The 72,089-nt window shown below is 51.7% G+C and overlaps 1 protein-coding gene across 4 annotated transcripts; it reads left to right on the forward strand.

The window, feature by feature from the left end:
• Positions 1-9,599: 9,599 nt before the first annotated feature.
• NUP98 (nucleoporin 98 and 96 precursor) lies at positions 9,600-40,944 on the forward strand. Of its 4 annotated transcripts, XM_040426671.1 has the most exons (34): positions 9,602-9,712; positions 12,254-12,349; positions 13,603-13,707; positions 13,809-13,988; positions 14,061-14,200; positions 14,888-14,995; positions 15,066-15,246; positions 15,329-15,489; positions 15,565-15,708; positions 15,970-16,054; positions 16,449-16,541; positions 17,123-17,263; positions 17,477-17,607; positions 17,686-17,873; positions 18,602-18,718; positions 18,805-19,046; positions 20,086-20,199; positions 21,554-21,692; positions 23,761-23,938; positions 24,220-24,387; positions 29,532-29,548; positions 34,421-34,583; positions 34,806-34,947; positions 35,308-35,710; positions 35,975-36,195; positions 36,279-36,548; positions 36,657-36,814; positions 36,896-37,039; positions 37,116-37,261; positions 37,611-37,832; positions 38,335-38,576; positions 39,063-39,217; positions 39,600-39,711; positions 40,111-40,944. In XM_040426671.1, the coding sequence occupies exons 2-34, from the start codon at positions 12,274-12,276 to the stop codon at positions 40,317-40,319; spliced, it is 5,295 nt and encodes a 1,764-aa protein (XP_040282605.1). In that variant the 5' UTR covers positions 9,602-9,712; positions 12,254-12,273; the 3' UTR covers positions 40,320-40,944. The 4 variants fall into 4 exon arrangements, with proteins under 4 accessions (XP_040282607.1, XP_040282605.1, XP_040282604.1 ...); XM_040426670.1 differs by lacking the exon at positions 29,532-29,548 and having other exon boundaries at positions 34,404-34,583; XM_040426672.1 differs by lacking the exons at positions 9,602-9,712; positions 29,532-29,548 and adding an exon at positions 9,742-9,763 and having other exon boundaries at positions 34,404-34,583.
• The last annotated feature ends 31,145 nt before the right edge of the window (positions 40,945-72,089 follow it).

A 72,089-nucleotide genomic window follows, 5' to 3' on the forward strand; every position in this document is an offset into this window, starting at 1 on the left:
CAAGAAATCAAAATTTGTCTGTAGTACTTACCATAAAGAGGCGGCAAAAAATAGTTTTATACTCAGAACGAGTTGCCTTTAGTGATGAGCGTCAGGGGCAGTATTCTAATTTGTGATATTTCGCGAATATTTGGGCGAATATTCGCCATATATTCGCGAATTTGTTATCTCTAGTCATTATTTTCTTGATTGCGGAAATTGGCAATTGAAATATTTGCAATAGAAATTCGCATTACGAAAATTCACATTACGAAAATTCGCAATCAACACTACTCCTAAAGTCAAAGATACTGCAGCCTTCTCATTGTCCCACAAGCAAGAAGCAGGGAGGGATCATGTGTACTGATTAAAAAAAATCTTCAATATTCGAAATCACGAATATACAGTCCTGATCAAGTAAGACCACTTAACAAGTGGCTGGATCTTAACAAGGTTCCAAGTAGAGCTTCAACATGCAACAAGAAGAAATGGGAGTGAGACAAAAAAAAATTTGAGCATTCAATTTAATGAAAACAACGAATAAACTGAAACAGGCTGTTTTTCAGCTGATCAAAAGTTTAGGACCACCCCTAAACCCCCCCCAAAACAGAAATCCAACACTCCAAACATGAACTCAGTAATGAGTAGCTCCGCCGTTATTGTTTATCACTTCCAAAATTCGTTTCGGCATGCTTAATGCAAGCGTTTCCATGAGGTGAGTGGGAACATTTCTCCAAGTGGTGAAGACGGCCACACGAAGGCCATCTACTGTCTGGAACTGTTGTCCATTTTTGTAAACTTCCCTTGCCATCCATCCCCAAAGGTTCTCAATTGGATTTAGATCAGGGGAACACGCAGGATGGGCCAAAAGAGTGATGTTATTCTCCTGGAAGAAGTCCCTTGTCCTGCGGGCATTGTGTACTGTAGCGTTGTCCTGTTGAAAAACCCAGTCGTTACCACACAGACGGGGGCCCTCAGTCATGAGGAATGCTCTCTACAACATCTGGACATAGCCAGCGGCCGTTTGACGCCCCTGCACTTCCTGAAGCTCCATTGTTCCACTGAAGGAAAAAGCACCCCAGACCATTATGGCGCCCCCTCCACTGTGGTGCGTAGAAAACATCTCAGGTGGGATCTGCTTGTCATGCCAGTAACGTTGGAAACCATCAGGACCATCAAGGTTACATTTTTTCTCATCAGAGAATAAAACTTTCTTCCACCTTTGAATGTCCCATGTTTGGTGCTCTCTTGCAAAGTCCAAATGAGCAGTTCTGTGGCGTTCAAGGAGACGAGGTCTTTCAAGACGTTTTTTGTTTTTGAAGCCCTTCAGATGCCGTCTGATGGTTATGGGGCTTCAGTCAGCACCAGTAAGGGCCTTAATTTGGGTCGAGGATCGTCCAGTGTCTTGACGGACAGCCAATTGGATCCTCCGGCTCAGTGCTGATGAAATTTTTTTGGGTCTTCCGCTTGACTTTTTTGTTCCATAACCCTCAGAATCCTTTAAGAAATTCCAAATGACTGTCTTACTGCGTCCCACCTCAGCAGCGATGGCGGCTGTGAGAGACCCTGCTTATGCAGTTCAACAACCCGACAACGTTCAAAAAGGGAGAGTTTTTTTGCCTTTGCCATCACAACGTGTGACTACCTGACAGAAGATGACAATGAATCCACATCTTTGCACAGATTTGGCCTTTTAAAGGCATGTGGTCCTAAACTTTGGATCAGCTGAAAAACTGCCTGTTTTAGTTTAATCGTTATTTTCAATTAATTGAAATGTTCAAAAAATGTTTTGTCTCCCTCCCATTTCTTCTTGTTGCATGTTGAAGCTCTACTTGGAACCTTGTTAAGATCCAACAATGTAAAATATGATTTTTTTGCCATTTTTCAAGTGGTCTTAAACTTTTGATCAGGACTGTACATGTTGAATGTGGGTCTAAATCAAAGCCCCAACTGGATCTCAATTGGGAGCTGGATTCATATACAGTCATCATGCGATTCCCAATTAGTCATATTTTATGTCTCATGTAGTTCCTTTTTCGTATAAACGTATAAACATATACTGTACATGCAGAACTCCATTGTTATTGTATAGGTTATATATAAAATGTATATAAATTGCATGACAAGGAAAAACAGACCTCAATCTTATATGTGGTTTCTGTGCGTTTTTGATGTATTGTGGTGCAGTTTAAATTGTAGAGTCCACTTATACTAATCACTGAATATTCATCTAAAAATCTTTATTTATTTATTCTTTTCTTTTTCTAGGAGTTGCATGGGAGATCAGGAATAAATTATGGGTGAGGGCCTTCCACCAAGGGGAGACCGAGACGCCAATAAATGGTAATACCTCGGTCTCTTGTCGGTGAGGGGCGCCCACCCACTGTCTACAAGAAGCCAAAAATCTCCAGTTCAGCATTTAAACCTCCAGGTAACAATAAATTTAATTCCCTTCTCCTCCTCGATTCCAGCCTTGCCATCCTGCTATCACCACCCAACAACGTTTCTCCACTTTTTCAAGTGCTCTATCTCGTAGACCTGTTGGATCCTGATTGTGAACTTGTTTAAAATGATTGGATAATGAATGTTTATCACATCCATTTTTAATGTTTGTTATGTGTTCGGAGATTCGTTTTTTTGAGTGTCCTCTTTGTCCTCAATATATTGTTTACTGCCAGGACTCTGAAGATGATAAATAACATTAGTAGAGTCACAAGTTCAGAATTCTTTTATCGTTTATGTATTTGTTGTTGATGAGATCTGTGTCGTGACCTTACAATTAGGGCACCTACCACATCTATAAAATCCGGAAATGTCTGCCCATTGGTGAATGGATTGTGATCCCTTCTGATTTACTTCCATCGATGGGGCTACTTTTAAGCCTAGATTTGGAGCTTTTGTAAATGTTATACAAGGAGTAGTGGGAACAGGAGCCTATAACTTTGTCTTTCTGTATATCGTGCCAATGTTTCTGTATTGTGTACTGAACGGCAGAATAATTCTTACTGTATCGTCATTCGGTTGGCTTTGTTTTATATTGTTATCACTAAAGAACATCTGTCTGTCCATGTTCCGTACCTTATTTAATGACTTATCAATCAATGGAGGTGGATATTTGTTTATTAAACATTGATGTGTCATTTTTTTAGCTTCTTCTTGGAACTGGTTCTGGTTAGTGCAATTCCTTTTTATTCTCCTGAATTGTTTCTGTGGTTTAAGAGCCATCTTGGAAGGTGGCAGCTCGTATATAATATAAAACTAGTTCTCGCTGCGGGTTTTTGGTAGGTGTTGCAAATTAATTTCTCATTGTCTACTGAAATTAGAAGATCCAAGAATTCTACTGACGTCTTGCTGATACTTGATGTAAATTGTAAGTTTTACGTATTTAAATTAATTTCTACAAGAAATTCTTGGCGATGGTTTTCATCATTCTGCCATATAAATATGATGTCGTCGATGTATCTTTGCCAGAGCACCAGGTCCGTCCCCAGTTTGGGAGCGATGACTTTGTTTTCCCATTGTGCCATAAATAGGTTGGTAGAACTGGGGGGTGAACCTGGTGCCCATGGCAGTACCCTGTATCTGAAAATAGAAATCAGATTCTAAATAAAAATAATTATGATTTTAATATGAAATCTACACCTTCTGCTAAAAAATCTATTTGTTCCAAAGGTAGTTGATTTTCTGTTACCAATCGTTCCCTCGTCTATGATAATTACAGTGTATGAAGAGTCTACATCTAAGGTACCCATAATCCAATGCGGTTTAAAGTCTAATTTTCCAACTATATGAATTATTTGTGTATGACATTGTCTTCTTTACTTTCGGCTGACTGAAGAGGAGGATTACCGAGCGTGGGCGGTGAGGAGAGCCATATGGGGGACTAAAGAGAGGCATATGGGGGGCTGAAGAGAGGCATATGGGGGGCTGAGGAGAGGCATATGGGGGCTAAAGAGAAGCATATGAGGGCTAAAGAGAGGCATATGGGGGGCTGAAGAGAAGCATATGGAGGGCTGAAGAGAGGCATATGAGGGCTGAAGAGAGGCATATGGGGGGCTGAGGAGAGGCATATGGAGGGCTAAAGAGAGGCATATGGGGGGCTGAAGAGAGGCATATGGGGGGCTGAAGAGAGGCATATGGGGGGCTGAGGAGAGGCATATGGGGGGCTGAGGAGAGGCATATGGGGGGCTGAGGAGAGGCATGGGGCTCTTACCTGAGGTCTTATTGGGGGTCATTCACATTGGGGTCTGAGCTGAGGTCTGATTGGGGGTCTGATCTGAGGTCTTATTAACATCGGGGGTCTGATTGGTGGACTGACCTGAGGTGTAATGAATTTTTTTTTTCTTATTGTCCCCCTCTAAAACCTAGGTGCGTCTTATGAGCCGTAGCATCTTATAGGGCGAAAAATACGGTAATCGAACCAATACCAGAAATAGTGGTAGGTTGTGGTGGCTCACTAGCAAGTAGTTAAGGTATGGTGCTGCAAGCTCATATAGAGGGAATCACCCCACCCTCTCTTAACCTCTTAAGGACACATGACGTACCGGTACGTCATGTGTTGTTCCGATCACTGCCGCCCGGCCGGCAGTGATCGGAACCCGGTGCCTGCTCAAATCATCGAGCAGGCACCTAGGCTAAATGCGCGGGGGGGTCCCGTGACCCCCCATGTCGGCGATCGCGGCAAACCGCAGGTCAATTCAGACCTGCGGTTTGCTGCGATTTCTGCAGTTTCTGATCCCTGCGGTCCCTGACCGCGGGGATCAGAAACTTTAGTATTCCTAAAATAGATCTGTATCCCTCCCCCTGCACCCCCCGAGTGATTTTAGCCCGGTGGGAGGTGCAGGGGGAGGGTTGCGGGCAGTGTGGGCGGTGCGGGAGGCGGGCGGTGCGGCAGGCGGGATCGCGATCCCCCGCCCGCCTCCCCTTGTATAATCGTTGGTTTCTAGTGGGGATACCAGGGTGCCAGCACATTGCTGGCACCCTGGTATAAACGGCTGACATCTGCGATGCGATGTCAGCCGTTAACCCTTTCCATACAGCGGTCCGTACGGACCGCTGTATGGAAAAGGTTAACAGCGCAGGGAGCTCCCTCCCTCTCCCATCGGGGGGCTGCTGTGCCTTTGCAGCCCCCCGATGGGAGAGGGAGAGAGCCCCCAGAGAGCCCCCCTCAGCCCTGTGCTTACCCTTCCCCGTCTGCGCAGTTCTGAGCAGACGGGGAAGGTTCCCATGGCAACAGGACGCCTCTCAGGCGTCCTGCTGTCCATGGTGCTGAACAGATCTGTGCTAAAAGCATAGATCTGTTCAGTGTAAGTAAAATACAGTACAGAACAATATATATTGTACTGTACTGTATTATACAGACATCAGACCCACTGGATCTTCAAGAACCAAGTGGGTCTGGGTCAAAAAAAAAGTTAAAAAAAGTGAAAAAAAAGTAAAAATCAAAAAACACATTTATCACTGATTAAAAATGAAAAAAATAAAATTCCCTACACATGTTTGGTATCGCCGCGTCCGTAACGACCTGATCTATAAAACGGTTATGTTACTTTACCCGAACGGTGAACGCCATAAAAATAAAAAATAAAAAACTAGGATGAAATTGAAATTTTGCCCACCTTACTTCCCAAAAAAGGTAATAAAAGTGATCAAAAAAGTCGCATGTACGCCAAAATAATACCAATCAAACCGTCATCTCATCCCGCAAAAATCATACCCTACCCAAGATAATCGCCCAAAAACTGAAAAAACTATGGCTCTTAGACTATGGAAACACTAAAACATGATTTTTTTTGTTTCAAAAATGAAATCATTGTGTAAAACTTACATAAATAAAAAAAAGTATACATATTAGGTATCGCCGCGTCCGTATCGACCGGCTCTATAAAAATATCACATGATCTAACCCCTCAGATGAACACCGTAAAAAAATTAAAATAAAAACGGTGTAAAAAAAGCCATTTTTTGTCATCTTACGTCACAAAAAGTGTAATAGCAAGCAATCAAAAAGTCATATGCACCCCAAAATAGATGCCAATCAAACCGTCATTTCATCCCGCAAAAAATGAGACCCTACTTAAGATAATCGCCCAAAAACTGAAAAAACTATGGCTCTTAGACTATGGAGACACTAAAACATTTTTTTTGTTTTAAAAATGAAATCATTGTGTAAAACTTACATAAATAAAAAAAATAGTATACATATTAGGTATCGCCGCGTCCGTGACAACCTGCTCTATAAAATTACCACATGATCTAACCTGTCAGATGAATGTTGTCAATAACAAAAAATAAAAACGTGCCAAAAAATCTATTTCTTGTTACCTTGCCGCACAAAAAGTGTAATATAGAGCAACCAAAAATCATATGTACCCTAAACTAGTACCAACAAAACTGCCACCCTATCCCGTAGTTTCTAAAATGGGGTCACTTTTTTAGAGTTTCTACTCTAGGGGTGCATCAGGGGGGCTTCAAATGGGACATGGTGTAAAAAAAAACTGTCCAGCAAAATCTGCCTTCCAAAAACCGTATGGCGTTCCTTTCCTTCTGCGCCCTGCCGTGTGCCCGTACAGCTGTTTACGACCACATATGGGGTGTTTCTGTAAACTACAGAATCAGGACCATAAATAATGAGTTTTGTTTGGCTGTTAACCCTTGCTTTGTAACTGGAAAAAAAATATTAAAATGGAAAATCTGCCAAAAAAGTGAAATTTTGAAATTGTATCTCTATTTTCCATTAAATCTTGTGCAACACCTAAAGGGTTAACAAAGTTTGTAAAATCAGTTTTGAATACCTTGAGGGGTGTAGTTTCTTAGATGGGGTCACTTTTATGGAGTTTCTACTCCAGGGGTGCATCAGGGGGGCTTCAAATGGGACATGGTGCCAAAAAAACAGTCCAGCAAAATCAGCCTTCCAAAAACCAAACGGCGCACCTTTCACTCTACGCCCCGCTGTGTGCCCGTACAGTAGTTTACGGCCACATATGGGGTGTTTCTGTAAACAGCAGAGTCAGAGCAATAAAGATACAGTCTTGTTTGGCTGTTAACCCTTGCTTTGTTAGTGGAAAAAATGGGTTAAAATGGAAAATTAGGCAAAAAAATGAAATTCTCAAATTTCATCGCCATTTGCCAATAACTCCTGTGCAACACCTAAAGGGTTAACGATGTATGTAAAATCAGTTTTGAATAGCTTGAGGGGTGTAGTTTCTTAGATGGGGTCACTTTTAGGGAGTTTCTCCTCTAGGGGTGCATCAGGGGGCTTCAAATGGGACATGGTGTAAATAAACCAGTCCATAAAAATCAGCCCTCCAAAAACCATACGGCGCACCTTTCCCTCTACGCCCCGCTGTGTGGCCGTACAGTAGTTTACGGCCACATATTGGGTGTTTCTGTAAACGGCAGAGTCAGGGCAATAAAGATACAGTCTTGTTTGGCTGTTAACCCTTGATTTGTTAGTGGAAAAAATGGGTTAAAATGAAAATTTAGACAAAAAAATGAAATTCTCAAATTTCCTCCCCATTTGCCAATAACTCTTGTGCAACACCTAAAGGGTTAACAACGTATGCAAAATCAGTTTTGAATACCTTGAGGGGTGTAGTTTCTTAGATGGGGTCATTTTTGGGTGGTTTCTATAATGTAAGCCTCGCAAAGTGACTTGAGACCTGAACTGGTCCCTAAAAATTGAGTTTTTGTAAATTTCTGAAAAATTTCAAGATTTGCTTCTAAACTTCTAAGCCTTATAACATCCCCAAAAAATAAAATATCATTCCCAAATCAATTCTAACAAGAAGTAGACATATGGGGAATGTAAAGTCATCACAATTTTTTGGGGGTATTACTATGTATTACAGAAGTAGAGAAACTGAAACTTTGAAATTTGCAAATTTTTCCAAATTTTTTGTTAAATTAGGTATTTTTTGGTGCAAAAAAAATAATTTTTTTGACTTCATTTTACCAGTGTCATGAAGTACAATATGTGACGAAAAAACAATCTCAGAACGGCCTGGATAAGTCAAAGCGTTTTAAAGTTATCAGCACTTAAAGGGACTCTGGTCAGATTTTCAAAAAATGGCCTGGTCCTAAGGTGTAAAAAGGCTGTGTCCTTAAGGGGTTAAAGGCAAATGTAGTAATAGAGTAATGAGCGAGCACTCATACACTTGGCAACCAGATTGACATGTGCAGAAAATATTTATTAAATCCCCATAAAATACAAGTAATAAAATTTATAAGAACAATGTAGCAACATTGTTCTTATAAATTTTATTACGTGTATTTTATGGGGATTTAATAAATATTTTCTGCACATGTCAATCTGGTTGCCAAGCGTATGAGTGCTCGCTCATTACTCTATTGTTACAATACCAGAAATGATTGGACGTCCGGGGGGATCGAGTTTGTTTTTGGGTCATTTAGGCAGACAATACAGAACAGGGGATCGTCGTCGTTGTGTTGAGTATAAAATGATACTAATCTATTGTTAGGGTCTTATGGATACTTTGTTGCCGTATTGTCCTCGCTTTGATTAATATTCTTCCCTGGGCTCGTGGTAGTTTTACATATTCGTATCATCCGCTAGTTGTCTGTTACTTTCCCTAGCGCGGCCTTCATCGGCAGCGAATTCTCATTCCTTGTGCGTCTGTCATTGTTTGATCGCCTCTCTCTTCTTCATTCGATTATTTTTGGTTAATCTCCCGTTTTCCGGATGTCTTCTTCTTCTGCCCGTTGTCGGAATGCGCCTCCTGACTTACTTCCTGCCTCGGATACTTTTTAGAGGTATTTTTTTTTTTACTTTGTATTTTGATCTTTATCTTCTTTTTTGACCAATCTGCCATCGCTATTGGATTTTTGATGAAATATTTTTTGAGGCACAGTTTTCTAATAAACTTTTCTACACCTATGTACCGGTAAGTGTCAAATTTACTAGCGCGGCGCTGCGGACGGATCTGCGACGTCTGAACGCTGGCGAGAGAAACCACGTGTCTTCTGTGGTGATGTCCAGTGCGGATAGTGGGATACAGCATCGCTGACAGTGTACCTTCTGGACAGCCGCTAGAACGACTAGGAACCAGACCGCACCGCACTGGGGGAGCGAGACGCCCTGCAATAACCATAGATCACGTCAGAAAGTGGCGGTAAACGATGGCGTCACTCCCGTCAGCGGTGACCCCAAATACCGGGATGATTCCCGCACCGTCGCGCCCGTGTAAGACCCCTCAGAGACCGCACATCTGAGCGAGGGCGGATTTTACTATCACATTCAGGGAGTTTTTTATATAGAAATATAAATAAAGGTTAAAGGGGTTGTGATCCCTGACCCGGTGACATCACAGACTAAAGCCCGCCCATTAGTGACATCACCGGGCTCACTGCTAGGCTGAAGACCCAGTACGTCACCGGATCTGCTGAAAAGCCCTTGTCCTGCGCGATTCAGCCCTCCCGTTGCTAGGCGACCGCTCCCTGGACAGTGAGAGTGACAACAGCGGAGCAGCCGTTCACACGACAACCAAGTGGCGGGAACCAATAAGAAGAGACACCGCAGCGCAGGCCACGCCCAGAACCGAGTGCGCAACCCCCGGGCATGGCGCCACGCCCACCTGCAGCGTGAACCAATCGAACGTTGAAGTCAGCTGCGGCGAGTGGAACGTGGTGACGTCACCCCGCTGTCATCAGCGCCATATTGATTGATGACGCATTTGGCTCTCCCGCCTGGGGCCTGCGAGTTCTGAGGGGACTGGTAAGTGAGAGCGGCTGTGTGCTCGCTGCGTGGTCTGTTACCTGCCGTGGGGTGAGAGCGGCGGGTGAGGCTCGGGACTACGTTGTGTGGGAGGCCGGGGGACGGGAGCGGGGCAGCACGGGGGAGGCGGACCGCAGGACGGGGGTGTAGGAGTGCAGTGAGGAGCCGGCGTGTGTGCGCGCGCCCCCCGGACCCCCATCTGCCGGACCTGTGGCAGTACTGCCCTAACTGACCAATCGGGTTCCAGCTTACATGTTTGTGAAAGTGGTTGTGAAATGAAAGCAGCCCCCTGATTGGCTGGCTGTATTTTATGGCCTCTGCTCAGCAGAGCCTTGTCACGTGACAGGTGGCCGATGACATGTGACTGTAGGCTCCTCAGCTGCTGCAGAACCTCTTCACTCGGGGCCTCTGTACGAGCTTCACATTTCAGAAGCGCCTGTCTTGCCGTAGAAGCAGTGGGCGCCATGCTGGGCCCCAGTGTGGCCCCTCAGGTCACTGGTTTGGTGGTGTTATCATCAGGGGCCGCAGTGTCAGTGAGGACCACTTACCGGCAGCTGAGGCGTGTCCTCCGCTATGATGTCAGCCGCCCCCACTCCCTGACGTCATCCAGATGGCTGGATCATGTGACTGTAACCATAGCGACCCGTAGATCAGCGCCAGAGCTGCAGACACAGAACAGGAGGAGGCTTTTTACCGTCTCCAGATTGGTTTGCATTTCTTTTAGTTGATTTGGAGCAGTAGAAGTGGTGGTTGTTGGGTTGTCGGCAGTGCCGGGGTTACACCGAGAGTGTGACGGTGTGCGGCTGACTGTACTGGGCGGTGTACTCCCCGCTGTACATTACACCGCCACATAGTCTCCTCATCACTGAGGGGTGGTGACGGTGTGCGGCTGACTGTACTGGGAGGTGTACTCCCTCCTGTACATTACACCGCCACATAGTCTCCTCATCACTGAGGTGTGGTGACAGTGTGCGGCTGACTGTACTGGGCGGTGTACTCCCCGCTGTACATTACACCGCCACATAGTCTCCTCATCACTGAGGGGTGGTGACAGTGTGCGGCTGACTGTACTGGGCGGTGTACTCCCTGCTGTACGTTACACCGCCACATAGTCTCCTCATCACTGAGGGGTGGTGACAGTGTGCGGCTGACTGTACTGGGAGGTGTACTCCCTGCTGTACATTACACCGCCACACAGTCTCCTCATCACTGAGGGGTGGTGACGGTGTGCGGCTGACTGTACTGGGCGGTGTACTCCCTCCTGTACATTACACCGCCACATAGTCTCCTCATCACTGAGGTGTGGTGACGGTGTGCGGCTGACTGTACTGGGCGGTGTACTCCCTCCTGTACATTACACCGCCACATAGTCTCCTCATCACTGAGGGGTGGTGACAGTGTGCGGCTGACTGTACTGGGCGGTGTACTCCCTCCTGTACATTACACCGCCACATAGTCTTCTCATCACTGAGGTGTGGTGACGGTGTGCGGCTGACTGTACTGGGCGGTGTACTCCCTCCTGTACATTACACCGCCACATAGTCTTCTCATCACTGAGGTGTGGTGAGTGTGCGGCTGACTGTACTGGGCGGTGTACTCCCCGCTGTACATTACACCGCCACACAGTCTTCTCATCACTGAGGTGTGGTGACAGTGTGCGGCTGACTGTACTGGGCGGTGTACTCCCCGCTGTACATTACACCGCCACACAGTCTTCTCATCACTGAGGTGTGGTGACAGTGTGCGGCTGACTGTACTGGGCGGTGTACTCCCTCCTGTACATTACACCGCCACATAGTCTCCTCATCACTGAGGTGTTGTGACAGTGTGCGGCTGACTGTACTGGGCGGTGTACTCCCCGCTGTACATTACACCGCCACATAGTCTTCTCATCACTGAGGTGTGGTGACAGTGTGCGGCTGACTGTACTGGGCGGTGTACTCCCTGCTGTACATTACACCGCCACATAGTCTTCTCATCACAGAGGTGTCGTGACAGTGTGATAGCAGGCAGAGCAGCCTTGTCGTGTAGAGCACATGAGGAGATGGCGGCGCGCTCGGTGTCCGGTGCAGACAGTGTGTACGCAGCATGCCCACCTGTCCTTTCCACGGAGCTGTCCGGTACTATCGCGGGGCGGAGCGCAGGAGGAGAAGCGCTTTTCTGTAATGCCTTCTCCCCCCCCACCTGTTTGCTGTACGTATAGATGTAATCTTGGTCGTGATAACTACAACTCCCAGAATGCTCCTTTCATTTCTGTGGGAGTTAGAACAGTCAAGTATGTTTGCATGCTGGGAGTTGTAGTCTCACAGTAGCTGAAGGTTGCTGATCCCTGTTGTTGGCAGATTTCGGGGCTTCTAGAATTGGGGATGTAGCTGCGCCCATTTCCCCTGTGCAGGTATTGGTGGTGGGTTTTTGGAGCCTGTCGCTGGCCTCTGTAGAGTGTAAGCCTCTGTGGTTAGGTCCTAACACTGCGTCCTGTGGGTTTGCAGCCATGATGGCGGCGCTCGTCCGGTTATTACCTTTTCTCTCCTCTTCTTACAGTTCTATGAAGCTTTGCTGACATGTTCAATAAATCCTTCGGGACTCCTTTTGGAGGTGGCACTGGAGCTTTTGGAGCAACATCAACTTTCGGCCAAAGTAAGTACAACTTGTCCGCAACTGTCGGCCCCGTCCATACGTGGGGCCCCTCACTGAAGGAAATGACCAACCGCTCACTAGTCGCTGCTTTGGGCGTATTGTCCCTATTATGGTGGGTGATCCCCAGTAGACTGCCGGGCCTGTGGTCACGTGGTCCACCGCCTGGGCGTACAGTCCTGCACTATTGGGACTTTGTCTGTGGGGTCTGATCGATGCCTGGACCGCCTGTGCCTGCGGGTTTCTGATCCCGTAGTTGGGACCCGCTGTGCCTGCGGGTTTCTGATCCCGTAGTTGGGACCCGCTGTGCCTGCGGGTTTCTGATCCCGTAGTTGGGACCCGCTGTGCCTGCGGGTTTCTGATCCCGTAGTTGGGACCCGCTGTGCCTGCGGGTTTCTGATCCCGTAGTTGGGACCCGCTGTGCCTGCGGGTTTCTGATCCCGTAGTTGGGCCCCGCTGTGCCTGCGGGTTTCTGATCCCGTAGTTGGGCCCCGCTGTGCCTGCGGGTTTCTGATCCCGTAGTTGGGCCCCGCTGTGCCTGCGGGTTTCTGATCCCGTAGTTGGGCCCCGCTGTGCCTGCGGGTTTCTGATCCCGTAGTTGGGCCCCGCTGTGCCTGCGGGTTTCTGATCCCGTAGTTGGGCCCCGCTGTGCCTGCGGGTTTCTGATCCCGTAGTTGGGACCCGCTGTGCCTGCGGGTTTCTGATCCCGTAGTTGGGCCCCGCTGTGCCTGCGGGTTTCTGATCCCGTAGTTGGGCCCCGCTGTGCCTGCGGGTTTCTGATCCCGTAGTTGGGCCCCGCTGTGCCTGCGGGTTTCTGATCCCGTAGTTGGGCCCCGCTGTGCCTGCGGGTTTCTGATCCTGTAGTTGGGCCCCGCTGTGCCTGCGGGTTTCTGATCCCGTAGTTGGGCCCCGCTGTGCCTGCGGGTTTCTGATCCCGTAGTTGGGACCCGCTGTGCCTGCGGGTTTCTGATCCCGTAGTTGGGACCCGCTGTGCCTGCGGGTTTCTGATCCCGTAGTTGGGACCCGCTGTGCCTGCGGGTTTCTGATCCCGTAGTTGGGACCCGCTGTGCCTGCGGGTTTCTGATCCCGTAGTTGGGACCCGCTGTGCCTGCGGGTTTCTGATCCCGTCCGTAGTTGGGACCCGCTGTGCCTGCGGGCTCTGATCCCGCAGTTGGGACCCGCTGTGTGATTGGCATGTTGAGTCTGAAAGGTCTGCCCCCTGGGGATTATTAACACGGTGCTATTATTTCTGTTAGCAGCTCCTGGTTTCGGTACATCGACTGCTACCGGCTTCGGGCCTTCAACCTTTGGGACAATCAACAACACTGGTGGCCTTTTTGGGAGCACCCAGAATAAACCAGGTAGGAGACCCCCGCACACCCCCTTGTGTTGCCCTTGGTAAGTGTTAATGTGCTTTGCTGTGGTTGTTGTCCTCCATTGTGGTAATTTTACTCGTTCTCAGGTGGACTCTTCGGGACCGGGACCTTCAACCAGACAGCAACCCCCTCCACAAACACAGGGTTTGGCTTTGGGACATCAACGGGTACAACAAACTCCCTATTTGGGGCCACGAACACAGGAGGCGGCCTCTTCTCCTCTCAGAGCAATGCATTCGGTCAGACGAAGCCGTCCACCTTCAGCAGTAAGTGCCCCCTGATCCGTGTGGCCTGAGTGGTCCTAGGGAGGCCGTCTCACTCTTCTCTCGCTCCTGCAGGCTTTGGGACGGGCACAAACAGCACTAGCCTTTTTGGTAGCACACAAACCACTGCGAACCCCTTTGGAGGAACGTCAAGCACACTTTTTGGAACCTCTACGTTCTCTGCGGCTCCGACCGGAACCACCATAAAGTTCAATGTGAGTAGAAAGCTCCGAGCTTACCAGCGGGGGGGGGGGTTTATGTCGGGGGTTCTCCGCTGCCTCGTCCTTGATGCAAGTCACTGGCTAATAATCCAGCCTAGGTAACGTCGTCCGCGCTTGTGCTGGTGACAACATGGAGCTTTAAAGAGAGAACCTTCTAGGCTTCAGTCATATGGGAAGGATATGCCGTGGAACAGTGAGGAAACTGAACCAATATATTATCCCTAATAAAACGCTCTAATAAACGTAATCAATTTTCTATTTTTACTACACTTTCCGAGCCTAAAGCTCACAGTTCACCGTGCGCTTAAACCTCAGATCCCCGTACACCGCTGACAGCTCGGTGCTGTACGGAGCAATAGGGCCGCAGCAGCGCTGTGAGTATGGGCAGGAGCGCACATGCCCCCCAGAGGATTACTAACCCTGTACCCATGTACTATCCCAGGATGAGCGGCTCCTGTTTCTGCCTGCTCGGAGAACTGCATGTTAGCCCTTAGCGAAACAGGCTGCAGCAGGAGCCGCTCCGCTGATCCTGGGATAGTACATGGGTGCAGGGTGCCCATGAGCTATGCCCAGAGTTAGTAATCCTCTGGAAGGGCAGGAGCAGCAATATGCGCTCCTGCCCATAATCGCGGCACTGCAGCGCACCTCGGCTACATTCCCGGCCTTGTTTTCTGCTTGCAGGCACCTTCTGGAACAGACACCATGGCAAAGGGCGGTGTTACCACAAACATCAGTACCAAGCACCAGTGCATCACCGCCATGAAGGAGTACGAGAGCAAGTCGCTAGAGGTGAGCGCCGTGTCCAGGGCCCTCTTCTCGGACCTTTCTCAGGTTCCTCTGACACCGTTTCTACTTGTAGGAGCTGCGTCTGGAAGATTATCAGGCCAACAGAAAGGGGCCCCAGAATCCGGTGGCTGCAGCGACAGGTACCAGCCTATTTGGGGCATCCACAGCCACATCGAGCGCCCCCACAGGCCTGTTTGGCGCCACGCCCTCCAGCAGCAACTTTTCATTTGGGAACAAAAATGCCTTTGGACAAAGTAAGTTGTGTGTTATGTGCCTTGTGTGATGGCTGCCGGTCGGTGCGCTGGAATGGTTTTCTCATCGTGACGGTATTTGCAGCTACCAGCACCTTTGGAGCGAACACAGGAGGTCTTTTCGGCCAGCCCGCCGCCCAGCCGGCCACTAGCTTATTTAATAAGCCTTTCGGCCAAGCTACCACCACGCAGAACACCGGCTTTTCGTTTGGAAACACGAACACGCTGGGGCAGGCGAGCACAATGGTGAGTGTTGCTCAGTACTGTACTTCTGTCTGACGTACATGCGGATATATGATTAATGTGGGGTCCACTCTGCAGGGTCTTTTTGGAAGCACTCAACCCACCCAGTCCACCGGCCTCTTTGGCACTTCCACCAGCACTAATGCAGGATCGGCGTTTGGAGCTGGGGCCGGTTTGTTTGGACAGACTAACGCCACGCCGTTCGGAGGTGTTGGAAGTTCGGTAAGTAATGTATGGTCTGTGTGCCCCGAAGTCCCTCTTCTAAGATGGGAAGGAAAAAACAAATGTGCCTGGGCTTCTGTGTAGTAGAAGAGTCTCTTGTTAAAGAAAGGGGGTACATTGCCTAGTCGGGGGGGGGGGGGGGGGCCTGCATATAGCAGCTACCAACCTAGGGGCCTCGTGAGTGGCAGGTGGATAGAAGACCCAGACCCTTTCATGTGTGATCCCACCACCGCTGCAGCTCTTCTATCTTTTCTCTTCCAGACCCTGTTCAATACCAAGCCAGCTGGATTTGGGACGACCACGACCAGCGCCCCTGCGTTTGGCACCGCTTCCGGAGGACTCTTCGGTAACAGTACTTCACTATAAACATTAGTCAGAATTGGAGGAAGAACAGGCGTCTGCTTTAGCAGTAAAACCAGTAGTGTAAACCATTGCAAGTGTAGTCATTCCTCATGATCCAATATGACTAATGTGCGCATCCGACATATGGTCTGTGTGCGCCAGCAGTTTACATCCTGCGTTGATCCACACGGGAGGGGTGCAGTGCAAGGAAAGTGGAGGAATTGACTTGTAGTGCAGACGTAATCGGCAGCATTAGTCACTCCCTTCAGTGCTGTGGCCTCCGCTCTCCCCTCCTTGTGCACCTAGTTGAAGGCGCCATGTATCGGTGCACACAGTAAGGCGTCTCAGCCGGAGGGTTTTCTCTTCCTTATCCTGATTTTTCTCATATTGCTCTACAGGTTTCGGCGCCAATAATACCGGCAGCAGTCTCTTTGGGAATAAGACCGCTCCAGGGACACTTGGTGCAGGCCTTGGCACCGGATTTGGACAAGGTAGGGTTAACTACATTGTGATTTTTGGGGAGGAAGGTGAACTGCTGCTGGAAGTCCCGGCATGCACCGGATGGGATCTCGCCTGTCCGGCGTGCTCCCGGCTCAAATTCTAAAAATGCCCCCTTCAATGCCCGGGCCCCTCCTATAGATCATACTTGCCCTGCTCCCTGCCACTCCAGATCCCTGCACAGCTCCATCTCCACATTGCACGGATCAAAACGCCCGGTGACGTGGGGGTGCAGCCAATAGCGGGCCGCCATGGTGACGGGTTCCGATTCAGTGCCGTGTAATACCTGGGCACGTTGAGTCTTTGATTTCTGACATCATGGGGCATAGCGATACGTTATTCTGGGGAAGCTGCCACTGCTGGACTCTTCCCATGTTGCTTAGAAACTGGTTTAACTCTTTGCTTCTTTGAAGTGCTTATTGGTCTTGGTATGTCAAAAGAATGGCAGACTATGACCACGTGTTTGTACGTGATGTGATGTCACGGTCCACGAGCGCAGGTTCTGCCAAGTCTCCTGAATACTTCCTAGAGCGTTTCATGTTCTGACGACTTTGCCTTTGTTTTTCCGTCCCAGGTCTGAACACGGGCCAGACGTCGCTGTTTGGGAGCAATCAGCCAAAACTTGGTGGCACGCTTGGCACAGGCACCTTTGGTTCTACTGGGTTTAATGCAGCCAACGCAGGACTGGGGTTCGGGGGTCCTCAAGCTCCTGTGGGTGAGTTAATGATGGACGCACTTATCGCTGTGTGATGTGCACTTCCTGCTGCTGCCCCCCGCACGTCTCTATAGGGCTGGATCATCCGCACTGCTGCACAGGATGATGGGTCTTCTAGTCCCAGTAACTTAACCTTCTCCTGTCCTCGTGAATGGTGAATCTTTGTGTTTTATACTGGTGTTGGGGTTCTGACCTCGGTTTCGTTACTTTTAGCTTTGGCTGATCCCAACGCGGCGGCGCAGCAGCTGGTTCTTCAGCAGCAGCTCACTGCTCTGGCCTATTCTCCATATGGAGACTCGCCCCTCTTCAGAAATCCTATTTCAGACCCAAAGAAGAAGGAGGAGGTAAGTGAGCGGACGTGAAATGCAGAGTTCTTGTTTCATTCTGCCGTTTACTGACCCGGTGGTCTCTGTCTGTCTTAGCGCCTGAAGCCCACTAATCCGGCAGCACAGAAAGCCCTTACCACCCCCACACACTACAAGCTCACCCCTCGACCAGCTACCAAAGTGCGCCCCAAAGCACTGCAGACCGCGGGAACCGCAAAGACGCAACTGTTCGACGGGTTGGACGATGATGAGCCGTCCCTGTCCAGCGGAGCCTTCATGCCTAGGTGAGAGATCCTGATTGTATGTGGCTGCACATGAAGTTTACACAAATTGGGGGGAGGGTGTAAAGTGGTTGCCCACGTCTCACTGGGACATGGCATAACTAGAAGTGAGGGGGTCTGACCGCTGGTACCTAATGTTGGAGGGGCAGCATTGATTTAGCTCTACGTCCCATTCACTTGAATATAGATGTGTCCATGTATTGGTGGAGGTTTGAAAAGTCAGACCCTCGTCATCATAATGATGATGGAATTTTTAGGGTCCGGTGACGTCGCAGAAAAGTCGGCAACCTGTTTTGTAATGACAGTCAATGGTGTCGCTGCAGCGCGTCATGGATGAATTTTTTTTGCAGCGTGTCACATTGCAATACCATTGACTCATTACTAAAACCTTGTGAGACGTCGCCATGTAGCTGCAGCCTCCTTGTTGCTGAAGCCATGTGTCATCACTTGTTGAGATGGATGACGCCTGTCAATGTGGCCATGTTGCTGCTGGTGTAAGCCTTGCCTGTGTGCAGCATGCTGCTGCCATATCGCCACACTCAGAAATCTACAGGAAGCCCTTAGTGGGAGCTGTGGCCATGTTGGTTGTCCCCAGTAAGACCTATGGAGGCCTCCCCTTCCGGCCATTTTGCAGCCTGCTCTTATTCCGAGCTCCAGGGAATACGCTCTGCGTTCTAGTTTCCAGTTTGTGATTATATTACAGGAAGGTCCATCTTTTTTTCTTGTTTCAGGAAGAGCATTAAGAAATTGGTGCTGAAAAACCTGAACATCAGCAATCTGGCCTCGCCGTCACGTAGTGAGCAGGACGAGGCGTCCTCTCCAGCCAGATACCCGGAGAACGATGACGGGTAAGGATCTCGCATCGGCTGCTTTCGTGTAGATCCCGTCGGCTCTCTGCTGTGATCCTGTATAATGAAGGCTGATTGCTTTACAGAGTCCATGAGCATAACGGCCCTGAAGTGGACGGACACGACGAAGTGTCCGAATTCTACCCTCCTCCTCCATCTAAGCTGCTCCCTCAGAGTCTGGAGAAGAAGCGCATGAACAGCGGTATGGATGACACCATTGTGGCGCTGAACATGCGCAACGCTCTCAGGAACAGCCTGGATGGCAGTGCAGAGGAGAGTTCCCTCACAGAGGAGGACATCCTCCATGATGTGCCCCCTCACCCTGCCGGTAAGTGACCGCTCAGAATAGCAGCGGGCAACTTATTTCAAAAGCCAGAACTTCCTAGGAGTTTTATTATTTTATTTTTTTTGGCAGGACAATTTGTCATTGTATAACTGAACGGGGTTATCCGTGAAATGATGACTTATCTTCATTATCAGACTGATGGGCGTCCAGGACCCCCACCCATCAGCTGTTCCAGGGAGCCGCCGCGCACTCCTGAGCTCTGGGGAGTTCGGCGCGCCCTCCAAGCACAGTGCTGTACATTCACTTCTATGGGGCCGAGCTGCAGCTAGGTCATGTGACCGATGTACGATGACATCACATGGCCTAGGAAGAGCCCTCTTCTAACAGCTGATCGGTGCGGCTCCTGAAGGATATGTCCTCAATTACCGGATAACCCCTTTTAAAGTTGTTCCCGCAAGGTTTAGAGTTTGTGTTTTTTACGGTTTTCACTTTGCCGTATAAATGACGTGTTTATTCAGCGATTACACAAATGCCAAATTTATTTGGTTTTTGCTTTTAATATTTTTGCCCTCAACAATGCAAATTGTTTTATTGGACTTTCGGTTTTCTAAATTTTGTGCTTTTAAATATTTTTTTTAAAACTTCATCCGACTATTCTTAACTTAACAACCTCTCTTGTACTAGGGGTTGTAGTAGGGATTTTTACTGCCATATTACATCTTGCCAGTGGCAGGGTGTAATAGAGACGGTATCGTGGCAGGGCCACGGCTGCTGTGACAACAGCTCGACACCCCACGATTGCACCACAGAAGGGCCAAGCAAAGAACAGCTCAAATGCTGCAGTATCTGAGGGGTTAAACCACTGACACTGGAGTTATTTCTGATCCCAGCAATGAGCTCAGGGCGCCAGCTCTATAATAGAGGTCCTGAGCCGCGCAGTCTGACCATTAACCCTCTACTTGCTCCCACGTAATATTATGCCGCCCAGCCGGGACTGATTGATGTGGTCTCGTGTGGCGATGGAGATGGTTCCGTACGGCAGGATCTGCACTCTGACGGCTCTGTATTTCTCTCCTCCCAGGCATTGTGCTAACAAGAGAAGGTTACTACACAATCCCCTCCATGGAGGAACTGGCCAAGATGATTGATGAGGACGGAAAGTGCTTTGTGGAAGGCTTCACTGTTGGCCGTCGAGGTGAGTGGTGGCTCCGTAATGCGGGTTCTTCCATTCCTGATGTGGAGTCTCTGAAGCCGCCTGAGGGGACCACGTAGAATAGCTTCCACTCTTAGAGCTCATAGACACAGAGCCTTAGGCCCCTTCCGTGTCTGTGCCGTCCTCCCGCCATTATTCTCTCCAGCATAGTGCAAAATGCCAGGAAGAAACTGACAAAAACAGATTCCAAGAATTTCCGAAGAACCAGTTTTGTGTCAGATTGCATCAGTCGCACAGAGAGACGTTTCATCCCGCTGTGGGCGCCGGCCGGGGCACGACTTTCATGGTTTCATCAGATTCATTGCCAAAATACTCCTCCTCCAATGTAAATGAATGGGGTTCTGGAAATCTGACATCAAGAAAAGTGGCAGATTTTCCCATTTAAGTCGGGTTAATCCTCTTGTGCTTCTGTGGCAGGATTAAAGGGGTTGTCACTTCAGTAAATGTCATTTATTATATAGAGAAAGTTAAAGGGGTATTCTCATCTGAGACAGTGGGGGCATATTGCTAGGATATGCCCCCAATGTCTGATGGGTGCGGGTCCCAAACCTACACCGAGGATGGAGCAGGAAAGGTGACCACTGCCAAGCGCTCTCCCCATACAAGTGAGTGGGAGCACACTGCACATGCGCAGCCACCGCTCCCATTCATTTCTGTGGGGCCGACAGATAATAGCCGTGGCGGCCCCATAGAAATGAAGGAGGGTGGCTGAGCAGTGTGCCATCCACAACTTTTGGGGTTTCGTTCTCTGTAGGGGTGGGTCACACCTCTGGGACCTGCGCCTATCAGACAATGGGGGCATATCCTAGCGATATGCCCCCATTGTTTGAAATGGGGAAAACCCCCTTTAATACAAGCCACTTCCTAATGTATTGTGATTGCCCGTGTTGCCTCCTTTGCTGGCTGGATTCATTTTTTCCATCACATTATACACGGCTCGTTTCCATGGTTACGACCACCCTGCAATCCAGGAGCGGTGGTTGTGCTTGCACAATATAGGGGCCAGCGCACTCGCCTATGTGCGCTGGATTGTAGGGTGGTTGTAACCATGGAAACGAGCAGTGTATACTGTGATGGAAAAATGGATCCAGCCAGCAAAGGAAGCAACATGGAGAATCGCAGTGCATTAGTAAGAGCCTTGTAGTAATGTTCTCTACATGTTAAATGCCACTTGCTGAAGTGAGAGGACCCCTTTAAGCATCAGACGTGGATTTCTGCTGCAGGTTCTCTTGAATACGGACTGGATGCACTTCAGGCATATCTGTAATGTGTGGTTCTCTGGTCCATGTAATGCTCCGGTATCGGTTCTAATGCAGATGTTCTCTCCGCCCTCCAGGTTATGGATCGATCTATTTTGAAGGACTGGTCGACCTGACCAACCTGAACCTGGATGAAATAGTCCATGTTCGAAATAAGGAGGTGATTGTGTATACAGACGACGGGAATAAGCCGCCTGTGGGTGAAGGGCTGAACAGGTATGGCCCCTATAAAGCTATAGGGCTTCCGTTCTGTGTGTGTACGCGGCGAGGTACGTCCACCAGCAGAGTGGAGGAGGAGGTGTCACCCTTTACAAACCCTCCGTCTCCTGCACCAAAATCTGCAGGAGACGTTTGGCTGCTTCGCATGTGCACAGGCGCTGCGACCGATCTGTGCGAATCTGGGTCAAAATCTGCAAGTTAAAAAACGCATGCTTCGCAAATTCTGCAGAAAATCTGGTCATGAAAATCTACTCTGCAAGTCAATTCCTGCCCAGAATTTGTATATATATGTATATATTTTTATTTTTTCCAGGACTTTGATATTGATAACCATTTCAAATGATAAATCAATATCAGGTCAGTGGGAGCCAACATCTGCTGAAACTATATAGTGTATGGAGCGCAAACTGAAGACTCCATCCGCTGTGTGATATAATGGGAGCTGAGCGGCAGCGCCCCGGCACCACCACCACACAGCGGCCTGAGCCTTCTGCCTCCTCTCCCATACACCGTATAGTGTCTGATGGTGTCCGGCTCCATCCGCTGTGTGATATAATGGGAGCTGAGCGGCAGCGCCCCGGCACCACCACCACACAGCGGCCTGAGCCTTCTGCCTCCTCTCCCATACACCGTATAGTGTCTGATGGTGTCCGGCTCCATCCGCTGTGTGATATAATGGGAGCTGAGCGGCAGCCCCCCGGCACCACCACCACACAGCGGCCTGAGCCTTCTGCCTCCTCTCCCATACACCGTATAGTGTCTGATGGTGTCCGGCTCCATCCGCTGTGTGATATAATGGGAGCTGAGCGGCAGCGCCCCGGCACCACCACCACACAGCGGCCTGAGCCTTCTGCCTCCTCTCCCATACACCGTATAGTGTCTGATGGTGTCCGACTCCATCCGCTGTGTGATATAATGGGAGCTGAGCGGCAGCCCCCCGGCACGGCCACCACACAGCGGCCTGAGCCTTCTGCCTCCTCTCCCATACACCGTATAGTGTCTGATGGTGTCCGACTCCATCCGCTGTGTGATATAATGGGAGCTGAGCGGCAGCCCCCCGACACCACCACCACACAGCGGCCTGAGCCTTCTGCCTCCTCTCCCATACACTGTATAGTGTCTGATGGTGTCCGACTCCATCCGCTGTGTGATATAATGGGAGCTGAGCGGCAGCCCCCCGGCACCACCACCACACAGCGGCCTGAGCCTTCTGCCTCCTCTCCCATACACCGTATAGTGTCTGATGGTGTCCGACTCCATCCGCTGTGTGATATAATGGGAGCTGAGCGGCAGCCCCCCGGCACGGCCACCACACAGCGGCCTGAGCCTTCTGCCTCCTCTCCCATACACCGTATAGTGTCTGATGGTGTCCGACTCCATCCGCTGTGTGATATAATGGGAGCTGAGCGGCAGCCCCCCGACACCACCACCACACAGCGGCCTGAGCCTTCTGCCTCCTCTCCCATACACTGTATAGTGTCTGATGGTGTCCGACTCCATCCGCTGTGTGATATAATGGGAGCTGAGCGGCAGCCCCCCGGCACGGCCACCACACAGCGGCCTGAGCCTTCTGCCTCCTCTCCCATACACTGTATAGTGTCTGATGGTGTCCGACTCCATCCGCTGTGTGATATAATGGCAGCTGAGCGGCAGCGCCCCGGCACCACCACCACACAGCGGCCTGAGCCTTCTGCCTCCTCTCCCATACACTGTATAGTGTCTGGTGTCCGGCTCCATCCGCTGTGTGATATAATGGCAGCTGAGCGGCAGCCCCCCGGCACCACCACCACACAGCGGCCTGAGCCTTCTGCCTCCTCTCCCATACACCGTATAGTGTCTGGTGTCCGACTCCATCCGCTGTGTGATATAATGGGAGCTGAGCGGCAGCCCCCCGGCACCACCACCACACAGCGGCCTGAGCCTTCTGCCTCCTCTCCCATACACCGTATAGTGTCTGGTGTCCGACTCCATCCCAGAAAACCCCTTTAATATCTCCTCCACTTTGCTTCTACTGTAATATACGGTGAAAATGAAATCCCTGAACCTGCCATCTCTTCTGACGTAGGGCTGCGGAGGTGACCCTGAACGAGGTGTGGCCAATCGACAAGACCACCCGCTCCCTGATAAAGAGCCCTGAGCGGCTGGAGGAGATGAATTATAAGAGCAAGCTGGAAGCCGCCTCCCGAAAACAAGGGGCCCAATTTAAGGAGTACCGTCCAGAGACGGGCTCCTGGGTGTTCAAGGTGAGGATGTCCTTCTGTATATTAGGAGAGCGGTGCAAGCTGCAATGGTCTGCCTGGGGAGCACGGAGCGGCTGCCCCTTGTATGCACAGCACATTGTCTAGGAGCTCTTATTCTGCGGGGATTGCATGTACATGGCTGCGGCTCCATCTTTCCCGGTGTCCTGACCTTACACAGACTTACTGGAGGAGTTATCATGGACCCCGCACAGTGTGGAGAGCCTGATATTCCGGCCATTAATGCGGTGACTGATGCTAATGCCGCTCCTTGTCATCTCCTACAGGTGAAGCATTTCTCCAAGTACGGGCTGCAAGACTCGGATGAGGAAGAGGAAGATGCCACATCCACCGCTGAAACCAAGAAGATGAAGGCGGCTGCCCTCCCCCCTCCTGGACAGCAGCCGCCCCAACAGCAGGCTGTACTTACTGGGAGACCTACCCCTCCACCGCAGGTAGAGAGAGGCCACGTGTTCCACCACATGCAGCCCTCCCTGGTTAGACGCAGCGTCTAGCACCTTATAAAGTCCGACTGATTCCGAATGACGATGTGTGGCTGGAGACTCTCATTCTACTTCGTCTCGTCTTTTCTTATTGCCCAGAGTGCAGCAGCGTCCCTGACCGGGAGGTGCGGGGCGGCTCGGGGGGCAGCCTTTGGTTGTGGCTCTGTCGGGGTAGATGTCTATGCTCCTGGCTGATGACCGGGATCGTGTCATGGAGGGTGGACTACTTGCAGGTGCCTTAGGCCGTGCGGTCTTGGTGCTCTGCGTTTCCACTCCCCGTGCGGTCTGCAGAGGTCATGGAGAAGTGAGCGCTGTACGTGGGGCGGTTATCGCACAGCAGGGGATTTGTTACCTTGTGTAATGTGCCTGCTAGGACCACCCATAGCTCTAGACCCCAAAGCAGACCTTATAATGCACATGAAGTAAAGGAGGAATGATCAATATCTATATTAGTCATAAGGGTGCAGAGCGGGGGGGGGGACAAGTGTTCTTCTCCGTGACCCTAATAAATCTCAAGTTATCAGTGTTATTTCAGTCATGAAGTGGTTAAAGAGAAATGTCACCCTGGGAAGCCCATCCCCCTCCCCGGGCTGCAGCAGTGTTCTGTATACGGCTGCAGCCATTCACTACCTCAGCTACGGGAGGCGGGAGACCTCCGAGGCCGGTGGAATCCCCCTTTATCTTCTGACTTACACCACAGACCCTGGAGCTGCGGTGAGGCAGGGGGCTACTTACCTCGGATGGAGGCTTTTACTCCTGTGTTATAGGCGGCAGGGAACGCAGCTTAGGTTGCTTCCCCTTCTATTATCTTTTGTAAAATGGCAGCCGTTATGGGGAGGGTAGAAGCGATGGGTGGTCTGTCAGCGCGTCCGGACCATTCACACCTCTGTATCTCGGTGGCGGCTGTGCACACGGGCCAGGGCCTTGTTCTGCACTAGCTGCCGACTTATCCCCTAGCCACAGGATGCGGAAAACTGTGGGGGTCCTAGTGCTGGGACCCACAGGATCACCAGATCGGTGTCGTCCCCCTTCCCCTGCGATGAGTGGAGCAGCAGGTTGGACGTGTGCACTGTGCCTCCGTTCAGCTCTACTGGGGTTCTGGAGACAACGCCTCCTTCCCCCGATCTGTGGGGGGTCCCAGTGCTAGGACCCCCGCTGAACTGTGGATAGGGGATAACCTATCGCAGCTGGAATACTCCTTTTAAGAATTTCGTTTGTGTCTTTGAGGTTTCTTTGAGCTTTTGCTGAAGCTTTCTGAGGCACCTTCACCATGTTTTGCATTGCAGAGGGTTAAGGGGTCACTGTCAGGAGAGGGTCCCACCTCTGAGATCTCTGCCTGTCTCAGAAATGGGACCATGGGGCGGCTTTTACCGGTCACTGCCTCAGCGTTCGGCTGTCATTGCAGTGACTGGGAAACCGCACCATCCCCCGTCCGAGACCCTCCGATCAAATATTGGACACAGCGAATCGGCACAATTTTATCGGCTTTTGATTATATTATAAGGTTACATTCAATATGTTTAACAATTGATCAGTAAACGGAACTTCTACAACAGTTTGTTTGTATTATCGTTATTTGTTACCGCGGTCACATTCTAGAATATCAGTGGAGAGCGGCCTGTCGGCAGAACATCGGGGTATATATACCGTATACACCGCGTAACCCTACATTAACTGCAAATAACTTATATAATTATCACTCAAGTGATACTAAAATAAGAGGGATGGGGGGGGGGGGGAGGGGGTTGGACGTGCCGATGTGAATTACATTGATTATAAATATAAACACGTGCACAGGCATGAGGTAACAGTGTGAATAGATGTGTAAAAACACGCCCCCCCCACGTCCGCACACGCGTGTCCATCCATCTTAGATTGTCCACATACATGCAGCCACCTGCCCGTATATATCTATATTACACACAATGTATCTGTAAAGACAATGGTGCCCTCGCGCACACATTAGGTCACAGATATATTCTAAAATCCGTCTGGTCCCTGGAGAGTTCGGCTTCCATAAAGACCAATATTTTTGGTTTTTCTCAAAGATGGTGAATATGATGTAAATGTAACTTCCATGCTGTATGCGTGTGAGACCGATGTCCGTACTTCTGAGATGGTGGCGATTTCTGGACTTCTCCGTTTTTGTGCTCTGAGGCTTCTTGCGGCCGGTATTATATGGGATCCCGCGGTTTGGGCATGTTGTGGAATAGGTTGATTTGGTAGAAAGTCTGGAGATGGTTGAATGTCTAGGGCTCATTCAGACGGCCGTATGCTGTCCGCAAAGATGCGGATCCGTTTTTTTGCGGACAGTTCAGCATGTGCGCAGAACGGATTGCGTTCTGTCTTTTTGCTGATCCATAGACTTCAATGGGGCCATGTCCTGATTTTTCACTGACAAGTATAGGACATGTTTCATTTGTTTTTACTGAGCCGTCCATAGAAGTGAATAGGACCGCATCTAATCCGCAAAAACACGGATCCACGTACGGCCGTCTGAATGAGCCCTTATATGGAGCATCTTGTTTAGTTTTCCGACATGTTTGAGTTCTTGGGCGCGACCACCATGGATGTAGACTGGTTCCTTCAGCTCCACCATTTTTCCAGCACAGATCAGGGTAGCGGGGGTCGATGTGGTTTAGTTTTACCAGGCGCCATCTCCGAAGTATTTTCCGTGAGCGTTCGCGGTGGTGCGTTCCTTTAGATATTTTGTTAGTCCAGTTGGACGCAGATCCCCAGTTAAATCGGACTCCTCTGATGATGGGAAAACCCTTCACATGTGACCATTAAATCCAAACTAGAAAACCTTCTTATTGTCCTTTTTTTTTTTTTTTAAAGGGTTTTTGTCACTTCAGCAAATAGCATTTATTATGTAGAAGTTGATACCAGCCACTGGGTTCATTGTTCCATCCCATTATACACTGCTCGTTACCATGGTGACGACCACCCTGCAACCCATCAGAGGTGGTGGTCGTGCTTGCAGCCTCTCTGGGAGCGCACACAGGCCAGCGTTTCTTTCCTATACTGTGCAAGCACGACCACGACTGATGGATTACAGGGTGGTCGTAACCATGGAAACGAGCCGTGTATAATGGGATGGGAAAATGAATCCAGCCAGCAAAGGAAGCAACATGGAGAATCGCAATACATTAGTAAGAGCCTTGTACTAGCATTTATTATGTAGAGGACGGTATCTGCTGAAGTGAGAGGACCCCTTTAAAATCTGCCCCGATTCCCCGTCCTGTAGAAGTGCACACTGCCCCGCCAGCTAGCTTTCTTACCGTGCGGAGTTCCACTTTCTCCTTGGAAACAGGACCTTGTGGCTCCCCCTAGTGTCGGACTGTGTGAGCGGCACCTCGGCTCCCACAATGCACTGGGAACGGGAAACCAGTATAACTAGAACAGGGCTGAATGGTGGGTGCTGTCGCAGAGAAGCTGGGTGTAGTAGTCATGGGGGTTATGGCGTATTCCAGGCCAGATTGCGGCGCAGCGGTTCCACCGCCAGTTTAGGGCTTCTAAATGTGCCCCCTAGTGTCCAGTGGTGGGGGATGGGATCAGCCGAGCTGCATGTATAGCGTGTGCTCTAATGTGCATACTGTGGTTATGAAGAGGTTAACGTGTGCATCTGAATCATTGAAACCACAATCTTAGCTGTTCTCAATGCGGCTTTGGCATGATGGGGGTTGTAGTTTTTACAACGCCTGAAGAGGCACAGGTGTATATTTATATGGAGCTGCAGCGTCCCCTCCCCCCAGGATGAGGGGGTACATGTCTAGTCCTGCGTGTGGATCTGGATGGGACGGCCGGGCCCCCCACTGAGGTGCAGAACTAGGGTCTCACATCTCCTGTTTAAGAAGGGATTTTCCAAGATTTTAATACTGATGACCTCCTCTGATCATGGGGGGTCTGACACCCGGGACCCCCACCCCTCCTGTGAGCGTCGGTGCTCACCCAGCACAGCGCCCCACGTTGTATAGTGGCCGTGCTTGGTATCACGTTCAGTCCCTTTTTGAGACTGAGCTGCAACCAGGACACGTGGCCGATGAACGTGTGGTCACTGGCCTCGGGAGAGCAGCAAGAAGACCGCCGCGCTACTGGGAGCACTGGTGCCTTCTCAAACGCGTTATCGGTGGGGGGTCCCGGGGGTCCTGAGGATAGGTCATCAGTATTAAAGTCTCGGACAAACCCTTTAAATGGCGCGGTTGTGGAGCATGTGTGCTGCTGCGCTATTAAAGCCTCTGAGGTGGCGGAGTGCAGCACTGCGGGGGTCTTATCAGTTGCCCCCTCTAACAAACTAGCGGTTATCACCTGCCCAGTGGTTCTGACCCCCAAATCCTCATTCAGAGTAGCGGTGTAATGTGACGTCGACTGTACATCCCCCACTGCTCGGCCGTACGCCGGGCCTGATGGTAGGTATGGCGACTACAGCCGGGCCCCTATTGGTTTGTTTGGTTGGGGTGAGCGGAGATGAAAGTGGACCCTCGGCACCAGCAGAACCCTCACCAACATCAGGGGGGTCCAGCCGCCCCATAGACTGCTCACTGAGCCTGATGAAAGTTTCCATTCACTGAAAGCAAGCAGAGATCTGAAACCGTGAGAGAGCTGTAAAACTTTGAGATGAAATGATTGGTCTTCAGTTGTATAAACCCGGAGACTGTAACCCCGGGGCAGGTGGACAGCAGCCCCTGGGGCGGGTGTGGTCTGCAGTGCCCTCTAGTGGTCAGGCGGCTAATCCTCTGTCTGTTCTGTTAGAGCCTGGCGGAGGAGGAGCTGGGGCGGGTGTGGTCTGCAGTGCCCTCTAGTGGTCAGGTGGCTAACCCTCTTGTCTGTACTGTTAGAGCCTGGCGGAGGAGGAGCTGGGGCGGGTGTGGTCTGCAGTGCCCTCTAGTGGTCAGGTGGCTAACCCTCTGTTGTCTGTTCTGTTAGAGCCTGGCGGAGGAGGAGCTGGGGCGGGTGTGGTCTGCAGTGCCCTCTAGTGGTCAGGCGGCTAATCCTCTGTCTGTTCTGTTAGAGCCTGGCGGAGGAGGAGCTGGGGCGGGTGTGGTCTGCAGTGCCCTCTAGTGGTCAGGTGGCTAATCCTCTGTCTGTTCTGTTAGAGCCTGGCGGAGGAGGAGCTAGGGCGGGTGTGGTCTGCAGTGCCCTCTAGTGGTCAGGTGGCTAATCCTCTGTCTGTTCTGTTAGAGCCTGGCGGAGGAGGAGCTGGGGCGGGTGTGGTCTGCAGTGCCCTCTAGTGGTCAGGTGGCTAATCCTCTGTCTGTTCTGTTAGAGCCTGGCGGAGGAGGAGCTGGGGCGGGTGTGGTCTGCAGTGCCCTCTAGTGGTCAGGTGGCTAACCCTCTGTTGTCTGTACTGTCAGAGCCTGGCGGAGGAGGAGCTGGGGCGGGTGTGGTCTGCAGTGCCCTCTAGTGGTCAGGTGGCTAACCCTTTTGTCTGTACTGTTAGAGCCTGGCGGAGGAGGAGCTGGGGCGGGTGTGGTCTGCAGTGCCCTCTAGTGGTCAGGTGACTAACCCTCTGTTGTCTGTACTGTCAGAGCCTGGCGGAGGAGGAGCTGGGGCGGGTGTGGTCTGCAGTGCCCTCTAGTGGTCAGGTGGCTAACCCTCTTGTCTGTACTGTTAGAGCCTGGCGGAGGAGGAGCTGGGGCGGGTGTGGTCTGCAGTGCCCTCTAGTGGTCAGGTGGCTAACCCTCTTGTCTGTACTGTTAGAGCCTGGCGGAGGAGGAGCTGGGGCGGGTGTGGTCTGCAGTGCCCTCTAGTGGTCAGGTGACTAACCCTCTGTTGTCTGTACTGTCAGAGCCTGGCGGAGGAGGAGCTGGGGCGGGTGTGGTCTGCAGTGCCCTCTAGTGGTCAGGTGGCTAACCCTCTGTTGTCAGAGCCTGGCGGAGGAGGAGCTGGGGCGGGTGTGGTCTGCAGTGCCCTCTAGTGGTCAGGTGACTAACCCTCTGTTGTCTGTACTGGCGGAGGAGGAGCTGCGGCGGGTGTGGTCTGCAGTGCCCTCTAGTGGTCAGGCGGCTAACCCTCTTGTCTGTACTGTTAGAGCCTGACGGAGGAGGAGCTGCGGCGGGTGTGGTCTGCAGTGCCCTCTAGTGGTCAGGTGGCTAACCCTCTTGTCTGTACTGTTAGAGCCTGGCGGAGGAGGAGCTGGGGCGGGTGTGGTCTGCAGTGCCCTCTAGTGGTCAGGTGGCTAATCCTCTTGTCTGTACTGTTAGAGCCTGGCGGAGGAGGAGCTGGGGCGGGTGTGGTCTGCAGTGCCCTCTAGTGGTCAGGTGACTAACCCTCTGTTGTCTGTACTGTCAGAGCCTGGCGGAGGAGGAGCTGGGGCGGGTTGGTCTGCAGTGCCCTCTAGTGGTCAGGTGGCTAACCCTCTGTTGTCAGAGCCTGGCGGAGGAGGAGCTGGGGCGGGTGTGGTCTGCAGTGCCCTCTAGTGGTCAGGTGACTAACCCTCTGTTGTCTGTACTGGCGGAGGAGGAGCTGGGGCGGGTGTGGTCTGCAGTGCCCTCTAGTGGTCAGGTGGCTAATCCTCTGTCTGTACTGTTAGAGCCTGGCGGAGGAGGAGCTGGGGCGGGTGTGGTCTGCAGTGCCCTCTAGTGGTCAGGCGGCTAATCCTCTGTACTGTTAGAGCCTGGCGGAGGAGGAGCTGGGGCGGGTGTGGTCTGCAGTGCCCTCTAGTGGTCAGGTGGCTAACCCTCTGTTGTCTGTTCTGTCAGAGCCTGGCAGAGGAGGAGCTGGGGCGGGTGTGGTCTGCAGTGCCCTCTAGTGGTCAAGCGGCTAATCCTCTGTCTGTACTGTCAGAGCCTGGCGGAGGAGGAGCTGGGGCGGGTGTGGTCTGCAGTGCCCTCTAGTGGTCAGGCGGCTAATCCTCTGTACTGTCAGAGCCTGGCGGAGGAGGAGCTGGGGTGGGTGTGGTCTGCAGTGCCCTCTAGTGGTCAGGTGGCTAATCCTCTGTCTGTACTGTCAGAGCCTGGCGGAGGAGGAGCTGGGGCGGGTGTGGTCTGCAGTGCCCTCTAGTGGTCAGGCGGCTAATCCTCTGTTGTCTGCAGTGCCCTCTAGTGGTCAGGCGGCTAATCCTCTGTCTGTACTGTCAGAGCCTGGCAGAGGAGGAGCTGGGGCGGGTGTGGTCTGCAGTGCCCTCTAGTGGTCAGGCGGCTAATCCTCTGTCTGTTCTGTTAGAGCCTGGCGGAGGAGGAGCTGGGGCGGGTGTGGTCTGCAGTGCCCTCTAGTGGTCAGGTGGCTAACCCTCTTGTCTGTACTGTTAGAGCCTGGCGGAGGAGGAGCTGGGGCGGGTGTGGTCTGCAGTGCCCTCTAGTGGTCAGGTGGCTAACCCTCTGTTGTCTGTTCTGTTAGAGCCTGGCGGAGGAGGAGCTGGGGCGGGTGTGGTCTGCAGTGCCCTCTAGTGGTCAGGCGGCTAATCCTCTGTCTGTTCTGTTAGAGCCTGGCGGAGGAGGAGCTGGGGCGGGTGTGGTCTGCAGTGCCCTCTAGTGGTCAGGTGGCTAATCCTCTGTCTGTTCTGTTAGAGCCTGGCGGAGGAGGAGCTAGGGCGGGTGTGGTCTGCAGTGCCCTCTAGTGGTCAGGTGGCTAACCCTCTTGTCTGTACTGTTAGAGCCTGGCGGAGGAGGAGCTGGGGCGGGTGTGGTCTGCAGTGCCCTCTAGTGGTCAGGTGGCTAATCCTCTGTCTGTTCTGTTAGAGCCTGGCGGAGGAGGAGCTGGGGCGGGTGTGGTCTGCAGTGCCCTCTAGTGGTCAGGTGGCTAACCCTCTTGTCTGTACTGTTAGAGCCTGGCGGAGGAGGAGCTGGGGCGGGTGTGGTCTGCAGTGCCCTCTAGTGGTCAGGTGACTAACCCTCTGTTGTCTGTACTGTCAGAGCCTGGCGGAGGAGGAGCTGGGGCGGGTGTGGTCTGCAGTGCCCTCTAGTGGTCAGGTGGCTAACCCTCTTGTCTGTACTGTTAGAGCCTGGCGGAGGAGGAGCTGGGGCGGGTGTGGTCTGCAGTGCCCTCTAGTGGTCAGGTGGCTAACCCTCTTGTCTGTACTGTTAGAGCCTGGCGGAGGAGGAGCTGGGGCGGGTGTGGTCTGCAGTGCCCTCTAGTGGTCAGGTGACTAACCCTCTGTTGTCTGTACTGTCAGAGCCTGGCGGAGGAGGAGCTGGGGCGGGTGTGGTCTGCAGTGCCCTCTAGTGGTCAGGTGGCTAACCCTCTGTTGTCAGAGCCTGGCGGAGGAGGAGCTGGGGCGGGTGTGGTCTGCAGTGCCCTCTAGTGGTCAGGTGACTAACCCTCTGTTGTCTGTACTGGCGGAGGAGGAGCTGCGGCGGGTGTGGTCTGCAGTGCCCTCTAGTGGTCAGGCGGCTAACCCTCTTGTCTGTACTGTTAGAGCCTGACGGAGGAGGAGCTGCGGCGGGTGTGGTCTGCAGTGCCCTCTAGTGGTCAGGTGGCTAACCCTCTTGTCTGTACTGTTAGAGCCTGGCGGAGGAGGAGCTGGGGCGGGTGTGGTCTGCAGTGCCCTCTAGTGGTCAGGTGGCTAATCCTCTTGTCTGTACTGTTAGAGCCTGGCGGAGGAGGAGCTGGGGCGGGTGTGGTCTGCAGTGCCCTCTAGTGGTCAGGTGACTAACCCTCTGTTGTCTGTACTGTCAGAGCCTGGCGGAGGAGGAGCTGGGGCGGGTTGGTCTGCAGTGCCCTCTAGTGGTCAGGTGGCTAACCCTCTGTTGTCAGAGCCTGGCGGAGGAGGAGCTGGGGTGGGTGTGGTCTGCAGTGCCCTCTAGTGGTCAGGTGACTAACCCTCTGTTGTCTGTACTGGCGGAGGAGGAGCTGGGGCGGGTGTGGTCTGCAGTGCCCTCTAGTGGTCAGGTGGCTAATCCTCTGTCTGTACTGTTAGAGCCTGGCGGAGGAGGAGCTGGGGCGGGTGTGGTCTGCAGTGCCCTCTAGTGGTCAGGCGGCTAATCCTCTGTACTGTTAGAGCCTGGCGGAGGAGGAGCTGGGGCGGGTGTGGTCTGCAGTGCCCTCTAGTGGTCAGGTGGCTAACCCTCTGTTGTCTGTTCTGTCAGAGCCTGGCAGAGGAGGAGCTGGGGCGGGTGTGGTCTGCAGTGCCCTCTAGTGGTCAAGCGGCTAATCCTCTGTCTGTACTGTCAGAGCCTGGCGGAGGAGGAGCTGGGGCGGGTGTGGTCTGCAGTGCCCTCTAGTGGTCAGGCGGCTAATCCTCTGTACTGTCAGAGCCTGGCGGAGGAGGAGCTGGGGTGGGTGTGGTCTGCAGTGCCCTCTAGTGGTCAGGTGGCTAATCCTCTGTCTGTACTGTCAGAGCCTGGCGGAGGAGGAGCTGGGGCGGGTGTGGTCTGCAGTGCCCTCTAGTGGTCAGGCGGCTAATCCTCTGTTGTCTGCAGTGCCCTCTAGTGGTCAGGCGGCTAATCCTCTGTCTGTACTGTCAGAGCCTGGCAGAGGAGGAGCTGGGGCGGGTGTGGTCTGCAGTGCCCTCTAGTGGTCAGGTGGCTAATCCTCTGTTGTCTGTACTGTTAGAGCCTGGCGGAGGAGGAGCTGGGGCGGGTGTGGTCTGCAGTGCCCTCTAGTGGTCAGGTGGCTAACCCTCTTGTCTGTACTGTTAGAGCCTGGCGGAGGAGGAGCTGGGGCGGGTGTTGTCTGCAGTGCCCTCTAGTGGTCAGGTGGCTAACCCTCTTGTCTGTACTGTTAGAGCCTGGCGGAGGAGGAGCTGGGGCGGGTGTGGTCTGCAGTGCCCTCTAGTGGTCAGGCGGCTAATCCTCTGTTGTCTGCAGTGCCCTCTAGTGGTCAGGTGGCTAACCCTCTTGTCTGTACTGTTAGAGCCTGGCGGAGGAGGAGCTGGGGCGGGTGTGGTCTGCAGTGCCCTCTAGTGGTCAGGTGGCTAATCCTCTGTTGTCTGTACTGTTAGAGCCTGGCGGAGGAGGAGCTGGGGTGGGTGTTGTCTGCAGTGCCCTCTAGTGGTCAGGTGGCTAATCCTCTGTTGTCTGTTCTGTCAGAGCCTGGCGGAGGAGGAGCTGGGGCGGGTGTTGGAGTTGGACAGTGACATGGCGGACATCACCCAGGAGCCGCTCCTGGATTCAGCTGCTGACGATCAGGACACCACGGAGGAGCAGGAGCCGGTGTCTGCATCATCCCACATCGCATCGTCCCTGGGGGTCAACCCTCACGCCTTACAGGTTAGAGCCCTCATTACGGAGCGGTCCGCACTGTGGCGCCATAACTCGTCCGCAGGTTCGGTGGGCGGCCGAAGTCTCTCCGGGTGACGTCACGGCGTCTTTCTCATTCATCGGGGACTTTGGATTCGGTGCAGAGGCTGAATCCCAGCCGACAAGACCGTGAAGTCTCCCCCCGTAGATTTTGGTCCAGAATCTGAAGTCCTCATCGTTCTTCTCTTTCAGGTGATGAAGGCTTCTCTGCTGTTGGAGGATGAGGGTGGGGATCTCGTCTCCCCCTTTAGCTGCTTCCGGCCGGACACTCCTCAGGAGATGCGGTCACCGCTGAGGTTTGTCCCTGCAGCGCAGTCTCCCCGGGCGTCCAGCGGTGAGTCCTGCGTCCTCGGCCGACCTCTCCTAGGATTGGCTAGAAGTTCTGTAAACTTAATCAAAACCTAGGTCAGAGTTCAGGCGCGGCCTAAAATCCACATCCACAGAAGTGCAGGAGTTTTGCCATGTCTGAACACTGCCTAAAGGGGTGCTCTGACTTTACCCATATCAATTTATTTTTGTTGAATTTTTATTTTAGAATTTTCAAGACCTCTGCTTGCTGCCATTCAGACCTGCACATTTTTCACTCTACTCTGTGGAGAATACTTGACAGCAAGTGGAGATCTTGAAACCTGTGCAGAGCTGATACAAGCGGTGTCGGGTCAGCCATGTAACGTGATGCGCCTCTTCTCTACAGGTCGTCTGCAGTCCAGGTTCTCCGGACCCTCAGGTCTGAAACAGAAGGACTCTCCACTTCTATCTCAGAGCCCCAAACCCCCCTCCTCCGCTCCGTGGCCGGCCCTGGGACCTCTCTCTTCAGCCTTCATGATGCCGTCTCCTGTTCCGGAGACGCAGCTGAGGACTGTGGGGACCCGTCGTCAGCAGGGCCTGGTGCCGCTGGAGAAGTCCGTGTCTGATGGAAAGGGCAAGCTGCTGATCGACATGTCTCTGTTCATGGGACGCTCCTTCTCTGTGGGCTGGGGCCAGAACTGGACGCTGGCCCATAGTGGGGACGTGCTGAGCGGGGAGAGGGAGGAGGCCGCCGGCGACACCGAGACCATGGACTACGGATTTCTTCCCAAACCCGTCTCTGCTAAATCGTAAGTAAGAAGCTGTAATGTCCAGTGTGAATACCGGCCACGGCTTCACGTATCTGAGGGGGCGCTGCTGGCAAACCATCTGCCCTTCCTGTATGGCTTCCCCAACACCCTGCACATTACTGCCGCCATACTGATGGGCACCCAGCTTTCCTGGGACGGATGGGGGCTCTCACCCCGGCACCTATGATTTCCTGGGACGGATGGGGGCTCTCACCCGGGCACCCGACTTTCCTGGAATCTTACAAAACCTCCTTCTCTCCTCAGTCTTACAGAAACCCCCTTTAAGGTTCACCTGGAGAAGCTGAGTCTGGAGGAGAAGACTACAGATCTCCAGTCCTACCTGATTCCTCTAGAAATCGCCTTGAAAAACAGTACGGTGCAGAGCGAGCGCTGTCCGCGGCTTGTGCCCAACCCTGGGAACTCTGCCATCCACGACTACGCCGGATGGGTCGGCGAGTTCTGTGCGGAGCCTGCACACGTGGAGCGTGAGTGCCTTTACGCCCCGGCCGTGTCTCTTCTGTCTTGTCCTCTGCTTCTCATGCTCCTCCTCCTCGTGTCTCCCTCGCAGCCGTGGTGAAGCAGTGGTGTTTAACGTGGACGCTCTGTAAGGCCCTGTGGGGTCGGCTCCGGGAGCTGGAGACCGGGCTGGATGACCTGAATGAGTATGTGGAGAGGCTGCACCGCAGGAAGGCCTTCTCCCATTGGCTGGCCGAGACGGCGGCGGAGCGCATCGAAGAGGAGGCGGCTCTCCACCTCCATGAGCGGCCAGTCCAGGCCGTGTTCAGCTTCCTGACCGGCTGCCGGATTAGCGAGGCGTGTCGGCTCGCTCAGAAATCTGGTGAGCTCAGTGGTGTCCTAAGAGTGGAGGGGTACAGCTGCTTCTGTGCACTTACCTCCATCGTAGGGCACCTACCTGCTGTCTAACATCTCCTCCGTTTCTGCGCAGGTGATCACCGGCTCGCCATGTTGCTCTCTCAGCTGGTTGGCAGTCAGCAGGTGGTGGAGCTCAATGTCATGCAGCTGGTGGACTGGAGGAATCTGCAGGTGGACGCTTTCATCCAGGAGGAGCGGCTGAAGATCTATGCCTTGTTGTCGGCCACCCCGGTAAGTGCGCGCGCGGTAGGGTGCAGTGAGCGCTCCTGTCTGACTGGCAGCTGTGTTACCAGCATTCCCTCCCTCCGTCAGGTGTGGCAGTCATCTGATAAGAGGAGCATTAATGTCTGCTCGGAGCTCGACTGGAAGCGGGCATTGGCCGTTCACCTCTGGTACATGCTGCCACCCACGGCCTCCATCTCCCAGGCTTTGCAGCAGTACGAGACCGCCTTTCAGGTAGGTGCCCACTGCCCGTATTACTTACCACATTAGACCTTGTTCTGGTCATTGACCTCTGGTCTTTGTTATTTAGGAGTCAGGGGAAGGCACACGATATGCTGCGTACCCGCTCCCCGACTACCTCGAAGGACACGGCCTCCGTCTAGAAGCCATCGATGCAGATACTTCCGCCATCAAGAGAGACGTCTGCTTCCACCTCCTGAAGCTCTACAGCGACAGGTAAACCTTGGCTGGCGCTTGCCTCTGGAACAGGGGGGGGGGCGGCATTGAGTGGCTGGTGCTTGTCTCTGGGTTGGGGGGGCAGCTGGCTGGCGCTTGCCTCCTGGAACGGGGGGGGGGGGGGGGGGGGGTCATTGAGTGGCTGGCTGGCGCTTGTCTCTGGGTTGGGGGGGGGGCAGCTGGCTGGCGCTTGCCTCTGGGATGGGGAGGGGGCATTGAGTGGCTGGCGCTTGTCTCTGGGACGTGGGGGGGGGCAGCTGGCTGGCGCTCGCCTCTCTAAGCCGGTAGGAGCTGGATGCGATCGGCTCTCACGCCGTCACTGTCTGTCACCCATTTTACATTTCCGTAGGTGTTATGATCTTCGGCAGCTCTTGGACCCCAGGAGCGTGACCCCGGACCCCCTGGACTATCGTCTGAGCTGGCATCTGTGGATGGTCCTGCAGGCGCTGAACTACACGCACCTCTCCGAGCAGAGCCAGGGGCTGCTCCACGCCAGTTACACCGAGCAGCTGGAGAACGTGGGCCTCTGGGAGTGGGCCATATTTGTGCTGCTTCACGTGCCCAATGCCGTGTGAGTTACTGTGCGGACTTGTAATATACTTCAAGATCTCTGCTGGCTGTCAGCGAATCTTGTTGAGGCTGACGCTCTATACCAGGGATGGCCAACCTGCGGCTCTCCAGCTGTTGCAAAACTACAACTCCCAGCATGCCCAGACAGCCTTTAGCAGGGCATGGTGGGAATTGTAGTTTTACAACAGCTGGAGAGCCGCATGTTGGCCAGCCCTGCTCTATACTGACCTAGTGCTCACAGCTGAGGGTTCGTTATAATGTACCAGTGTAGACTGAACATAGCAGTGACACAAATGGTCCCTCTCCTGTCCTGAGCACCGGGGGGGCAGGTACAGACCTGCAGCAATGCATCCTGGGGCACCACAGGCTGTGGGGTGTTCTGTATGTGATACAGTCCCAGTCCTTGTTGAATTGTCCTCTTCGTCCTTCCTTTACCATGCATGGGTTGGGTGGGACGTAGAAGAGCACCTTCCTGTGGAGTATAACTCCTATTCTTTCTCCAGCATCCGAGAGACCTCGGTCCGGGAGCTGCTGAACAGACACTGTGCCCTGAGGGAGACTCTCGAGACGCTGACCAAGGAGAAGTTCCTGATCGAGAAGCTCTGCATCCCTGCCGAATGGATCTACGAAGCCAAAGCTATCCGTGCCAGGAGAGAAGGAGACCACCACAGGGAGGCGCTCTACCTATTACGGGCCGGACACTGGAACCAGTGCCACAGGCTGGTGTGCCGGCACCTGGCGTCAGGTAAGCACTCGCTGGTCGGGGGAGCGGTCGGCGAGGTCATTAAGGACTGGTCTTGCTGACGGCCTCCCTTTTATAGTAAATGCTTACAGCCTGGCACCTGTTAGAACTGTACACAAGACCGTGAGACGCGAGGCAGGTCAGGGGACGTTCACACCGCTGCATTGTGTTGCAGACAGCCAGGTTGTAATTTTTCCGTAAACCCGCTGGCGGCGTCCTTTGGGCCTCCCTTTGATCTCAATGGGTGGCCGCTCCGCCATCCGCAGCAGAACCCCTCGGGGGGTGTTCACATCGGCCTTGGTCCGTCATACCTTCACCTCATTCCAGTTTTGAAATATTGGGGTGCAGGGGGTGTGGTCAGCTATGTAAATGAGGTTCAGTCTCGCTCCAGTAAGAGGGTGGTGTGGTAAACTGGGGGGGAGGGGGCGTTGGGTTTAAGGGTGAGACAAATCCATCAAATATCCGGGAATGTCCGCTTTCCTCCTCCAGACGCCATCATCAATGAGAACTACTCGTACCTGCGCAGCTTCCTGGACGAGCTCTCCCGGCCGGAGAACTGTGCGCACATCCAGGGCTGGGACACGGCCGGCCAGGTCTACATGGACTACATCGGCGTCGTCGAGATGCTGAACCACATCCGACAGGTGAGGGCAGACAGGGCACGTTGGGAGGAGGAGGAGGGGGGTGAAGCTGCAGCACAGTATGTGATCTGGGGGCGACATCTGATTGGCTGTGGGATGGATCGGTCTGACATCTGATTGGCTGTGGGATGGATCGGTCTGACATCTGATTGGCTGTGGGATGGATCGGTCTGACATCTGATTGGCTGTGGGATGGATCGGTCTGACATCTGATTGGCTGTGGGATGGATCGGTCTGACATCTGATTGGCTGTGGGATGGATCGGTCTGACATCAGGAGGAGCCGCCCACTCCGCTGCTCAGGGGAAGACCCGGAATCTGCAGGTTGGGCTTCATGGCGCTCTCAGGATCGGGGGGGTTTTAACATTTTCTTCCCGTTTTTGCAGAACGAATCTTCCGGCTGTGAACTTGAACGACTGCACACGAAAGTGACGTCCGTCTGTAACCGGGTCGATCAGATCCAATGCTGCAACTCCAAAGATCGGCTAGCGCAGTCCGGTGAGTGGCGGGGCGGGGGGATGAGCGCAGCCCGCTAGCTGATCCCCGCTGCTTGGGGATACTGGGCATAAGTAATCACTGCCCCTATATAAGGATTGTCCCACTTTACAGAAGGAATAGGGACTGTGTTCTCTACGATACATCCTGCAGGGTAAAGTATGGGGGTTTACACTCTGGTTCTCTTGACTACATCTAGTTTTATGTGGAAGCCTCCATTCTTTACACTGCAGGCTGCAAGATGAAACCAAGGTAGTAAACACCCTGCCGTGCTGGAACCACTTATCAGTGCAGCAGTGCGTACAGCGGGGGATGGGAGGGGTCCGGTGGCGGGGCAGGGACGGCCAGGGGTCCTGGGTGGTTCTTTACAGCCTGACACTAACTGACTTTACTCACCTCCAGAAATGGCAAAACGCGTGGCGAACATCCTGCGTGTCGTCCTGCGTTTACAGCACTCCCCTGACTCTGACGACTCTGAGCTCCCGCGCGTCCCCCTCAGACTGCTCGCCCCCCACATTGGGCGATTACCGATGCCGGAGGACTACGCCCTGGAGGAGCTGCACAGCCTCACCCAATCCTATCTACGAGAACTCACCGTGGGCGGCCAGTAGGGTCCCGTGCGCGGACAACATGGAGGATGTTGTGAGTCCTGCGCAGGAGCCGCTGAATCGGGCTGGTCACCCCGTGTCTGAAATATACCCCCGTGTCCACGTCCACCCTTTTGTATAGTCTTCTTATGTACAGTGTTACGCCCCAGGCGGGGGAGGGGGGTTTGTTCTTGATATTTCTCAGTCTCCGTGTTTCGACTTTGCCAAAATAGTCCGAGTGGTCGTTGTCTCCGGCAGCAGTGGAGCGCCGCTCGTCTGTGGCCCCTGGATGTACACGTGGGACGTGTCGGCTCCTTATTTTATCAATTATGTGTTGGGGGAGCTGCCGCCCTCCTGCCGCTCCTCGGCTCTCCTTGCTGATGGTTTCATCCTGGACTGATTGTTGGAAGTTTCTATATTATTATTTTTTCCCCTCTGCCCAAACATCAGCAGCCACGTCCGTGCCCGGGCCTCTGGCCAGTGGTGCCCCCCGCTGGTGGTGTGAGTGACTGGCCGCGCGCTTGTGTCCGAGTGTTTCCGCATGAATCTGGTCACATGGTTTTTATTCAGAGCTTATTATGAGGCCGAAATTAATAAATATTCTAGATTTTTGTTTTTCTGAGATTTTTAATAAAACCTTTACGATTTGGGTCCGTTTTTGTATTTTTTGAGTTCATGAGACTGATGGTTGTCACGCTGCTCTCCTGAAATCCTCTGTGCTGCTGGAGAGGACCCTGCACCTCAAAGTCAGTATCATACATGACGGGATTAGATACAGTGGCTCAGCAGGCAGTATCACACATGATGGGATTAGATACAGTGGCTCAGCAGGCAGTATCACACATGATGGGATTAGATACACAGCTCAGAAGACAGTATCACATAGGATTAGATACACAGCTCAGCAGACAGTATCACACAGGATAGGATTAGATACACAGCTCAGCAGACAGTATCACACAGGATAGGATTAGATACACAGCTCAGCAGACAGTATCACACATGATGGGATTAGATACACAGCTCAGCAGACAGTATCACACAGGATAGGATTAGATACACAGATCAGCGGACAGTATCACATAGGATTAGATACACAGATCAGCAGACAGTATCACACAGAACAGGATTAGATACACAGCTCAGCAGACAGTATCACACATGATAGGATTAGATACACAGCTCAGCAGGCAGTATCACACATGATGGGATTAGATACACAGCTCAGCAGGCAGTATCACACATGATGGGATTAGATACACAGCTCAGCAGGCAGTATCACACAGGATAGGATTAGATACACAGCTCAGCAGGCAGTATCACACAGGATAGGATTAGATACACAGCTCAGCAGGCAGTATCACACAGGATAGGATTAGATACACAGCTCAGCAGACAGTATCACACAGGATAGGATTAGATACACAGCTCAGCAGACAGTATCACACAGGAGAGGATTAGATACACAGCTCAGCAGACAGTATCACACAGGATAGGATTAGATACACAGCTCAGCAGGCAGTGTCACACATGATGGGATTAGATACACAGCTCAGCAGACAGTATCACACATGATGGGGTTAGATACACAGCTCAGCAGACAGTATCACACAGGATAGGATTAGATACACAGCTCAGCAGGCAGTGTCACACATGATGGGATTAGATACACAGCTCAGCAGGCAGTATCACACATGATGGAATTAGATACACAGCTCAGCAGGCAGTATCACACAGGATAGGATTAGATACACAGCTCAGCAAGCAGTGTCACACATGATGGGATTAGATACACAGTTCAGCAGACAGTATCACACATGATGGGATTAGATACACAGCTCAGCAGGCAGTATCACACGGGAGAGGATTCGATACACAGCTCAGCAGGCAGTATCACACATGATGGGATTAGATACACAGCTCAGCAGGCAATATCACACGGGAGAGGATTAGATACACAGCTCAGCAGGCAGTATCACACAGGATAGGATTAGATACACAGCTCAGCAGAGTATCACACAGGATAGGATTAGATACAGTGGCTCAGCAGACCGTATCACAAAGGATAGGATTAGATACACAGCTCAGCAGGCAGTATCACACATGATAGGATTAGATACACAGCTCAGCAGACAGTATCACACATGATGGGATTAGATACACAGCTCAGCAGGCAGTATCACACAGGATAGGATTAGATACACAGCTCAGCAGGCAGTGTCACACATGATGGGATTAGATACACAGCTCAGCAGGCAGTATCACACAGGATAGGATTAGATACACAGCTCAGCAGGCAGTGTCACACATGATGGGATTAGATACACAGCTCAGCAGACAGTATCACACAGGACAGGGTTAGATACACAGCTCAGCAGACAGTATTACACATGACGGGATTAGATACACAGCTCAGCAGGCAGTATCACACATAGTAGGATTAGATACACAGCTCAGCAGACAGTATCACACAGGATAGGATTAGATACACAGCTCAGCAGACAGTATCACACAGGATAGGATTAGATACACAGCTCAGCAGACAGTATCACACATGATGGGATTAGATACACAGCTCAGCAGACAGTATCACACAGGATAGGATTAGATACACAGATCAGCGGACAGTATCACATAGGATTAGATACACAGATCAGCAGACAGTATCACACAGAACAGGATTAGATACACAGCTCAGCAGACAGTATCACACATGATAGGATTAGATACACAGCTCAGCAGGCAGTATCACACATGATGGGATTAGATACACAGCTCAGCAGGCAGTATCACACATGATGGGATTAGATACACAGCTCAGCAGGCAGTATCACACATAGTAGGATTAGATACACAGCTCAGCAGACAGTATCACACAGGATAGGATTAGATACACAGCTCAGCAGGCAGTGTCACACATGATGGGATTAGATACACAGCTCAGCAGGCAGTATCACACATGATGGGATTAGATACACAGCTCAGCAGACAGTATCACACAGGATAGGATTAGATACAGTGGCTCAGCAGACAGTATCACATAGGATTAGATACACAGATCAGCAGACAGTATCACACAGAACAGGATTAGATACACAGCTCAGCAGACAGTATCACACAGGATAGGATTAGATACACAGCTCAGCAGAGTATCACACAGGATAGGATTAGATACAGTGGCTCAGCAGACAGTATCACACAGGATAGGATTAGATACATAGCTCAGCAGACAGTATCACACAGGAAAGGATTAGATACACAGCTCAGCAGACAGTATCACACAGGACAGGATTAGATACACAGCTCAGCAGACAGTATCACACAGGAGAGGATTAGATACACAGCTCAGCAGGCAGTGTCACACATGATGGGATTAGATACACAGCTCAGCAGACAGTATCACACATGATGGGGTTAGATACACAGCTCAGCAGACAGTATCACACATGATGGGATTAGATACACAGCTCAGCAGACAGTATCACACAGGATAGGATTAGATACACAGCTCAGCAGGCAGTGTCACACATGATGGGATTAGATACACAGCTCAGCAGGCAGTATCACACATGATGGGATTAGATACACAGCTCAGCAGGCAGTATCACACAGGATAGGATTAGATACACAGCTCAGCAGGCAGTGTCACACATGATGGGATTAGATACACAGCTCAGCAGACAGTATCACACAGGACAGGGTTAGATACACAGCTCAGCAGACAGTATCACACATGACGGGATTAGATACACAGCTCAGCAGACAGTATCACACGGGAGAGGATTAGATACACAGCTCAGCAGGCAGTATCACACATAGTAGGATTAGATACACAGCTCAGCAGACAGTATCACACAGGATAGGATTAGATACACAGATCAGCAGACAGTATCACACAGGACAGGATTAGATACACAGCTCAGCAGACAGTATCACACAGGATAGGATTAGATACACAGCTCAGCAGGCAGTGTCACACATGATGGGATTAGATACACAGCTCAGCAGGCAGTATCACACATGATGGGATTAGATACACAGCTCAGCAGACAGTATCACACAGGATAGGATTAGATACAGTGGCTCAGCAGACAGTATCACATAGGATTAGATACACAGATCAGCAGACAGTATCACACAGAACAGGATTAGATACACAGCTCAGCAGACAGTGTCACACATGATGGGATTAGATACACAGCTCAGCAGGCAGTATCACACATGATGGGATTAGATACACAGCTCAGCAGGCAGTATCACACAGGATAGGATTAGATACACAGCTCAGCAGGCAGTGTCACACATGATGGGATTAGATACACAGCTCAGCAGACAGTATCACACAGGACAGGGTTAGATACACAGCTCAGCAGACAGTATCACACATGACGGGATTAGATACACAGCTCAGCAGGCAGTATCAAACGGGAGAGGATTAGATACACAGCTCAGCAGGCAGTATCACACATAGTAGGATTAGATACACAGCTCAGCAGACAGTATCACACAGGATAGGATTAGATACACAGCTCAGCAGACAGTATCACACAGGACAGGATTAGATACACAGCTCAGCAGACAGTATCACACAGGATAGGATTAGATACACAGCTCAGCAGGCAGTGTCACACATGATGGGATTAGATACACAGCTCAGCAGGCAGTATCACACATGATGGGATTAGATACACAGCTCAGCAGACAGTATCACACAGGATAGGATTAGATACAGTGGCTCAGCAGACAGTATCACACAGAACAGGATTAGATACACAGCTCAGCAGACAGTATCACACAGGATAGGATTAGATACACAGCTCAGCAGAGTATCACACAGGATAGGATTAGATACAGTGGCTCAGCAGACAGTATCACACAGGATAGGATTAGATACATAGCTCAGCAGACAGTATCACACAGGAAAGGATTAGATACACAGCTCAGCAGACAGTATCACACAGGACAGGATTAGATACACAGCTCAGCAGACAGTATCACACAGGAGAGGATTAGATACACAGCTCAGCAGGCAGTGTCACACATGATGGGATTAGATACACAGCTCAGCAGGCAGTATCACACAGGATAGGATTAGATACACAGCTCAGCAGGCAGTGTCACACATGATGGGGTTAGATACACAGCTCAGCAGACAGTATCACACATGATGGGATTAGATACACAGCTCAGCAGACAGTATCACACAGGATAGGATTAGATACACAGCTCAGCAGGCAGTGTCACACATGATGGGATTAGATACACAGCTCAGCAGACAGTATCACACAGGATAGGATTAGATACACAGCTCAGCAGACAGTATCACACAGGAGAGGATTAGATACACAGCTCAGCAGACAGTATCACACAGGATAGGATTAGATACACAGCTCAGCAGGCAGTGTCACACATGATGGGATTAGATACACAGCTCAGCAGACAGTATCACACATGATGGGGTTAGATACACAGCTCAGCAGACAGTATCACACAGGATAGGATTAGATACACAGCTCAGCAGGCAGTGTCACACATGATGGGATTAGATACACAGCTCAGCAGGCAGTATCACACATGATGGAATTAGATACACAGCTCAGCAGGCAGTATCACACAGGATAGGATTAGATACACAGCTCAGCAAGCAGTGTCACACATGATGGGATTAGATACACAGTTCAGCAGACAGTATCACACATGATGGGATTAGATACACAGCTCAGCAGGCAGTATCACACGGGAGAGGATTCGATACACAGCTCAGCAGGCAGTATCACACATGATGGGATTAGATACACAGCTCAGCAGGCAATATCACACGGGAGAGGATTAGATACACAGCTCAGCAGGCAGTATCACACAGGATAGGATTAGATACACAGCTCAGCAGAGTATCACACAGGATAGGATTAGATACAGTGGCTCAGCAGACCGTATCACAAAGGATAGGATTAGATACACAGCTCAGCAGACAGTATTACACAGGATAGGATTAGATACACAGCTCAGCAGACAGTATCACACAGGATAGGATTAGATACACAGCTCAGCAGACAGTATCACACAGGATAGGATTAGATACACAGCTCAGCAGGCAGTATCACACATGATAGGATTAGATACACAGCTCAGCAGACAGTATCACACATGATGGGATTAGATACACAGCTCAGCAGGCAGTATCACACAGGATAGGATTAGATACACAGCTCAGCAGGCAGTGTCACACATGATGGGATTAGATACACAGCTCAGCAGGCAGTATCACACAGGATAGGATTAGATACACAGCTCAGCAGGCAGTGTCACACATGATGGGATTAGATACACAGCTCAGCAGACAGTATCACACAGGACAGGGTTAGATACACAGCTCAGCAGACAGTATTACACATGACGGGATTAGATACACAGCTCAGCAGGCAGTATCACACATAGTAGGATTAGATACACAGCTCAGCAGACAGTATCACACAGGATAGGATTAGATACACAGCTCAGCAGACAGTATCACACAGGATAGGATTAGATACACAGCTCAGCAGACAGTATCACACATGATGGGATTAGATACACAGCTCAGCAGACAGTATCACACAGGATAGGATTAGATACACAGATCAGCGGACAGTATCACATAGGATTAGATACACAGATCAGCAGACAGTATCACACAGAACAGGATTAGATACACAGCTCAGCAGACAGTATCACACATGATAGGATTAGATACACAGCTCAGCAGGCAGTATCACACATGATGGGATTAGATACACAGCTCAGCAGGCAGTATCACACATGATGGGATTAGATACACAGCTCAGCAGGCAGTATCACACATAGTAGGATTAGATACACAGCTCAGCAGACAGTATCACACAGGATAGGATTAGATACACAGCTCAGCAGGCAGTGTCACACATGATGGGATTAGATACACAGCTCAGCAGGCAGTATCACACATGATGGGATTAGATACACAGCTCAGCAGACAGTATCACACATGATGGGATTAGATACACAGCTCAGCAGGCAGTATCACACGGGAGAGGATTCGATACACAGCTCAGCAGGCAGTATCACACATGATGGGATTAGATACACAGCTCAGCAGGCAATATCACACGGGAGAGGATTAGATACACAGCTCAGCAGGCAGTATCACACAGGATAGGATTAGATACACAGCTCAGCAGAGTATCACACAGGATAGGATTAGATACAGTGGCTCAGCAGACCGTATCACAAAGGATAGGATTAGATACACAGCTCAGCAGACAGTATTACACAGGATAGGATTAGATACACAGCTCAGCAGACAGTATCACACAGGATAGGATTAGATACACAGCTCAGCAGACAGTATCACACAGGATAGGATTAGATACACAGCTCAGCAGGCAGTATCACACATGATAGGATTAGATACACAGCTCAGCAGACAGTATCACACATGATGGGATTAGATACACAGCTCAGCAGGCAGTATCACACAGGATAGGATTAGATACACAGCTCAGCAGGCAGTGTCACACATGATGGGATTAGATACACAGCTCAGCAGGCAGTATCACACAGGATAGGATTAGATACACAGCTCAGCAGGCAGTGTCACACATGATGGGATTAGATACACAGCTCAGCAGACAGTATCACACAGGACAGGGTTAGATACACAGCTCAGCAGACAGTATTACACATGACGGGATTAGATACACAGCTCAGCAGGCAGTATCACACATAGTAGGATTAGATACACAGCTCAGCAGACAGTATCACACAGGATAGGATTAGATACACAGCTCAGCAGACAGTATCACACAGGATAGGATTAGATACACAGCTCAGCAGACAGTATCACACATGATGGGATTAGATACACAGCTCAGCAGACAGTATCACACAGGATAGGATTAGATACACAGATCAGCGGACAGTATCACATAGGATTAGATACACAGATCAGCAGACAGTATCACACAGAACAGGATTAGATACACAGCTCAGCAGACAGTATCACACATGATAGGATTAGATACACAGCTCAGCAGGCAGTATCACACATGATGGGATTAGATACACAGCTCAGCAGGCAGTATCACACATGATGGGATTAGATACACAGCTCAGCAGGCAGTATCACACATAGTAGGATTAGATACACAGCTCAGCAGACAGTATCACACAGGATAGGATTAGATACACAGCTCAGCAGGCAGTGTCACACATGATGGGATTAGATACACAGCTCAGCAGGCAGTATCACACATGATGGGATTAGATACACAGCTCAGCAGACAGTATCACACAGGATAGGATTAGATACAGTGGCTCAGCAGACAGTATCACATAGGATTAGATACACAGATCAGCAGACAGTATCACACAGAACAGGATTAGATACACAGCTCAGCAGACAGTATCACACAGGATAGGATTAGATACACAGCTCAGCAGAGTATCACACAGGATAGGATTAGATACAGTGGCTCAGCAGACAGTATCACACAGGATAGGATTAGATACATAGCTCAGCAGACAGTATCACACAGGAAAGGATTAGATACACAGCTCAGCAGACAGTATCACACAGGACAGGATTAGATACACAGCTCAGCAGACAGTATCACACAGGAGAGGATTAGATACACAGCTCAGCAGGCAGTGTCACACATGATGGGATTAGATACACAGCTCAGCAGGCAGTATCACACATGATGGGGTTAGATACACAGCTCAGCAGACAGTATCACACATGATGGGATTAGATACACAGCTCAGCAGACAGTATCACACAGGATAGGATTAGATACACAGCTCAGCAGGCAGTGTCACACATGATGGGATTAGATACACAGCTCAGCAGGCAGTATCACACATGATGGGATTAGATACACAGCTCAGCAGGCAGTATCACACATGATAGGATTAGATACACAGCTCAGCAGACAGTATCACACATGATGGGATTAGATACACAGCTCAGCAGACAGTATCACACAGGACAGGGTTAGATACACAGCTCAGCAGACAGTATCACACATGACGGGATTAGATACACAGCTCAGCAGGCAGTATCACACGGGAGAGGATTAGATACACAGCTCAGCAGGCAGTATCACACATAGTAGGATTAGATACACAGCTCAGCAGACAGTATCACACAGGATAGGATTAGATACACAGATCAGCAGACAGTATCACACAGGACAGGATTAGATACACAGCTCAGCAGACAGTATCACACAGGATAGGATTAGATACACAGCTCAGCAGGCAGTGTCACACATGATGGGATTAGATACACAGCTCAGCAGGCAGTATCACACATGATGGGATTAGATACACAGCTCAGCAGACAGTATCACACAGGATAGGATTAGATACAGTGGCTCAGCAGACAGTATCACATAGGATTAGATACACAGATCAGCAGACAGTATCACACAGAACAGGATTAGATACACAGCTCAGCAGACAGTGTCACACATGATGGGATTAGATACACAGCTCAGCAGGCAGTATCACACATGATGGGATTAGATACACAGCTCAGCAGACAGTATCACACAGGATAGGATTAGATACACAGCTCAGCAGGCAGTGTCACACATGATGGGATTAGATACACAGCTCAGCAGACAGTATCACACAGGACAGGGTTAGATACACAGCTCAGCAGACAGTATCACACATGACGGGATTAGATACACAGCTCAGCAGGCAGTATCAAACGGGAGAGGATTAGATACACAGCTCAGCAGGCAGTATCACACATAGTAGGATTAGATACACAGCTCAGCAGACAGTATCACACAGGATAGGATTAGATACACAGCTCAGCAGACAGTATCACACAGGACAGGATTAGATACACAGCTCAGCAGACAGTATCACACAGGATAGGATTAGATACACAGCTCAGCAGGCAGTGTCACACATGATGGGATTAGATACACAGCTCAGCAGGCAGTATCACACATGATGGGATTAGATACACAGCTCAGCAGACAGTATCACACAGGATAGGATTAGATACAGTGGCTCAGCAGACAGTATCACACAGAACAGGATTAGATACACAGCTCAGCAGACAGTATCACACAGGATAGGATTAGATACACAGCTCAGCAGAGTATCACACAGGATAGGATTAGATACAGTGGCTCAGCAGACAGTATCACACAGGATAGGATTAGATACATAGCTCAGCAGACAGTATCACACAGGAAAGGATTAGATACACAGCTCAGCAGACAGTATCACACAGGACAGGATTAGATACACAGCTCAGCAGACAGTATCACACAGGAGAGGATTAGATACACAGCTCAGCAGGCAGTGTCACACATGATGGGATTAGATACACAGCTCAGCAGGCAGTATCACACAGGATAGGATTAGATACACAGCTCAGCAGGCAGTGTCACACATGATGGGGTTAGATACACAGCTCAGCAGACAGTATCACACATGATGGGATTAGATACACAGCTCAGCAGACAGTATCACACAGGATAGGATTAGATACACAGCTCAGCAGGCAGTGTCACACATGATGGGATTAGATACACAGCTCAGCAGACAGTATCACACATGATGGGGTTAGATACACAGCTCAGCAGACAGTATCACACATGATGGGATTAGATACACAGCTCAGCAGACAGTATCACACAGGATAGGATTAGATACACAGCTCAGCAGGCAGTATCACACATGATGGGATTAGATACACAGCTCAGCAGGCAGTATCACACAGGATAGGATTAGATACACAGCTCAGCAGGCAGTGTCACACATGATAGGATTAGATACACAGCTCAGCAGACAGTATCACACAGGACAGGGTTAGATACACAGCTCAGCAGACAGTATCACACATGACGGGATTAGATACACAGCTCAGCAGGCAGTATCACACGGGAGAGGATTAGATACACAGCTCAGCAGGCAGTATCACACGGGAGAGGATTAGATACACAGCTCAGCAGACAGTATCACACAGGACAGGGTTAGATACACAGCTCAGCAGGCAGTATCACACATGATGGGATTAGATACACAGCTCAGCAGGCAGTATCACACATGATGGGATTAGATACACAGCTCAGCAGGCAGTATCACACAGGATAGGATTAGATACACAGCTCAGCAGGCAGTGTCACACATGATGGGATTAGATACACAGCTCAGCAGACAGTATCACACAGGACAGGGTTAGATACACAGCTCAGCAGACAGTATTACACATGACGGGATTAGATACACAGCTCAGCAGGCAGTATCACACATAGTAGGATTAGATACACAGCTCAGCAGACAGTATCACACAGGATAGGATTAGATACACAGCTCAGCAGACAGTATCACACAGGATAGGATTAGATACACAGCTCAGCAGACAGTATCACACATGATGGGATTAGATACACAGCTCAGCAGACAGTATCACACAGGATAGGATTAGATACACAGATCAGCGGACAGTATCACATAGGATTAGATACACAGATCAGCAGACAGTATCACACAGAACAGGATTAGATACACAGCTCAGCAGACAGTATCACACATGATAGGATTAGATACACAGCTCAGCAGGCAGTATCACACATGATGGGATTAGATACACAGCTCAGCAGGCAGTATCACACATGATGGGATTAGATACACAGCTCAGCAGGCAGTATCACACATAGTAGGATTAGATACACAGCTCAGCAGACAGTATCACACAGGATAGGATTAGATACACAGCTCAGCAGGCAGTGTCACACATGATGGGATTAGATACACAGCTCAGCAGGCAGTATCACACATGATGGGATTAGATACACAGCTCAGCAGACAGTATCACACAGGATAGGATTAGATACAGTGGCTCAGCAGACAGTATCACATAGGATTAGATACACAGATCAGCAGACAGTATCACACAGAACAGGATTAGATACACAGCTCAGCAGACAGTATCACACAGGATAGGATTAGATACACAGCTCAGCAGAGTATCACACAGGATAGGATTAGATACAGTGGCTCAGCAGACAGTATCACACAGGATAGGATTAGATACATAGCTCAGCAGACAGTATCACACAGGAAAGGATTAGATACACAGCTCAGCAGACAGTATCACACAGGACAGGATTAGATACACAGCTCAGCAGACAGTATCACACAGGAGAGGATTAGATACACAGCTCAGCAGGCAGTGTCACACATGATGGGATTAGATACACAGCTCAGCAGGCAGTATCACACATGATGGGGTTAGATACACAGCTCAGCAGACAGTATCACACATGATGGGATTAGATACACAGCTCAGCAGACAGTATCACACAGGATAGGATTAGATACACAGCTCAGCAGGCAGTGTCACACATGATGGGATTAGATACACAGCTCAGCAGGCAGTATCACACATGATGGGATTAGATACACAGCTCAGCAGGCAGTATCACACAGGATAGGATTAGATACACAGCTCAGCAGGCAGTGTCACACATGATGGGATTAGATACACAGCTCAGCAGACAGTATCACACAGGACAGGGTTAGATACACAGCTCAGCAGACAGTATCACACATGACGGGATTAGATACACAGCTCAGCAGGCAGTATCACACGGGAGAGGATTAGATACACAGCTCAGCAGGCAGTATCACACATAGTAGGATTAGATACACAGCTCAGCAGACAGTATCACACAGGATAGGATTAGATACACAGCTCAGCAGACAGTATCACACAGGATAGGATTAGATACACAGCTCAGCAGACAGTATCACACAGGATAGGATTAGATACACAGCTCAGCAGGCAGTGTCACACATGATGGGATTAGATACACAGCTCAGCAGGCAGTATCACACATGATGGGATTAGATACACAGCTCAGCAGACAGTATCACACAGGATAGGATTAGATACAGTGGCTCAGCAGACAGTATCACATAGGATTAGATACACAGATCAGCAGACAGTATCACACAGAACAGGATTAGATACACAGCTCAGCAGACAGTGTCACACATGATGGGATTAGATACACAGCTCAGCAGGCAGTATCACACATGATGGGATTAGATACACAGCTCAGCAGGCAGTATCACACATGATGGGATTAGATACACAGCTCAGCAGGCAGTATCACACATGATGGGATTAGATACACAGCTCAGCAGACAGTATCACACAGGACAGGATTAGATACACAGCTCAGCAGACAGTATCACACATGACGGGATTAGATACACAGCTCAGCAGGCAGTATCAAACGGGAGAGGATTAGATACACAGCTCAGCAGGCAGTATCACACATAGTAGGATTAGATACACAGCTCAGCAGACAGTATCACACAGGATAGGATTAGATACACAGATCAGCAGACAGTATCACACAGGACAGGATTAGATACACAGCTCAGCAGACAGTATCACACAGGATAGGATTAGATACACAGCTCAGCAGGCAGTGTCACACATGATGGGATTAGATACACAGCTCAGCAGGCAGTATCACACATGATGGGATTAGATACACAGCTCAGCAGACAGTATCACACAGGATAGGATTAGATACAGTGGCTCAGCAGACAGTATCACACAGAACAGGATTAGATACACAGCTCAGCAGACAGTATCACACAGGATAGGATTAGATACACAGCTCAGCAGAGTATCACACAGGATAGGATTAGATACAGTGGCTCAGCAGACAGTATCACACAGGATAGGATTAGATACATAGCTCAGCAGACAGTATCACACAGGAAAGGATTAGATACACAGCTCAGCAGACAGTATCACACAGGACAGGATTAGATACACAGCTCAGCAGACAGTATCACACAGGAGAGGATTAGATACACAGCTCAGCAGGCAGTGTCACACATGATGGGATTAGATACACAGCTCTGCAGGCAGTATCACACAGGATAGGATTAGATACACAGCTCAGCAGGCAGTGTCACACATGATGGGGTTAGATACACAGCTCAGCAGACAGTATCACACATGATGGGATTAGATACACAGCTCAGCAGACAGTATCACACAGGATAGGATTAGATACACAGCTCAGCAGGCAGTGTCACACATGATGGGATTAGATACACAGCTCAGCAGACAGTATCACACATGATGGGGTTAGATACACAGCTCAGCAGACAGTATCACACATGATGGGATTAGATACACAGCTCAGCAGACAGTATCACACAGGATAGGATTAGATACACAGCTCAGCAGGCAGTATCACACATGATGGGATTAGATACACAGCTCAGCAGGCAGTATCACACAGGATAGGATTAGATACACAGCTCAGCAGGCAGTGTCACACATGATAGGATTAGATACACAGCTCAGCAGACAGTATCACACAGGACAGGGTTAGATACACAGCTCAGCAGACAGTATCACACATGACGGGATTAGATACACAGCTCAGCAGGCAGTATCACACGGGAGAGGATTAGATACACAGCTCAGCAGGCAGTATCACACGGGAGAGGATTAGATACACAGCTCAGCAGACAGTATCACACAGGACAGGGTTAGATACACAGCTCAGCAGACAGTATCACACATGACGGGATTAGATACACAGCTCAGCAGGCAGTATCACACAGGACAGGATTAGATACACAGCTCAGCAGACAGTATCACACAGGAGAGGATTAGATACACAGCTCAGCAGGCAGTGTCACACATGATGGGATTAGATACACAGCTCAGCAGGCAGTATCACACATGATGGGGTTAGATACACAGCTCAGCAGACAGTATCACACATGATGGGATTAGATATACAGCTCAGCAGACAGTATCACACATGATGGGGTTAGATACACAGCTCAGCAGGCAGTGTCACACATGATGGGATTAGATACACAGCTCAGCAGACAGTATCACACATGATGGGGTTAGATACACAGCTCAGCAGACAGTATCACACATGATGGGATTAGATACACAGCTCAGCAGACAGTATCACACAGGATAGGATTAGATACACAGCTCAGCAGGCAGTATCACACATGATGGGATTAGATACACAGCTCAGCAGGCAGTATCACACAGGATAGGATTAGATACACAGCTCAGCAGGCAGTGTCACACATGATAGGATTAGATACACAGCTCAGCAGACAGTATCACACAGGACAGGGTTAGATACACAGCTCAGCAGACAGTATCACACATGACGGGATTAGATACACAGCTCAGCAGGCAGTATCACACGGGAGAGGATTAGATACACAGCTCAGCAGGCAGTGTCACACAGGATAGGATTAGATACAGCTCAGCAGACAGTATCACACAGGATAGGATTAGATACACAGCTCAGCAGACAGTATCACACATGACGGGATTAGATACACAGCAGGCAGTGTCTTCCGGATTGGTTTTGCCTCCGTTTACAGGAACTGCTCCGCTGCTGACACGACTTCTGATAAAAGAGAACAAGGACAGGAAATGGTTACTACATGTGAGGTCTGCAGGGCTGGGGAAACTACAAGTCCCAGCATGACCACACCGGTATGTGGAGGAGCTGCAGAGACCTTGTGAACATGTCCTCTGCACAATGCTGCTGCCACCACCAGGCGGTGATCAGTATAAAGCTCCTGCGTACACACCTCCCTCTAGTGGTGGGCAGCCATGGGATCCTCGCTGCTCCCCCCACAGTCGGCAGATAACATTCCCACCTCCTTAGTGCTGTTTCCTTGCGGATTGGGGTCCCAGATCTCGATCTAACCAGGGGCCACATCTGGACAGTGTCTGCTTTCTTCCTGATGGGTGTATTGGTGTCTGTTATGCCCCATCAGCAGCAGCACAATAATGAAGGGTTTAGGGTCGTATAGATCCCTAATGGTCTCTCAGCTACTTGCTCTATTGGCTCATTGTGCTGCAGCTCGATCGAAGAGAAGATTTCTAATGTTAATCTGTTTTCCCTTAGTCCTAACCCACCCATAATAAATGGTGGTGGCAGGACCTCCCTTAGGGCTCCCTGTCCTACTAGTGCACAGCGGCAGACTTACTCCATTATTGTGCTGGTGGCAGGACTAAGGGAAAACAGATTATAGGGGTTCACCGGGAATTAGAAAATGAAAATACTTAACGAAGTAATATTTATAAATATATATACCCAAATACCTTACATTAGTTCTAATGGCTTGTTTTTTCTGGGGAGCAAGAAACAAAATGGCCTCCGTCCTGTTAGTACACACACAACCTGTCCTAATCACACAGGACAAGCGGCCATTTTGTTTCTTGCTCCTCAGGCAAAACGAGCCATTATAACTAATGTAAGGTATTTGGGAATGCAGGATCCGTCAGCCGTGTCTGCTCCATGTGTGATAGGCGCCCCCTGCAGGATCCGTCAGCCATGTCTGCTCCATGTGTGATAGGCGCCTCCTGCAGGATCCGTCAGCCGTGTCTGCTCCATGTGTGATAGGCGCCCCCTGCAGGATCAGTCAGCCATGTCTGCTCCATGTGTGATAGGCGCCCCCTGCATGATCTGTCAGCCATGTCTGCCCCATGTGTGATAGGCGCCCCCTGCAGGATCCGTCAGCCGTGTCTGCTCCATGTGTGATAGGCGTCCCCTGCAGGATCCGTCAGCCGTGTCTGCTCCATGTGTGATAGGCGCCCCCTGCAGGATCCGTCAGCCATGTCTGCCCCATGTGTGATAGGCGCCCCCTGCAGGATCCGTCAGCCGTGTCTGCTCCATGTGTGATAGGCGCCCCCTGCAGGATCCGTCAGCCATGTCTGCTCCATGTGTGATAGGCGCCTCCTGCAGGATCCGTCAGCCGTGTCTGCTCCATGTGTGATAGGCGCCCCCTGCAGGATCAGTCAGCCATGTCTGCTCCATGTGTGATAGGCGCCCCCTGCATGATCTGTCAGCCATGTCTGCCCCATGTGTGATAGGCGCCCCCTGCAGGATCCGTCAGCCGTGTCTGCTCCATGTGTGATAGGCGTCCCCTGCAGGATCCGTCAGCCGTGTCTGCTCCATGTGTGATAGGCGCCCCCTGCAGGATCCGTCAGCCATGTCTGCTCCATGTGTGATAGGCGCCCCCTGCAGGATCCGTCAGCCATGTCTGCTCCATGTGTGATAGGCGCCCCCTGCAGGATCCGTCAGCCGTGTCTGCTCCATGTGTGATAGGCGCCCCCTGCAGGATCCGTCAGCCATGTCTGCTCCATGTGTGATAGGCGCCCTCTGCAGGATCCGTCAGCCATGTCTGCTCCATGTGTGATAGGCGCCCCCTGCAGGATCCGTCAGCCATGTCTGCCCCATGTGTGATAGGCGTCCCCTGCAGGATCCGTCAGCCGTGTCTGCTCCATGTGTGATAGGCGCCCCCTGCAGGATCCGTCAGCCATGTCTGCTCCATGTGTGATAGGCGCCCCCTGCAGGATCCGTCAGCCATGTCTGCTCAATGTGTGATAGGCGCCCTCTGCAGGATCCGTCAGCCATGTCTGCTCCATGTGTGATAGGCGCCCCCTGCAGGATCCGTCAGCCATGTCTGCTCCATGTGTGATAGGCGCCCCCTGCAGGATCCGTCAGCCATGTCTGCTCCATGTGTGATAGGCGCCCCCTGCAGGATCCGTCAGCCATGTCTGCTCCATGTGTGATAGGCGCCCCCTGCAGGATCCATCAGCCGTGTCTGCTCCATGTGTGATAGGCGCCCCCTGCAGGATCCGTCAGCCGTGTCTGCTTCATGTGTGATAGGCGCCCCCTGCAGGATCCGTCAGCCATGTCTGCCCCATGTGTGATAGGCGCCCCCTGCAGGATCCGTCAGCCATGTCTGCTCCATGTGTGATAGATGTCCCCTGCAGGATCCGTCAGCCATGTCTGCTCCATGTGTGATAGGCGCCCCCTGCAGGATCCGTCAGCCGTGTCTGCTCCATGTGTGATAGGCGCCCCCTGCAGGATCCGTCAGCCATGTCTGCTCCATGTGTAATAGGCGCCCTCTGCAGGATCCGTCAGCCATGTCTGCTCCATGTGTGATAGGCGCCCCCTGCAGGATCCGTCAGCCATGTCTGCTCCATGTGTGATAGGCGCCCCCTGCAGGATCCGTCAGCCGTGTCTGCTCCATGTGTGATAGGCGCCCCCTGCAGGATCCGTCAGCCGTGTCTGCCCCATGTGTGATAGGCGCCCCCTCCAGGATCCGTCAGCCGTGTCTGCTCCATGTGTGATAGGCGCCCCCTCCAGGATCCGTCAGCCGTGTCTGCTCTATGTGTGATAGGCGCCCCCTGCAGGATCCGTCAGCCATGTCTGTTCCATGTGTGATAGGCGCCCCCTGCAGGATCCGTCAGCCATGTCTGCTCCATGTGTGATAGGCGCCGCCTGCAGGATCCGTCAGCCGTGTCTGCTCCATGTGTGTGTCACGGAACCATGAACCAGACGTACAACAAGAGATAAATGAAAATAAGAAGGCTTTATTGAAAATAAAGCTGTAAAGCAAAAGTCCAAACGGATGGTGAAACCGAGCAGAGTCTTTGCGAAGCCAGAGGTCAGGAACCAGAAGGGTAGTCAGACGAAGCCAGGATCAGGAACCAGCAGGGTAGTCAGACGAAGCCAGGATCAGGAACCAGCAGGGTATTTAGACGAAGCCAGGATCAGGAACCAGCAGGGTAGTCAGACGAAGCCAGGATCAGGAACCAGAAGCAGCAGCAGTCTTAGAAGCATGTGAACACAAGAGGACCAAGCAGGGAACTGAAGCCACAGACCTCCTATATATATGAGCTAGGCATCCAGCTCCTCCCAGGGGAAGGAGGAGCCGCAGGGTGGAAGGCTACAAGAAACCCAGAAACCAAGATGGCCGCCAGCACATGTCAAACGAAGGAGAGCAGCAAGCAGGTAAGACCATGACAGTACCTCCCCCTCAAGGGCCCCTCCTCCGCGGAGCACAAAACGGTTTCTGAGGGAAGCGTGCGTGGAAGGCTCGGAGCAAGGCAGGAGCATGGACATCTGCGGAGGGAACCCAGGAACGCTCCTCTGGACCATAACCACGCCAATGGACCAAAAACTGCAACCGACCGCGGACCAGGCATGAGTCCAGGATATTGCTCACCTCATATTCCTCACGATTGCCCACTTGGACCGGACGAGGCCGAGGAACCGAGGAAGTGAAACGATTACACACCAGTGGCTTCAACAGGGAGACATGAAACACGTTGGAGATCCGCATGCCAGGAGGAAGCGCAAGGGCATAGGCTACCGGGTTTACCCTGCGAAGCACTCGGAAGGGACCAACAAAGCGAGGCGCCAGCTTGGGAGTGGGCACTCGAAGGTTGAGGTTGCGGGTGGACAACCATACACGGTCTCCGACCTGGTAGGAAGGAGCAGGCGCTCGTCTGCGATCAGCCTGGAGTCTCTGGCGCTGCGCAGAGACCTCAAGGGACTTCTGGATCTGTACCCAAGAAGCACGTAGGACGGAAAGGTGATCCTCCACAGCCGGAATATCCTGGGGAGAGAATACCTCCGGTAACACGGCAGGTTGGAACCCATAATTGGCCATGAAGGGAGACGTACCAGAGGAAGAGTTCACCGCCGTGTTCCTGGCAAACTCAGCCCAAGGCAGGAGGTCAACCCAATTGTCTTGGTGATCGGAGACATAGCAACGAAGGAATTGCTCCAAGGCCTGATTGGATCGTTCTGCGGCCCCATTGGACTGAGGGTGGTAGGCCGAGGAGAAGGAGAGATGAATCCCCAACTGGGAGCAAAAGGCGCGCCAGAACCTGGACACAAACTGACTCCCCCGATCCGACACAATCTCCTTAGGCAAACCGTGCAACCGGAAGACCTCCCTGGCAAAAATCGTGGCCAACTCTTGTGCAGAGGGTAACTTCTTGAGAGGAACACAGTGGCACATTTTGGAAAACCGATCCACAATCATGAGAATGACCGTATGGCCTCGGGATGCAGGGAGGTCCACAATGAAATCCATCCCCAGGTGTGACCATGGGCGCTCCCCGGTGGCTATGGGTTGCAGAAGGCCCAACGGAAGGTGCCGAGGGGACTTACTCTGGGCACAAACGGAGCATGCCGCTACATATGCGGCGATGTCGGAACGTAGGGAAGGCCACCAGAACAGACGTGAAACAGCCCAGGACAGCTGATTCTTTCCAGGATGCCCCGCGGTCTTGGAGTTATGGTAGGTTCGCAACAACCGAGTGCGCAACTCCTCAGGCACAAAACATCTGCCGTTGGGTCTCCCAGAGGGAGCACCAGATTGAGCCGCCAAAATCTGCTCACCCAGGGGAGAGGTCAGGCTGGTGCGAATGGCGGCCAGGATCTGATTCGGAGGTATGACCGAAGTCGGAATCGACTCCTCCCTGGACAGCTCGGAGTACTGCCGTGATAAGGCATCCGCCCTGATGTTCTTGGAACCGGGTAGGTAGGAGACCACGTAATTAAAACGTGACAAGAACAGAGCCCATCTGGCCTGACGTGGTGTCAATCTCTTGGCCTCAGAAAGGTAGGTCAGATTCTTGTGGTCCGTCAGGATGAGAACCGGAACCACCGAACCCTCGAGCAAGTGCCTCCATTCTTTAAGGGCCTGCACGATGGCCAATAACTCCCTGTCACCAATCTGATAGTTGCACTCCGCGGAAGACAGTTTCCGGGAGTAAAACCCACAAGGAAGCAGAGGACCCTCTGGTGTTCTACGCTGAGACAGAAGGGCGCCTACTCCCGTCTCAGACGCGTCTACCTCGAGGACAAAGGGCAACCCAGGGTTGGGATGCGACAGAATCGGAGCCGACACAAAGGCGGACTTTAGGGCCTCAAAAGCTCGGATGGCCTCGAGCGGCCAGACCTGGGAATTACTGCCCTTCCTGGTCAGATCCGTGAGAGGCTTGGCCAGCATGGAAAAGTCCCTGATGAACTTCCGATAATAATTGGCGAAGCCCAAAAAGCGCTGCAGGGAACGAAGACCACTGGGCTGGGGCCACTGTAAGACAGCCGAAACCTTCTCAGGATCCATGGAGAACCCCTCAGCGGAAATGATGTAACCTAAGAAGGTTACCTGGGATCGTTGAAATTCGCATTTCTCAAGCTTACCGAACAGCTTGTTCTCTCGTAACCGTTGCAACACTCGTCTGACATCCAGAATGTGGGCCTCCATGGATTCAGAATATACCAAGATGTCATCCAAATAGACTACCACACACTGCTGCAACAGGTCACGGAAAACATCGTTGATGAATTCCTGAAAGACTGCGGGCGCATTGCACAACCCAAAGGGCATAACCAAGGATTCGTAATGACCGGTCCTGGTGTTAAACGCGGTCTTCCACTCATCGCCCGCCTTGATCCTTACCAGGTTATATGCCGCCCTCAGGTCGAGTTTGGTAAAGACCGTGGCCCCTTTAAGGCGATCGAACAGCTCGGAAATCAAGGGTATCGGGTAAGCGTTCTTGATCGTGATGCGATTGAGACCCCTGTAATCGATGCAAGGCCTCAACTCACCGCCCTTCTTTTTCACAAAGAAAAATCCAGCCCCTGCTGGGGACGAAGATTTGCGAATGTGTCCGCGTGAAAGCGCCTCCCTCACGTACTCCTCCATGGCCTCATTCTCCGCTACCGACAGTGGATAGACTTTGCCACGAGGAGGAACGGCACCAGATTGTAACTCTATGGCACAATCGTATGGGCGGTGCGGAGGTAGGGCAACCGCGCGCACCTTATCGAATACATCCCGGTACTCCTCGTATTCAGGAGGCAACAGAGAGTCCGAGGAAGTACACAGCAACTTGACAGACCCATGGATGCAACTAGCCCCACACTGCGGTGACCACGAGAGGATCTCGACCGATCTCCAATCGAAAGTCGGATTATGCTTCTGGAGCCAGGGGTACCCCAAGACCACCGAGTAGTGTGGAGACGAAATAACCTGGAGGCAGACCGACTCTCTGTGAACGGCACCAATGGCTATCCCCACTGGAAGGGTCTCATGAGTCACGTGTGGCGGCAGAAGGGGTCTGCCGTCTATCGCCTCAAGAGCCAGTGGGGAACCTCGAGCCTGCAGAGGAATGGAATTAGCGGCAGCGAACACACTATCAATGAACAAACCACCAGCACCAGAGTCCACCAACGCCTGGGTCGTCACCGAGCCCCCGACCCAGGAGAGGACAACAGTGATCAGTGGTTTGTCAACACGGGAAACCGGGGACGAGGAGACTCCACCCAAGATCTGCCCCCGACAGGATCTCAGGGTACGAGCGTTTCCCGGACGGTTCGGACATGCCAACCGAAAATGCCCACCGAGACCACAGTACATGCATCGGCCCTCGCGTCTCCGGAGTGCCCTCTCCCCCTCGGACAGGCGAGCAAACCCCAGCTGCATGGGTTCACCCCCAGACAAGTCATCCCCAGGAGGCGTGGGAGGAGAGGGAGGCACGGGTGGGACAGCAAACGTAGGCACCAATCTGTTAGAAGACCTCCGCAGGTTCTCCTTAAAGGAAGGTCTCTCCCTGAGTCTGGTGTCAATCAAAATCAGGAAAGAAATAAGAGACTCGAGCTCCACTGGTAGGTCCTTAGCTGCAACCTCATCCTTCAAGGCATCCGAGAGACCATGAGAGAAAGCAGCGACCAGAGCCTCATTATTCCAGCCCACCTCTGCTGCCAGGGTACGAAACTCAATGGCGTATTCAGCTACGGATCGTAAACCCTGTCTGATGGACATAAGGAGCTTCGCAGCAGAGGCAGCACGAGCCGGCACATCGAATACCTTCCGAAGAGAAGCAACAAAACCGGAAAACTCGGCAACCACCGGATTGTTGTTCTCCCATAAAGGGCTGGCCCAGGCCAAGGCCTTGTCCGAGAGCAGCGAGATCAAGAAGCCCACCTTTGATCTCTCAGTAGGAAAGGCATGTGGCAGCAACTCGAAATAAATGCCCACCTGGTTAAGGAAACCTCGGCACTGAGTTGGCTCTCCCCCAAAGCGCTGTGGAAGAGGGGCAGAACCGGTCATACCCCGAAACACCGCAGGCGCAACAACAGGTGTCGGGGTAGACTCTGGCGCAACAACCGGAGCGGCAGTAGGAGCGAGCCCAGGAGCGACAACCGACCCATCGGCAACGGGAGCGAAATGAGCCGTGCGTTCAAGCAGGGTTTGCAACGCCACAGCGAACCGACCCAACAGGTGATCCTGCTGATCAAGTCTGGCAACCAGCGTGGGTAGCGAGGATGGCCCTGTACCGTCAGAATTCATGGCTTGGTCCTAATGTCACGGAACCATGAACCAGACGTACAACAAGAGATAAATGAAAATAAGAAGGCTTTATTGAAAATAAAGCTGTAAAGCAAAAGTCCAAACGGATGGTGAAACCGAGCAGAGTCTTTGCGAAGCCAGAGGTCAGGAACCAGAAGGGTAGTCAGACGAAGCCAGGATCAGGAACCAGCAGGGTAGTCAGACGAAGCCAGGATCAGGAACCAGCAGGGTAGTCAGACGAAGCCAGGATCAGGAACCAGCAGGGTAGTCAGACGAAGCCAGGATCAGGAACCAGAAGCAGCAGCAGTCTTAGAAGCATGTGAACACAAGAGGACCAAGCAGGGAACTGAAGCCACAGACCTCCTATATATATGAGCTAGGCATCCAGCTCCTCCCAGGGGAAGGAGGAGCCGCAGGGTGGAAGGCTACAAGAAACCCAGAAACCAAGATGGCCGCCAGCACATGTCAAACGAAGGAGAGCAGCAAGCAGGTAAGACCATGACAGTGTGATAGGCGCCCCCTGCAGGATCCGTCAGCCGTGTCTGCTCCATGTGTGATAGGCGCCCCCTGCAGGATCCGTCAGCCGTGTCTGCTCCATGTGTGATAGGCGCCCCCTGCAGGATCCGTCAGCCGTGTCTGCTCCATGTGTGATAGGCGCCCCCTGCAGGATCCGTCAGCCGTGTCTGCTCCATGTGTGATAGGCGCCCCCTGCAGGATCCGTCAGCCATGTCTGCTCCATGTGTGATAGGCGTCCCCTGCAGGATCCGTCAGCCGTGTCTGCTCCATGTGTGATAGGCGTCCCCTGCAGGATCCGTCAGCCGTGTCTGCTCCATGTGTGATAGGCGTCCCCTGCAGGATTTGTCAGCCATGTCTGCTCCATGTGTGATAGACGCCCCCTGCAGGATCCGTCAGCCATGTCTGCTCCATGTGTGATAGGCGCCCCCTGCAGGATCCGTCAGCCATGTCTGCTCCATGTGTGATAGGCGCCCCCTGCAGGATCCGTCAGCCGTGTCTGCTCCATGTGTGATAGGCGCCCCCTGCAGGATCCGTCAGCCATGTCTGCTCCATGTGTGATAGGCGCCCCCTGCAGGATCCCTCAGCCATGTCTGCTCCATGTGTGATAGGCGCCCCCTGCAGGATCCGTCAGCCATGTCTGCTCCATGTGTGATAGGCGCCCCCTGCAGGATCCCTCAGCCGTGTCTGCTCCATGTGTGATAGGCGTCCCCTGCAGGATCCGTCAGCCGTGTCTGCCCCATGTGTGATAGGCGCTCTCTGCAGGATCCGTCAGCCATGTCTGCTCCATGTGTGATAGGCGCCCCCTGCAGGATCCGTCAGCCGTGTCTGCTCCATGTGTGATAGGCGCCCTCTGCAGGATCCGTCAGCCGTGTCTGCTCCATGTGTGATAGGCGCCCCCTGCAGGATCCGTCAGCCATGTCTGCTCCATGTGTGATAGGCGTCCCCTGCAGGATCCGTCAGCCGTGTCTGCTCCATGTGTGATAGGCGCCCCCTGCAGGATCCGTCAGCCATGTCTGCTCCATGTGTGATAGGCGTCCCCTGCAGGATCCGTCAGCCGTGTCTGCTCCATGTGTGATAGACGTCCCCTGCAGGATCCGTCAGCCATGTCTGCTCCATGTGTGATAGGCGTCCCCTGCAGGATTTGTCAGCCATGTCTGCTCCATGTGTGATAGACGCCCCCTGCAGGATCCGTCAGCCATGTCTGCTCCATGTGTGATAGGCGCCCCCTGCAGGATCCGTCAGCCATGTCTGCTCCATGTGTGATAGGCGCCCCCTGCAGGATCCGTCAGCCGTGTCTGCTCCATGTGTGATAGGCGCCCCCTGCAGGATCCGTCAGCCATGTCTGCTCCATGTGTGATAGGCGCCCCCTGCAGGATCCCTCAGCCGTGTCTGCTCCATGTGTGATAGGCGTCCCCTGCAGGATCTGTCAGCCATGTCTGCCCCATGTGTGATAGGCGCCCCCTGCAGGATCCGTCAGCCATGTCTGCTCCATGTGTGATAGGCGCCCCCTGCAGGATCCGTCAGCCATGTCTGCTCCATGTGTGATAGGCGCCCCCTGCAGGATCCGTCAGCCGTGTCTGCTCCATGTGTGATAGGCGCCCTCTGCAGGATCCGTCAGCCGTGTCTGCCCCATGTGTGATAGGCGCCCCCTGCAGGATCCGTCAGCCATGTCTGCTCCATGTGTGATAGGCGCCCCCTACAGGATCCGTCAGCCATGTCTGCTCCATGTGTGATAGGCGCCCCCTGCAGGATCCGTCAGCCATGTCTGCTCCATGTGTGATAGGCGCCCTCTGCAGGATCCGTTAGCCATGTCTGCCCCATGTGTGATAGGCGTCCCCTGCAGGATCCGTCAGCCATGTCTGCTCCATGTGTGATAGGCGCCCCCTGCAGGATCCGTCAGCCGTGTCTGCCCCATGTGTGATAGGCGCCCCCTGCAGGATCCGTCAGCCGTGTCTGCTCCATGTGTGATAGGCACCCCCTGCAGGATCCGTCAGCCGTGTCTGCCCCATGTGTGATAGGCGCTCTCTGCAGGATCCGTCAGCCATGTCTGCTCCATGTGTGATAGGCGCCCCCTGCAGGATCCGTCAGCCATGTCTGCTCCATGTGTGATAGGCGCCCTCTGCAGGATCCGTCAGCCATGTCTGCTCCATGTGTGATAGGCGTCCCCTGCAGGATCCGTCAGCCGTGTCTGCCCCATGTGTGATAGGCGCTCTCTGCAGGATCCGTCAGCCATGTCTGCTCCATGTGTGATAGGCGCCCCCTGCAGGATCCGTCAGCCATGTCTGCTCCATGTGTGATAGGCGCCCCCTGCAGGATCCGTCAGCCATGTCTGCCCCATGTGTGATAGGCGTCCCCTGCAGGATCCGTCAGCCATGTCTGCTCCATGTGTGATAGGCGCCCTCTGCAGGATCCGTCAGCCATGTCTGCTCCATGTGTGATAGGCGCCCTCTGCAGGATCCGTCAGCCATGTCTGCTCCATGTGTGATAGGCGTCCCCTGCAGGATCCGTCAGCTGTGTCTGCTCCATGTGTGATAGGCGTCCCCTGCAGGATCCGTCAGCCGTGTCTGCTCCATGTGTGATAGGCGCCCCCTGCAGGATCCGTCAGCCATGTCTGCTCCATGTGTGATAGGCTCCCCCTGCAGGATCCGTCAGCCATGTCTGCTCCATGTGTGATAGGCGTCCCCTGCAGGATCCGTCAGCCGTGTCTGCTCCATGTGTGATAGGCGCCCCCTGCAGGATCCGTCAGCCATGTCTGCTCCATGTGTGATAGGCGCCCCCTGCAGGATCCGTCAGCCATGTCTGCTCCATGTGTGATAGGCGCCTCCTGCAGGATCCGTCAGCCATGTCTGCTCCATGTGTGATAGGCGCCCCCTGCAGGATCCGTCAGCCATGTCTGCTCCATGTGTGATAGGCGCCCCCTGCAGGATCCCTCAGCCATGTCTGCTCCATGTGTGATAGGCGCCCCCTGCAGGATCCGTCAGCCATGTCTGCTCCATGTGTGATAGGCGCCCCCTGCAGGATCCATCAGCCATGTCTGCTCCATGTGTGATAGGCGCCCCCTGCAGGATCCATCAGCCGTGTCTGCTCCATGTGTGATAGGCGCCCCCTGCAGGATCCGTCAGCCATGTCTGCTCCATGTGTGATAGGCGCCCCCTGCAGGATCCGTCAGCCGTGTCTGCCTCCATGTGTGATAGGCGCCCCCTGCAGGATCCGTCAGCCATGTCTGCTCCATGTGTGATAGGCGCCCCCTGCAGGATCCGTCAGCCATGTCTGCTCCATGTGTGATAGGCGCCCCCTGCAGGATCCGTCAGCCATGTCTGCTCCATGTGTGATAGGCGCCCCCTGCAGGATCCGTCAGCCATGTCTGCTCCATGTGTGATAGGCGCCCCCTGCAGGATCCGTCAGCCGTGTCTGCTCCATGTGTGATAGGCGCCCCCTGCAGGATCCGTCAGCCATGTCTGCTCCATGTGTGATAGGCGCCCCCTGCAGGATCCGTCAGCCATGTCTGCTCCATGTGTGATAGGCGCCCCCTGCAGGATCCGTCAGCCGTGTCTGCTCCATGTGTGATAGGCGCCCCCTGCAGGATCCGTCAGCCATGTCTGCTCCATGTGTGATAGGCGCCCCCTGCAGGATCCGTCAGCCATGTCTGCTCCATGTGTGATAGGCGCCCCCTGCAGGATCCGTCAGCCATGTCTGCTCCATGTGTGATAGGCGCCCCCTGCAGGATCCGTCAGCCGTGTCTGCTCCATGTGTGATAGGCGTCCCCTGCAGGATCCGTCAGCCATGTCTGCTCCATGTGTGATAGGCGCCCCCTGCAGGATCCGTCAGCCATGTCTGCTCCATGTGTGATAGGCGCCCCCTGCAGGATCCGTCAGCCATGTCTGCTCCATGTGTGATAGGCGCCCCCTGCAGGATCCGTCAGCCATGTCTGCTCCATGTGTGATAGGCGCCCCCTGCAGGATCCGTCAGCCGTGTCTGCTCCATGTGTGATAGGCGCCCCCTGCAGGATCGTCAGCCTTGTCTGCTCCATGTGTGATAGGCGCCCCCTGCTGATCCGTCAGCCATGTCTGCTTCCTTGTTGTAGGCGCCCCTGCAGGATCCGTCAGCCGTGTCTGCTCCATGTGTGATAGGCGCCCCCTGCAGGATCCGTCAGCCATGTCTGCTCCATATGTGATAGGCGCCCCCTGCAGGATCCGTCAGCCGTGTCTGCTCCATGTGTGATAGACGTCCCCTGCAGGATTCACTGTGACCCCAATGCTCTGTTCTTCGGAAGTCTCCAGTGTCCCTTGTTTTCGGATCGTTAATTACATCATCATTGGTCACATGATCTGGATCCACTATAGATGATAAAGATACTAAACACCCGGCTGATGACTGCAGGCTTAACCCTTTGGTCTCTGACTTCCTTACAATGAGCGTCACCTCGCACCATGCCCTGCTTCCTGCCCAGCATTACAGCAGCAGTCAGCCCCCCGCACCCTCTCTGCAATGCCCTCTAGTTCAATAAGGGAGCATGGCCGTCCATGAATAGAAAGCTGTGTGTGATCCACAGGATGCCGGCCTGGCATTAGAACAAAGGGCAGACCACGGAACACAATGGAGTCTGTCAGGAGAGCGAGAGGGCGAATCTGAACCCCATACCATTGCACATAGAAAAGTGGTTAGAGACAAGAACACCCGGGTGTACACAGCGTTATAGAGAAATATCCGTGTGTAAGCAGTGTTATAGAGAGATATCCGGGTGTACACAGCGTTATAGAGAAATATCCGTGTGTACGCAGTGTTATAGAGAGATATCCGGGTGTACACAGCGTTATAGAGAAATATCCGTGTGTACGCAGTGTTATAGAGAGATACCCGGGTGTACACAGTGTTATAGAGAGATATCCGGGTATACGCAGTGTTATAGAGAGATATCCGGGTGTACGCAGTGTTATAGAGAGATACCTGGGTGTACGCAGTGTTATAGAGAGATATCCGGGTGTACACAGTGTTATGGAGAGATACCCGGGTGTACGCAGTGTTATAGAGAGATATCTAAGTGTACGCAGTGTTATAGAGAGATATCCGAGTGTACACAGCGTTACAGAGAGATATCCGGGTGTACACAGTGTTATAGAGAGATATCCGGGTGTACGCAGTGTTATAGAGAGATATCCGAGTGTACACAGCGTTACAGAGAGATATCCGGGTGTACACAGCGTTACAGAGAGATATCCGGGTGTACACAGTGTTATAGAGAGATATCCGGGTGTACGCAGTGTTATAGAGAGATACCCGGGTGTACGCAGTGTTATAGAGAGATAGCCGGGTGTACATAGTGTTATAGAGAGATATCCGGGTGTACTCAGTGTTATAGAGAGATATCCGGGTGTACGCAGTGTTATAGAGAGATACCCGGGTGTACGCAGTGTTATAGAGAGATACCCGGGTGTACGCAGTGTTATGGAGAGATATCTAAGTGTACGCAGTGTTATAGAGAGATATCTGGATGTACACAGCGTTATAGAGAGATATCCGAGTGTACACAGTGTTATAGAGAGATATCCGGGTGTACGCAGTGTTATAGAGAGATATCCGAGTGTACACAGTGTTATAGAGAGATATCCGGGTGTACGCAGTGTTATAGAGAGATATCCGAGTGTACACAGTGTTATAGAGAGATATCCGGGTGTACGCAGTGTTATAGAGAGATATCTAAGTGTACACAGTATTATACAGAGATATCTGAGTGTACGCAGCATTATAGAGAGATATCTGGGTGTATGCAGTGATATAGAGAGATATCCGGGTGTACGCAGTGGTATGGAGAGATATCCGGGTGTACACAGTGTTATGGAGAGATATCCGGGTGTACACAGTCTTATAGAGAGATATCTAGGTGTACATTGTCTTATAGAGAGATATCTAGGTGTACACAGTCTTATAGAGAGGTATTCGAGTGTACGCAGTGCTATAGAGAGATATCCGGGTGTACACAGTGCTATAGAGAGATATCCGGGTGTACGCAGTGTTATAGAATGATATCCGAGTGTACGCAGTGCTATAGAGAGATATCCGAGTGTACGCAGTGCTATAGAGAGATATCCAAGTGTACGCAGTGCTATAGAGAGATATCCGAGTGTACGCAGTGTTATAGAGAGATATCCGAGTGTACGCAGTGTTATAGAGAGATATCCGAGTGTACGCAGTGTTATAGAGAGATATCCGAGTGTACGCAGTGCTATAGAGAGATATCCGAGTGTACGCAGTGTTATAGAGAGATATCCGAGTGTACGCAGTGTTATAGAGAGATATCCGAGTGTACGCAGTGTTATAGAGAGATATCCGAGTGTACGCAGTGTTATAGAAAGATATCCGAGTGTACGCCGTGCTATAGAGAGATATCCGAGTGTACGCAGTGTTATAGAAAGATATCCGAGTGTACGCAGTGCTATAGAGAGATATCCGAGTGTACGCAGTGTTATAGAGAGATATCCGAGTGTACGCAGTGTTATAGAGAGATATCCGAGTGTACGCAGTGTTATAGAGATATATTCAGGTGTACGCAGTGCTATAGAGAGATTTCCGAGTGTACGCAGTGCTATAGAGAGATTTCCGAGTGTACGCAGTGCTATAGAGAGATTTCCGAGTGTACGCAGTGCTATAGAGAGATATCTAGGTGTACACAGTGTTATAGAGAGATTTCCGAGTGTACGCAGTGCTATAGAGAGATTTCCGAGTGTACGCAGTGCTATAGAGAGATATCTAGGTGTACACAGTGCTATAGAGAGATATCCGAGTGTACGCAGTGCTATAGAGAGATATCCGAGTGTACGCAGTGTTATAGAGAGATATCCGAGTGTACGCAGTGTTATAGAGAGATATCCGAGTGTACGCAGTGTTATAGAGAGATATCCGAGTGTACGCAGTGCTATAGAGAGATATCCGAGTGTACGCAGTGTTATAGAGAGATATCCGAGTGTACGCAGTGTTATAGAGAGATATCCGAGTGTACGCAGTGTTATAGAGAGATATCCGAGTGTACGCAGTGTTATAGAAAGATATCCGAGTGTACGCCGTGCTATAGAGAGATATCCGAGTGTACGCAGTGTTATAGAAAGATATCCGAGTGTACGCAGTGCTATAGAGAGATATCCGAGTGTACGCAGTGTTATAGAGAGATATCCGAGTGTACGCAGTGTTATAGAAAGATATCCGAGTGTACGCAGTGCTATAGAGAGATATCCGAGTGTACGCAGTGTTATAGAGAGATATCCAAGTGTACGCAGTGTTATAGAGAGATTTCCGAGTGTACGCAGTGTTATAGAGAGATATTCAGGTGTACGCAGTGCTATAGAGAGATTTCCGAGTGTACGCAGTGCTATAGAGAGATTTCTGAGTGTACGCAGTGCTATAGAGAGATATCTAGGTGTACACAGTGTTATAGAGAGATTTCCGAGTGTACGCAGTGCTATAGAGAGATTTCCGAGTGTACGCAGTGCTTTAGAGAGATATCCGGGTGTACGCAGTGCTATAGAGAGATATCCGGGTGTACGCAGTGCTATAGAGAGATATCCGGGTGTACGCAGTGCTATAGAGAGATATCCGGGTGTACGCAGTGCTATAGAGAGATATCCGGGTGTACGCAGTGCTATAGAGAGATATCTAGGTGTACACAGTGCTATAGAAAGATATCCGAGTGTACGCAGTGCTATAGAGAGATTTCCGAGTGTACGCAGTGCTATAGAGAGATATCCGGGTGTACGCAGTGCTATAGAGAGATATCCGGGTGTACGCAGTGCTATAGAGAGATATCCGGGTGTACGCAGTGCTATAGAGAGATATCCGGGTGTACGCAGTGCTATAGAGAGATTTCCGGGTGTACGCAGTGTTATAGAGAGATATCCAGGTATACACAGTGCTATAGAGAGATATCCGAGTGTACGCAGTGCTATAGAGAGATTTCCGAGTGTACACAGTGTTATAGAGAGATTTCCGAGTGTACGCAGTGCTATAGAGAGATATCCGGGTGTACGCAGTGCTATAGAGAGATATCCGAGTGTACGCAGT

This window comes from Bufo bufo, chromosome 3 (genome assembly GCF_905171765.1).
Source record: "Bufo bufo chromosome 3, aBufBuf1.1, whole genome shotgun sequence".
In the NCBI taxonomy this organism is placed as follows: domain Eukaryota; kingdom Metazoa; phylum Chordata; class Amphibia; order Anura; family Bufonidae; genus Bufo; species Bufo bufo.

Excerpts from the sequence above, each read along its gene's own strand:
- NUP98 (XM_040426671.1), top strand. The coding sequence starts at position 12,274 with ATGTTCAATAAATCCTTCGGGACTCCTTTTGGAGGTGGCACTGGAGCT. Across the intron at positions 15,709-15,969 it reads TCGGAGGTGTTGGAAGTTCG|ACCCTGTTCAATACCAAGCC; the intron begins GTAAGTAATGTA and ends TTTCTCTTCCAG. Across the intron at positions 16,542-17,122 it reads TGGCACCGGATTTGGACAAG|GTCTGAACACGGGCCAGACG; the intron begins GTAGGGTTAACT and ends TTTCCGTCCCAG.